At 31.4% G+C, this 72,089-nt stretch overlaps 2 protein-coding genes across 2 annotated transcripts in view; one reads left to right on the top strand and one right to left on the bottom strand.

The window, feature by feature from the left end:
- Nucleotides 1–7,731: 7,731 nt before the first annotated feature.
- On the bottom strand, nt 7,732–38,231 carry LOC129228656 (NCK-interacting protein with SH3 domain-like). Its single transcript, XM_054863340.1, is given in 12 exon segments — nt 7,732–7,923; nt 9,439–9,611; nt 12,371–12,589; nt 12,981–13,061; nt 13,168–13,306; nt 14,397–14,483; nt 14,979–15,140; nt 16,511–16,938; nt 20,284–20,403; nt 24,066–24,103; nt 32,910–33,010; nt 38,043–38,231. Coding segments are annotated over 12 exon segments (1,929 nt in total).
- An 8,536-nt stretch (nt 38,232–46,767) lies between these two features.
- The window catches only part of LOC129227227 (WD repeat and FYVE domain-containing protein 3-like), a 228,147-nt gene continuing 202,825 nt past the window's right edge, over nt 46,768–72,089 (top strand). The window contains exons 1-15 of the mRNA XM_054861735.1: nt 46,768–46,968; nt 48,822–48,945; nt 50,171–50,445; nt 51,415–51,607; nt 52,548–52,734; nt 61,964–62,124; nt 63,023–63,078; nt 64,356–64,502; nt 66,681–66,778; nt 66,969–67,144; nt 68,078–68,170; nt 68,774–68,967; nt 69,396–69,534; nt 70,741–70,841; nt 72,056–72,089. The exon at nt 72,056–72,089 is cut by the window's right edge and continues 112 nt beyond it. Of these exons, the coding sequence (XP_054717710.1) occupies nt 46,768–46,968; nt 48,822–48,945; nt 50,171–50,445; nt 51,415–51,607; nt 52,548–52,734; nt 61,964–62,124; nt 63,023–63,078; nt 64,356–64,502; nt 66,681–66,778; nt 66,969–67,144; nt 68,078–68,170; nt 68,774–68,967; nt 69,396–69,534; nt 70,741–70,841; nt 72,056–72,089 (2,179 nt within the window). The remainder of the gene's footprint in view (nt 46,969–48,821; nt 48,946–50,170; nt 50,446–51,414; nt 51,608–52,547; nt 52,735–61,963; nt 62,125–63,022; nt 63,079–64,355; nt 64,503–66,680; nt 66,779–66,968; nt 67,145–68,077; nt 68,171–68,773; nt 68,968–69,395; nt 69,535–70,740; nt 70,842–72,055) is intronic.

Genomic DNA, 72,089 nt, shown 5'->3' on the forward strand with positions numbered 1-72,089 from the left:
TGATTCTGCAGTTGAAAAAATAGATGAAAGAAAATCCTTCTCTTATAACATTTGACTATTGATAATCAAAAGCTCAAACCTTTTTATTTGTTTTACCTTAAGAAACTAGTTAAAATATTTAACAAAATGAGAATAATTAAATGTAATTCATCAATCTAGGACCAGCCTGACTGCTCCCAGAGTCTTACTGGACATCACTTTTGTATTTATTATATGATTCAAGAATTAATTAGCATATATTTTAATGGATTATAACGTATATATTATAATGTATTATATCCATTATTATAATGTATTATATCCATTATTATAATGTATTATATCCATTATTGCATAAACATTAAAACTGAAGCACCTAGAAGCAAAGTTGCGTGAGTGAAAAAAAATAAAAAATTGGAGAAAACTAGAATGGTAGGGGAGCGCAATCCCACGGGTAACTAACTGACTTTTTTAAAGCTAAATAGTAAGTATATTGTAGCGTTCAATGCAAAATATAAGTTGTGCACACGATCTTTTCTCCTGAATTATTGTATTTTTAAGCTGAATTTAATGGTTTAATTAAATTCTCGAAATACACTTAGGATGAATTTTAAAAATTTGCTAAAAACACTGTAACTGACTGACATTTTAACAAGTCAGTCAAATACCATGCCTTTGCTATGTTTTTCAAAATCATTCAAAATGTATTTCGGGAATTCAATTACACTATTATATTCTGCTTAAAAAATACAATAATCAAGGAGAAAAGATCTTTTGTAGAATGCAATTTTTGCATTGAATATCTCAAAATACACACCGTTTCGCTTTTAAAATGTCAGTCAGTTACCCGTGGAATTGCCCAGGAGAAACTCTCATCTGTTTCGGGGCATTAGCTGGTACTAGTGGCCCTGGTAGGATACAGGAAGTGAGAGAAAAAGATTTCAACCAAAGTCTATTTAATGGTTTGAGTTTAAAACAGGTTTTTGCTCGAAACTTTAAAAAGTCCACTCACATCCTTTTGCTTCTCACTGCTCAATTAGGAATGATGTAGACTAAAACTGGTTTCAATAATGTTTTCCTAACTTCATCCTAAAATACTCAACAATATATTCTTATAAACAGTAATATTAACAAGCAGTAAAATGCTTAAAATACGCTTGACATTTTATTTACAAGTTTTCAATATATATAAATGTTAATCTATTTATATATATATATATATATATATATATATATATATATATAAATCACATTGAAATCTAAATATATTTTAATACATACAAGTTTTACAGTATTTTTAAATTTATTGAGCTTCATATAGAACAAACTAAATACCAAATAGTAATCATGGTTGAAGTTTGTACTCTACATCAGTGTTTCCCAAACTGTTCCACAGCACACTACTGGTCTGCAGAAAACACATGACATATCTCCTTTTTTTTTAAAAAAAAAACCCCATTAAGGCGTAATTTTGCATGAAATGGAATTACTTCCTAACTTGCACATAAAATAGAATACAAGATATTTATAAGTTAACTTTTTTCAGCTTAAAACACAATACAGTAGAAGACCATTAAAACGCACACTTTGGGACCAGAGCTTTTGCGTTATACAGGTTATTGCGTTATATAGATTATTTCACAAATTTTGAAACAAATCTTCAGAATATATCTATATATCACTTTAGAATGAGTTATCTGCAAAGAGTATTAAAGTACCAAAATTACAATTAGTTATTCACAAATAAAATTCCACAATCAAAAGAAAGTGCATTATCCTGCACTTCTGCTAGCTTCATGGTTTGCATAACAGCTGCATTTTCGAGAGCCATCTGGTATTTTCTTTTTACTGTGAATACTAATTTTCAATTTAAAAGCTTGGAAAACTTTCAAGATTTAATTTGCCTAGCACTTTTTATGTTTGCAAAGCAAAACAGAGGGATTTTTTAAACTTCATAACCTATTTTTTACTTCTGAAAAGTTGTGCGGTTTATAGAGAATTGCGTTACATAGGTCAGCGTTATAACGGTCTTCTACTGTTGTAGCAATAAAGAGAAAAACTAGATACGCAAACCAGTAGAACATGAGGTAGAATTTCGGCCAGGTCATGGATGCTATTCATCAGCATAGCCCTTCTTCTGATCCTAGCTTAATGGTTCAGAATATACTTCAAGCTGTATGTCCCCCAGATATCTGAGAAGACATTAGATGCAGTCTGTTTAGCCAGGTATGAGACCACAAGGTTACCAAACCAGATTGAAGAACATTTCTCCCTCTCCTTATTTGCAATTGTTACATGATGACAAACAATATTATTCTTCATACTCGCATTAAATTAGAAAAAAAAAATCCTACTAAATTTCAAATGTACAATTCATTATTTTGAATAATGTAAAATAGAAATAGGCAACCTGATTGTTTAGAAACATTTATCTAAAATTAATATTAATGCTCTTAAAATATGATTATGTTTTTTGCTTAAAAGAGGCAGAAATTTTACATGAATTACTAGTTCACAGTAAAAAATAAGTTTGGGAAACACTTCTCTACATTTGTGAAGAAAAAACACAAATATTTATAACAAATACAAAACAATGAATAAACGCTGACTTTTAAGCTATGACACTTCATAGATAAAATACAAATAAGGATAACACTAATTGCAGAAGCAATAAAAACAATGAGGAAATACTAGTACTTTAAAAAATATGTAGTGAAAGTGAATTTATTTCACTTACAAACGCAAAACTTAGAAGTTATAAGGAGAAACACTATTTCTACAAAGATATCACAACATTTGGTCAACTAGACTTAGATTACATTGCACAGATAGGAATGGACAAATTGTGTCTCTCAACTTATTACTTTTCGTGAACTGATTTAAACCATAGCAAACAACATATCTGATACAATTCCTCAAATAGAGCTTTTTTAACCAAAGAAATATTTTAACCAATAATATTTTCAACTCATTTTACAGAAGAAAAATAAGAGGCAGATATTAGACAACACTATGAATTGAAAAAAAATGATTGTTTTAATTAAGCGATAAAGTCATACAATAAATATATTTTCAACATTGTATCGGAACAAATGAATACAAATTGCACACATAACAACACATATAGTTATATTTGAATGTTATTGCTACTGTATAGGCAGATGTGGAAGAATCTTCATCATGAGCGAGGGGTCATTGTTTTAAGCTATTCAAATCTCAGGCTACTCGGGAAATTAAGAAAAATTATTACTTTAGTAGGGTTGTGAGCACTTGGAACAGTTTACTGGAAGAGGCGGTAATGAGCAAAGAGGTGGATAGCTTTAAGAGGGCCATTGATCTTCATTGAGAACTCATAAACCTACTAGGACCACCTTAGCTGGACCCAGAGCTTGTTGCTGCTCGTCACATTTGAATTTATATTTTTTATGGACTTCTTGTAATTTAACGATTTAATATTTATAATCTTTTTGACAAATTTAAACTCAAATTTCTGTTAAAAGTATTAAAACATTATAAATTTATTACTCCATACACTCCACAAGTCACACAAGTCTTTAAATTTTAAAAAATGTTTAAATTTTTTAAATTTTATTTACATTTTAAAGAGAAAACAATTCCAAGGTCAGAAAAAAAAGTCACAAGCATTGCCAAAATTTTTATCTTGAGTGAAGGAATTGGTCATAATAATCAATACATGTACGTATGTTACAGTATTAGAATTGGAAATATGACTTAAAACCAACGGTTTTGGGAAGGTTTAACCTCCAATACCTAATCCCCTGTTACAAAAGTAAATCAATCGTATTTGTAGGTCTCTTTTTATGAAAGAATGTACCCGTTATCGAAAATTCCCATTTTTATTTAAAGATTAAATACCTAACTTTATTTGCCTACTTAGATTGTTGCTAATGGTTAGGTTTCAGTGCTACTAGAAATATTTTTCTATGATTATATGTATATATATTTTCTATGAGCTTAAATTTTTCATTCTGTTTTTACTTTAAAATAAAGGGAATAAAAAAAATCAGCAATTTCTCTCAGATCTATATTATTTCTGTTCAAAGTACCTTAAACAAAATAATAGTTATTATAAAGTACTAATAAAAATTAACAGCAAACAAGGCTACTATTACACTCTGATAAATGTTCATATTTTTGCTACTTGATTTCAGCAATAAATAATTAATATGCACAAATTTACAAAGAGCTGCCTTTTTATAGAGGGGGAATAAGAACATACAAAATTTCACACTCACAACTCAATAATTATTCCTTTAAACATCAGCATTTAGATTGTCTTGAATATCTCCTTTCAGTTTACATTTCAACATTAACTTGTACTTTAAAATGCTCTTTTAAAACATCCTTAAGTGAGAACACACACATAACATTTACAATGTTTAATTAACAACACTACAAGAAAATACATAAATATTTTAAAAATATATTACAGTAATGGTGTGGAAAATAACTTAATTCAAATATATACTTATATTATACCTACCAACTTTTTTTTTTTGTTCATATATTTTCACAAAGTACTAAAAGAGAAGAGCTTGGTTTTGATATCACGTACTTTCAGGAGATTCCACAAAGATAAAAGTAATATAATTTTTTTTAAATGTTTTTTTTTTCCTTTTATTTGGGCAAGGAGTGTAATAATAAAAATATTTTTTCACAAGATAGAAGATCTAACTAAAAGTCACTGGCACAAAGTTTTTTTTTTTTTTGAAAAGTAATAACAAAGAGTCATAAAAATTACATTAAAAACTGACTAAGTGAAATCAGTGTAATGCATTACGGGGAACTTGTAACAAATAAAGGGTGTTTTTTTTTAGACGTAAAGAAATTTTGGTTCAAATAAAACACAGTTAAATGTTGTTAATTGCCATGAATGTTGCTTTATTCGAAAGATGATTCTTTTCCATTTTTATTTAACTATGATTTCTGGCAAATGGCCACCTTGGCTGGCTCGGAGAAAGTTCAATCAGAAAGTCCAATTTTCTCACTTTTTGCAGCAATAGAGGCCGTATATCAGTAATAAGGTGGCGAATGTTCTCTTCCAAGGCGTCAATCGTCTGTGGCTTATCGGCACAGACCAGAGACTCCACATAGCCCCACAAAAAGTAGTCCAGTGGTGTTAAATCGCATGATCTTGCAGGCCAATTCACGGGTCCATTACGCGAAATTATTCGTTCACCGAGCGTTTCTTTCAATAAATCAATTGTGACACGCGCTGTGTGACATGTTGCACCGCCTTGTTGTCTATTCATGATGAAATGGCAAACCGAACTGAACACAAAACAAGTGACAGCTATCAAAATGGCACACATATCAGTGTTGCCGACTTAAAGTTCTATACCTCTAAAAAAACACCCTTTAAAAAGCACAGAACACTTCCAAGTTTCAAACTTCATCGAATGTAAAGCCCATTTTTCTCCCTACATTGACATAAGCACCCACAATAGAGAGGTTTAAGCGCTACTGTGTATGAAAACTATTCAAAACGGTACAGCAAAAGAAAAATTGTTGAATATTATGTGAAACGTAAATGAAAGAAACAAGAAACGAATAGAATAACTACTCAAACTGCTCTTTGGGTATCTTGTAAATGATTATCCTTGTTGGAATTTGAAAAATTCTGAAAACATGTTTTTAAAATTATTATGTCTCATCCTTGATTAAAACTTTGCAAGCAAGCATAATTTAGGGGCTCCTGTAAGAGGTTCTTAAATGTCTCTGGTTAATTTTGCCCAACATGATTTAATTATTAGTTTCTTGACGACATGTTCTCCTTTATTTTACACATTATTTCCTTTTTTACTGCATAAAAAAAGCAAACCAGTAATGCAGTTGAAGGAACTAATTCAAAATTGTTTATTTGCTTCAAAAAAAAAAAAAAGTGTTAAAACGAAATTGCCAGCAAATAAAATTAATAAATGATTTCAAAATTTTCTAAGGCAGAATAAAAGCTTCTTTATTATGCATTAATAGAAACTCATTTTAATCTTGTATAGATGCAAAATGATGTATTTTTTTAAATTTACTTTTTAATAATTCACGTTAAATTTATTTCACATTATATAGATTTTTCCGAGAAAAGAAAATCAATAAAAATTGAAACATTATCTCTGATTTTCAAAATGACATGAAAAAATGGTGAAATATATATTGATGCCTCAATTGCCAAATCGATTAACTCCACTTTTAAAAAAATCCTCATTTCTGCTTTAATAGTGATTTATCAATGCTTAGCATGTGAATTTATATTCAAGTTTTGGTTCAGTACATCTCGGACCATGTGATGGCAGAAAATGTAACACGAGGGCCTATTCACTCCTATGGATAACACCATCTTCTTCATAACTTTTCTCGACTTTTTGTTTTATGGAGTTAGTCGATTTGGCAAGTGAGGTATCCATATAATGAACTTAAAATAAAAATCATAAGTACAATTTAAAAGTCTACTACAGATGCACAGTAAAAAAACTTTTGACTAGTCATGACAGAAAGGGAAAAGCTTACCATATTTTGAAATAATTGGCACAATATAGTTGCTTCAAAGGTAAAATATTTAAAATGAATACCTATGTGCTACATTTGAAAGCATATACATTGACTAAAGCATATACATTAAATTATATTACATTTTAAAGACTTTTGTCTTTAAAAATTTATATCATACACATAAGAGCAATTTCATTTCAATATATTTATCATTTGTTGCACAAAACACCCTACAACAAAAAATTAATTATTGTTTTATTGCGAGAACTTTATGAAGAACACAATGAAAACATTTTGGAGGCTTCCAGAAACATTATTGAAATAATACATTTTGGCTCAGTAATGGACGAATCTTCTGAGGTATGTCAATTACTGAGCAAAAACAAAAATTTAAATAATGTTTATGGAAATCATCAAAATTTAATTGCTTTACTTAGATAGAAGTAGAGTCAGACCCGGATCTACTTACCTGCTGATCCCCCAGTGCGATGGGGGGGGGGGGGGGGGCATGAATCAAGAGGTCCAAGACCCAAGAAACCAGAAGAAGAAAAAATTAAAAAATAGACTTTACAAAACCATACTCAAGTTTTAGCAGTTGAAAATATTTTTGTAATGTTTTGGCGAAAATGTGTGAAAAAATTGAAACAGGGGAGATTGTAAAGTTATGGGAGACTTGTTTTCTTGCAGATAACAAGTCTCCCAAGTGCTTCAAAACAAAATGAGTTTCCAAAAATTAGGATTACCCACACAGCTACCCAGAAGCATTTAAACAAGTAAGTAAAAAACCTTAAAAGAATAATATTAATAAATAAATAAAATTTTTGAACAATTTTTATAGAAATAGTGAAGAAATCAAAAACGTTTAACAATCACTTGTCAAAAAAAATTTTTGGAGGGGGGGGAGGGTTAGAGCAATCGAGTGAGCGGTTATGGGCCCTGCTAGTTTTTGCAGGGAGGCCCAAAATTTATAGATCCGGGCAAAAGTAGTCTATGTTTTTCATAACATTTTCATCCAACGAGACAAGAATTTAACATATTTAAAGTTTTTGTAGGGTGCACAACAATTGATACATCTGTTAGGATGGAGTTGTCCAAAATAATACATAGTTCTGAAGAAATATGACTCATTAAATCTACAACAATATAATAAACTTTAAAGGTATAGGATCTTATAAGCAATAACATTTGAAAAGTAACTTCTGACATTACTTTGATTTTTATAGCTTGATATGTAACAATGAAATACTACTGTTCTTGAAACCAAGAAGGAAATTCCTTATAGATGTCTAGAACTAAAGCAGCTTCGGCTTCGTCAGGAACTTCTTGCCCTAAAATTGTACGGAAACATTTCTGCAGACCTTCGATTTGGTGCATATGTTCACTGTAGTTGGAATTTCTAACGAGATTCCTCACAAGGCATAGATATTCTAAGCGTTTCTAGAAAGAATAGAGTATTTAAGTGTTAATTAAAATATTTAACACAATTTCATACATTGCGTTTGGTAACACATTATCAAATTAATATAATTTGAAAAACATATAAATATTTAGATCATATTGAGAGAATTTAGGAAGCTACAGGAGGAGCTAAACACATGGAAGAAAAATTTGCATGTGTACCTGCTGTGTCGTATTTTTAACAATGAATCCTAATGAATCTTTGTCGTTTTAATGTTAAAATACAAAATGGTCATTGTACGTGAAAACGGCACACACACACACACACACAAGTGACAGTTCTCCTTTTAAATCAAAAACTTAAACTTTGCTCACATTACCTTTTAAATTACAACTTTTTAGTAAAATATAGGAGCTGATGAAAAATTGGAGCCAATTGGATCATAAATGACCGAACCCTGAACCTTAGGTTGGCCTAATGTGGGGCACTTAATCAGGGGCCCCATCCCCTCTCCCTAGAGCAAGGGAGCACCGCCTAAATGCTACCCCCCCCCCAGGAAAGAACTCCTCCCCTCCAAAGAAAGAGAAAAATAGCCCTCAAAACATTCCCCGTCCTAAAATTTTCAATGGCGCAGTTTGTGTCATGACCCCCTTCCCCTCCCTAGGTAGGCACCCCCAACTTACTTTATAAAATGATACATTCAGGGGCGCAACCAGAAAATATTTTTAGGGGAAGGCACAATTTTTTTTCACAACACTCTATCAGCGTTCTCCCTCTCTCTCTTTACATCAATATATATTTATTGTTATTATTAATATTATTTAGTAAAATTCCTTAAAATTGTATGAGTTTTGCAATTGATTCAAAAACTTCCAAAAACATTAATTGTTCTTATACCAGAATTGAAATCACGTTAAGAATAAACTTTAAAGTACTTGAAGCAACAGTATGGCGGTAAGATGTTCAAATTAATAAATGGAAAATCAATACTTGTTATTACTTTGATTACTATATTAATGAAATAAATCAAAATGCACACGAATTTGTATCACGAAAAGCTCCAAACTATTCATATTTTTAAGATCATTCAAGGAAAGAAAAAAAAAAAAGGAACACGTTGAAAATTGTTCAAATTAGCGTTCTGGGGGGGGGGCACAGGGCCTGCCCCCCCCTCTGGATGCGCTCCTGTATATATTAGTTTTCATAAACTGTATGCATGCTACAGGTTAAGAAGCACTGCTCTAAGAGACTCTATAAAATATGATTCAAATGAACAAAAATAAAAGTAAGCAAAGTTCTCGCATGAATCAGTACAAATGAACTATCAACATATCCCACAGGTTGGTAGTTAAAATGTATATTTCGAATTCAACATATCAATAAAAACAGTAAAAATATGTTTGAAAACTCTTTGAATTTATAACATAAGCAATAGAATTGCTGGTTGAAAAAAATTAACTTAGAGGTAACTAAGGGCGTCATTTTAAATGAGATGTTGTAAAAAAAAAAAAAGAATGGAAGAAGATATAATTTGAGTATAAGAATGCACATACCTTTTCTCCTGGTAATAGGTCACTTAATTGTCTCACTATTATGTCCAACAACACTTTAACATCATTTAAGTAGAACAGGTCGACTAACGTTGGAATGGAAAAGAAATCCATCATGAATTTCAAAACGGCATTGGGGCTCTCTACGTCAGGACATAAGGCTTTGGTAGGATCATCTGAAAATTAGTGTTATGTATCAAATTGCAGGTTGTATAACTTAATTTAAAAATATTACGCATTATAATGCAAAGCAGATCAGGGCGGTCATTCCAAGCTCGTCAGCTTGCGAGATCGAGATTTTCGCTCACGTGATCGGTTGTGATGTAGAAATGTCACAAAGTAGCATTCTAATGTACTAGAACTTAGCTTGCGACTAGTTTTGAGTAGATTAGAATACTACTTTGCAACATTTCTACATCGCAACCGATCACATGAGCGAAAATCTCGATCTCGCAAGCTGACGAACTTGGAATGACCGCCCTGTATATAAAAGAAGTTCTGCAATTCACAAACCAACTTTGTTTACTAAACAATATTTTTATTTATTTCTTCATAACATCAAAAACACTTCTGATTACTACAAAATTTTTTGAACATGAGAAACATAAACTACTCATTGAAAGTATCAAACCATAATTAAATGCATAATAACAATTAAGAAAGTTTTGAAATAAATTGACATGTACATAAATTTCTTTACTCGTTGTTCAAATCTGAAAGATCATGCCATTGTATCAAATTTCCTGAAAATTAAACTGAAGTAAAACAACTAAGCCTCTAGAGACCACTGAAAGCAATAAAATGTAAAAACAGCAAGAACTTTCTCTGATCATATTTTTTTTTAATTTCAAATATGTAACACAAAGCAAAAACTACTATGTCAATAATGCACCAACAATCAAATAGGCAAGCTACACAGCTATAATAAGGTATTTCCTAGCCTTATAAAGAGCCTATATTTCCTTCCAAGCTCTGTTAGAAATTATAGTGCTTTGTAAATGTCTGTTTGTCAATGCTTATGCAGCAAAAGAGTAGAAATGGTTGTGTAGCAAATATGCAAAAAAAGATTTTTTGTGTCACGCCCGTAACCACACATTTTCTAGATTTTATACAACTTCCCTTAATAATTGCTAACTAATATTAGATGATAATTATGTTGGATGTGAACTTTATCATTCCTTGTTTTTATCAAAACTTAAACAGTATTTCTGAATAAAATTTGAGCAACTGAAGTTGAGTGAACGTCAAGACCGTAACCATGGATTGGCTCTACTGTAGAAATCCAACTATTTGAATCGGTTCCAGAATTCCAACCCAAAAAATGAAAAGATGGAAACATACTGTGAGCTACAAAGTAATGATTCTATCTATGTCCTATTCCTTCCATGAAGCTAGTCAAACAGTTTACTGCGACCATGGTATTCAGCAAGCAATGTTAGAAGTAAGCAATTCAGCAAGCAAGTACGGAATGTACATACAATACTACCGTATATACTCGGGTATAAGTCGACTCCCTAATTTTAGGAAGAAAATTGGGAAAATCGAAGACCTGAGCATAAGTCGAGCCCTTAGTTTCTGAGAAAATTGGAAACGTTTTGTCACTAATTTTGAATATAAACGTTAAAAAAACGTAGGAAAATGTTGAAAAATGTCTGATTATTGCACTTTTACACAAAAAGGGTTCACTTCTGCGATCGCGACTATTGTAAAGGGTTCGATTTCGCTGTTACGATTTTTATTACTTGTTGCTTTTATTCTGAATAAATACCAATAAATTTCTGCGGTGCAGCCATATTACATTATTTTTATGAAAAAAACTGAGCATTCATTCGCGACTATCAGGACAATTCGTGAATACGGCGATTCCCGCACTTTTCGCGTAGTCGGCCGTTTACTGTAACTATTTTGTCTTTATTTCACAGTCAGACCATGTAAAATTATAGCAGAATGTGTAAGTATTTACTTCTATAGCATCTGCTTAAAAGAGTTGGACTAAAATTGGGAAAATGTTCACGTTTTCGAGTATTTTTTTTAAAGAATTGCTTGGGAATAATTTTTGGAAGTTCAGTCCCGCATTAGTCAACCCCCTAACTTTTAACCTCATTTTTTGAGCTAAATTTCTCTACTTATATGCGAATATATACAGCACTTGTTAAGTGCACTTAACATGCAAAAATGTTACTTTTTTGTTTGGTCAAACAAAAGCTCTATTTCTTTAAAAATACCTTTTTTTTAACCCTTTCAACAAGTTATTAATTAAATCAGATCCTTTTTTTGTAAAAAATCCAGACCAAATTTTTTATCTTCTTTAAGGGTACTGGTTCCAATTGATTATGAATAATTGGAATTCTACTGTAATCGGCAATGTGGCCAATTATGATCGATTACTGATTACTGCCGATTACTCCGTGCATCTCTAATATCTATGCAGAAAGAATTTTGACTTTTGACAGCAATATTTTCAATAATATTTAAAAAAAACATCTATTTGTCTAACGAAATTACTCTATTTAAAAAACATCTCATTTAGAAATATTTTATTAGTAAGATAAGAAACCAATTTCTTCCCTTTAATAATCACACTAAAGACTAAGTTTCATCAAATTCATAACTGCGACTGTAATATTTGACAGAGTTGCAAAATACCAAAATGCACTAAAAACTTCAGAATTTAGACTATGGCCAAATTAAGTTTTAAAAAATGTAGTTTTTTAAAGTTTTAATTATTCTCCACTGAACACCATTTACATTAAATTAATTCCTTTATTCTTAAGTTGAAGCTAATTAATTCATAATAATTTGTACAACAAAATCTTCAATTACCCTATAAATTACAGTAAAAACTTAGAAAAATTTGGCACATGGGAAAAGGAGCACATGTAAATGTTTTTAATTCTGAACTGCATTTACTAGAAATTAAAATATGGGAACATACCTTCTCTATTTATTAGAAAAACTAGTCTCTCTGTCAAATACTGAGCACACTGTTGTCCCTTTAATGTTTCCAAAACAAGATTCAACTGACCATCTTGGAAATGAATATTAAATGCAAGTATAATGCTCAGTAGACTATCCGCAATGTCTTCCTCCCCGTCTTTGGCTAACTCTTCAAATTTTTCAAATAAAAAGTGCAAAAACTTTTTATTAATAAAGTCTGAAACAAAAAGCACATTTTAATATCATAGATTTACTGTCGAAGTAACAAAATGCAATTTTAATTACATATTGTGTTAAAACCCTCTCTAAAAAGTAGGCTAAATGCAACTAAACGATAATTCTTTATTTAAAATTTAAAAAAAAACTACTACTTATACCTAACCATTGATTTAAAGTTTTAGTGCTTTTTTAAATAATTAAAATTTTAACTAATGGTACCATCTTTTAATATTGTTTATATAATAATTTAAAATTTCGTGACTAAGGCATTAGAAATACTAATTGCTCAAAGCTCAGTTCTAATTAAATTACTTACAAATGCCACAAACTTAATAGCTACATAGTCAATAAGTCTTTCCTTCTGAGTAACACAGCAAACACATACATACCGTATGTACCAGTGGGTGGTCTTTCTCCAGTGCTAAATATAACAGCTAACAGACAGGCAGAATTTTGGACTTTTTCTTCATCTAAAACAGAAAAACAATAAGAATTTACATTTTTTCCAAATACATAACTCTTTTCACTGGTCAAAAACATTACAGTTAAAAAACTTGCATTGAGGCAAAAAGTTACCTTCAAAATTGTCTTGAATGTCTCTCGCTAATTCCATAGGTAAAACTGAATTCAACAAATGAGTTATTACAGTCAAATCTAATTCACATAGCGTTAAGAAAACATGCAACATTTTTATTCTTAATGCTTTCCTCGGTTCCTGAAAAAAAAAAAAAAAAAGCAGAGATAAGCATCAATTAAGGTTCTTTAAATACATTCAGAAGAGTTAATTAAACTTTTTACATTAAAAATTGTTTCATTAATCATTAAGGTTTCATTAAATTAATGATTATGAGTCCTGAAAACAAAATGAGAAGGAAAGTGAACTAACATACATTAATTACCAAACAATAATAATCTATACTATTAATTTCTGTATGTCTGTAACCCTATCTCCTCCAGAGTGGCAATGTCTAGCAGGTCAATACTGGTACGGTTGGATCATGGCCCTACTTAATTCTTATTGGCCGTGACAATTGCTGAAACTCAAGGCAACAAAGAGGTTTCCATTACGTTGCCAATGATTGGTGGATGCAGGGGTTCCTATCAGCGCCTCTTGCGGTCCAAATGGGAGACAGCCAATTAAAAATAAACAAACTTTGAAACATTCATATTGATTGGTGGATGCATGAGTGATTGGATCATAGTTCCATCAGTTTAATACAGAAAAGTCAGAAATTGTCAAGGCCTATTAAGCGTCAGCACCATCTAGTAGGGCCATGGTTGGATGCAGGAGATCTAGGGGTAAAAAACATTAAAAACATCAATTGTAACCCATCCCAGGTAGACAACGGGGTTGGAGAGTGAATCGAGCAGGGGGTCAAGCCCCTTAGTAATAATAACAATACTAATCAAGTCTTAGCAAAATAACTTGCCATGAATCAGCAGAGAAAAAAATAACTTACAGCTAAATCCAAACTCAGAGCAAATATCAAAATCGATCAATCACGTGAATGAAAATCAGAACTAAGGGGCTGTCCTTAAATGATGTCCGACATCAGGGGATGGGGGGGTCATGAAATTGGGAGTTTGTGATAAGGGGGAGGGGGTAATAAAAAGTGTGATATCACACATTTTTATAGGAATATGTTAATGAAAAATAACATGACATGTGTGCCAAAGGGTACGGTGAAATGTGTCACTTTGTGATAAACAGCGGGGGGGGGGGGGGGGTCAAAAAATATTGAAAAAAGTGTGACATCATTTATATATATGAACAGCCCTAATGAAATCATTTCAGAACTACTTACCATTTGGTAATATGTAGCTAATAAGTTAACCATCTCATAATCATGGCATTGAACCACTTCCCGACTGATGCGAGGATTTGCGTCCATCTAAAGATAAAACAAAAGTGAGGATAACTATGTTTACACAATTTCATAATTTTACTTTTTAAAGCTTAGAAAGAAAAAGGCAATCAAAACATGCATTACAGAAATATGAAAACTGTTCTAGTTAGCAAGATGTGTTTTATCCTGGTTCACTAGAAATCACATACTTACAACATCTTAATAAAATAACAATTACATTTAATAAAATAACAAATACACTTAACAAAATGCAAAATTCATATTACAAACATTTTGAAGGTACAGTGAAATCTCGTTACAACGAACGTCAAGGGACTGCAAGTTTTGTTCGTTGTAACAGGAATTTCGTTGTAATAGAATTCAAATAATGTAATGGCAGTTATATAGGGACTGAAAATGTAGTTCCTTGAAACAGAAATTTTGTTGTATTGGCATTCGTTGAACGGAATTTCACTGTATATGTTTCATTTGAAGCATTTACTTCAATCTGTTTAGACTAAGAGAAGATTCCTAACAAACCAGTATATTATTTAAATCGACCAACAATGAGCTAATGTGATCTTCATCTTCATGAACAGGCCAGCTGCGTTGTTGTTCATCATTTTTGCAATACCACAACTGTTTGAAGATGTCCATGAGTTTTCTTTTGTCTTCACTGTGCACAATATTATCAGTATCTTCCTGAAATTGGAAAAGGGAAACATATTTTAGCATAATTTTGTCTGATGTGTTGTCCCCCCCCCCCCCCAAAAAAAAAAATCTTTGGAAATATTAACACTGAACTGTTACTGAATTAAACAGTAACACTAATAATTAATGGCAAAAAGCAAGCCCATATATTTTTTACATATATATATATATATATATATATATATATATATATATATATATATATATATATATATATATGGTTCAAATTTCACAAAAATTATTCAACTGGATGTTTTAGGTGGAAAATATTAACCATCCATGATAAACAGATTATTGTCGTAGATTTTGAATTCAGTCAACATTGAAATGCATAACTACTAAAACTTTTAAAAGCAGTAAATACAAAAAATAAAAAATAAATAAATAAATAAACAAAAAACACATCATAGTTTATTTTAAAAATATTTGTTAATAGAACAGCTAAACCTGAACAATGAAATGATTCTTATTAAATGATCCAAATAACTAAATTTATGGTTCAAACATAGTAAAGGTCTCCTTCCTCAAGCTAATTTCAGTTGTTGGATTTCGATTTTTTTCTTCTTTTTTTCATATTTGTATATTACTTAGTGTAATATACAAAAATTAAAAATGTGTACACAGTGTATCATATTAAGATATTAATACAATAAATTCTAAAATACATAAATTTTGGGTTTTACATATAAAAACTAAAATACATATTTTTTTACAATAATAAACATTAATGAAAAATCTAATCATATTGGGACTGCTTTCAAGCATGTCAAAAATTAAATAAATGTTTCTTAAATGTACACAACTTTCAAGCCTTTAACTTAAAAAAAAAATCGTTAACTCCCACACCAGCCAGCATGCCAGAAAAGTTGAAACAGACCACTTGCTATTTGTCCACTAACTAGCATGTTAAAAAATGCTAACTTTCTCATAACTTTGTTATTTTGTCACATTTAAGGTTATAAAATTAAAGACCAATTCTAACAGTTATAATACAATAGTTTAAGCACAGTCATTCAGTCATTTGAAATATGCAAAAAACCCAAACCAAGAATGAAAAATCAGAAAAAAAAAGTCAAAAGTTCTAGTTCTGTATATAATAAAAAATGTCATTTAACTTATTTTGGATGACTTTTATAAATTAACTGTATTTTGAGAACTGTGAAAACAGCTTTTTTCCCCCTTCTTTTCTTACAGAAACAGTTTAGGTGATAGAAAGTTAAAAGAAAATAATTGAGAACTTTGAAAATCACAATGAAAAAGAAATAAAACATAAAATAATGGCATTTTATCAAAGTCTTAAAATAGAAAAAGTAATAATCTATTTAAACAAAAAGAAATTTCCAAATCCTGAAAATACATACTTGTGCTACTTCATCTTTTAATGTTCTTTTAAGTTGACTCCACATCGTATTAAATTGAGGAAGTGCATCTTTAAATGTATCTAACATTACATTAATAGCTACTTTTGAATTTTCATGACTTAGCTGAGTTTTATGACGAACACCTTCTATTAGTGAAGGTATTAACCATGATGGAACATTAAGATCATTTTCATCCGTTTGCGTAGAACTATGGACAACTTTTAAAATGCTATCACAACTTTGAGATTCAATGATTTTATGGCTTTTTGTAGTGGATGCTTCTTTGACTGTGCTGACTACAGAATTTGGTCCTAAATTCAATGTATTTTCACTTTTCTGATGAACAGAATCATTTGGCACTGAGCTTTCCGATTTCTTTTTGGAGCTAAATGAATTCTTGTGGTCACTTTCTTCACATTTTTCAGGATCTAAAAGAGAAAAGTTCTTCAGCAAATGTATTTACAATACACAATAGCAGCAAAAACTTTAATCAAGGTTTGGAGATTTCTTAGCCTGAATATGAACAATTTACATAAGTGCAGTAATGTGCGATCTGCCCAAGCAAAGCTAGGGCACTCGAAAAATAAATTTTCATTTCTCATTTGTATGCTCATCATTGACAGGAAGTATCCCTACTAGCAAAATTTCTTGCATCAACCTTGACAGATCTTGATATTATACTGACGGCGTCAATATTAACGTGTTTCATACTGCATAAAGCTCGCATAAATATTAAAAAGCAATATTGCAATAACAACACGTATGCAACATTGCATTCATCTTAAAATATCAATATTGATATTACCTTACAATAACAACATTGCATACATGTTGATGCCGTCAAGATGATATTGATTTCATGCTGTCGCCGTCAAGGTAATTAGTACACAATAGAACAGGTGGACCTTTGTTGATACTTGCGCATGCGCACAGTTCTTTCTACCCAGAGTCCCTTGCATTGCTGGCACATCTTCCTGCTTTGACCTTCGATTCAGTCGGTTCAGAGGAGCTGCATGTGGCGTTGCATTCTTTAGGCTTTGTTAAGTTGGTTGCTTAGTTATTAGAGTGGAATTGTATTGTTTTAGGAAAAACTTATGAATGACTGATAACTGCATTTGTTTATTAATATAATACTAAACAAGTCATATTGCAGACGATGTGCGATCAATGTTAGAAATGGCCGAAAATAACTTTTTTCGTCCCTAGGCTTTGAAACAAAGGACATGAAACCCAGAATTTCGTATTATCACTTCAATCTCGGGTAAGATTAATTTTATTCAATGGTTATTTATGTTATTCTTTAAGATAAATTCATATGTTTTGTCCATGGGATATTTTCAATGCTGACATCCATTTGAAAACGTACTTTGTTGTATTTATTTATTTATTTATTATTTTGCTACCTTTACTCTTAAATGTGTTAAAAAAACTTCCGTAATTATTCCTAACTAGGCATTTTATGTCTTTATAATACAATTAGAAGCATGAATTTAAAAAATAAGTCAAGTATTACGCAAAACGAAGAAACTTCTATTTTTTAAATTAAATTGCGAGTACTATTAATACCTTTATATGAATTTCCGATCAGATGTCAGCTTTAAGAAAATATTTTTAGGCTAGAAAACTATCTTGAAGAATAACAGAAATAATTAAAGAATGAAATTTAATTCTCGAGTTTAAAGTGAAAATAATACAGATAAATAAATGGATAAAACACCTTGCAAACGTGCTGATTTCATACTGTCATGTCAATGTATCCTGACATTTTCCTGTCATATCAATACATATGCAATATTACAAAAGCAGCCTATATTGATATTTTCCTGATATTATGCTGCATACACCTTGTCAGTCAATATTGTGGCAGCCTGCTGACAGCATAAATGGAGTAACACAACAATATTGAGGCAGCATTAATGCAAGATGATTTTTCTTGCATGTCAACCTTTATGCAATACTTAGGCAAGATATTTTGCTTACTGGGATGAATTATAAATTTTTCTTTTTTCTTTCACTGAAAATAAGTTAAAAAAAAACATCTAGTAGTAGTTCTAATGGCAAATTCCAGGGAAATCGTATCCCCAGGCAAGGAAAGAGAAATCCACCCTGCAGCCCATGCATGGCAAGAAATGAAAAGATGTTGCCATGACAACACAGTGACGCTACCACTCCTATCCAATAATAAGAGACCACTGTTGGCGCTTCTTCAGATTCAAAACCAAGCAAGCTGTTCCTTGCATGAGGAAGCAGATTTGCCAGATTGGCTTATTTTGAGCCAAATTGGAGTAATTTGGCTTTTTTTTGAAAGTGACTGGCTTGAAAAAATCGTCTGTCTTCTAGGCTTTTTTTAAACTTTTTTTTTTTTGTATTTTGAATAGTTTTAAACAACCTTTTGATAAAAGATAACGATTTTTAGACTAAGATTTGTTTTAAGTTCTTCCTACCTTTAAAAAAAAATATTTGGTCTTTTTTAATTGTGCTTCAGCTTGCTGTTCTCATTTTGATGACGGATGTTTTTGTCTTCAATATAGAAATAGGCGATGGCTCTTGGTAGCTGTAGCATTTATTATTCCAAGATGGATGAGCTGTTCTCTATCCTGGAATGCTGATCTTTCATGCAAATACTTTAGATAGGTTTCCTAACCCTATAAGTGGTGGCGCAGGTGCACCTTCCGAATGAGTATAAAAACCTTTAAAGCTCCATACTGCTAAAAATTTCAATGTCTGAGTCTGCGCCACATAGGCTCCCCCCCCCCTCTATTGTTATTTGTGCTTAACCTATTATTATTAGAAATATACCCCTAGAATATACTCTTTTTGAAACAACTCACCCAACAAGTTTTTCGATTCTGTAATAGAATATTTTGCTGCTAATGAACGAATTCATTTATAAATGAGCTGTTAAATTAAATGCAATATTTCTTTCTAAAAACTCTAAATTTGGAGGTATTTTAGTAGTATTTTATAATGCTGCATATTTTTGACTCCAGTTTCAGTCATTATTTGTTTTTTTCTTAACGTGTTGCTATTATGAATTTGTAATGTATTTTTGTAATTAACATTTTTTGTATCACATATTTGTTTCTGCTACTACAGGGATCAAAGTGACCAACTGACAAAATATAGGACATTTTTTGAAAAAAAATATAGGACATATTTTGAAAAAATATAGGTTTTATAGGACGCCAAAAAAATGATTAAATTTTGCATACACTTCATAAAAGTCTTTTTGATACATCTTTTAGTGCCACTGATAAAAAAGTATGTATACAAAAATTGTTAGACACACCATATTGATTCTATACTGTCCGAATATGAAAATTTAAATTTCTCACACATAAAAAAGAAATAAAAACTGATAATATTATGGGAAATAACAATTTATTTTAATAAAAAATCAAAATGGTTTAGCAACAAATTACATAGAACTGCGTGACTTTTTTAAAGCAGTTTTTAAATTTTTCATTAACAGCGTCTATTACGGCTTGCCCAGCCTCAATGTCAATCATGCATTTACATTTGAGTCCTAATGTTTAATTTCGTATTCCCCTCATCTCTCATTACCTCAGCTGAATTAATGCTTTCCTTAAATCCTTTCAGTTTATCTCAAGAACATTTTGTTGTTATATCATTTACTTTAGAGATTTTATATTTTTCCTTCTTATTTCTTTCAGAGTTTTTTTTTTTCTTTCTGTTCCTTATATTTCAAGTGTGCTGCTTTGCACAACGGTGTAATTTTTTAGAACTTACATAAATATTTTCCAGTGTTTTACCAAGTCTTTTATCACTATGAGAGACAACAATTGTGTCTAAACTCATGTTTGGTTTGTCACTAGCCACAATTCTTTCATTAAGCCTCTCTCCTTTTGGCCATAAGAGAAATTCAGGACAGCCTTAACAAGTTTAATCAAATCAGGTTAGTGCAGCTTTTCATCCTTCAGGTTAAAGATAAAATTCCAATGCATATTGACGGGGTTATCTGCTACATTCTCAGGAATAACTTCGTCATTGATGCACATTAGGGTGTATCCACAAAAAAAAAATGTTTTCTCAACTTACACACCCTCTTTCATTTTTCCTCTTCGTAAATTTTCACTAGTTTTCCTTTTAAGAGCTTGTTTTTTCAAGAGGTATGGCATAACTTTCAATGAACGGTCACATAACTTGTTATGCATAAGGTGTAGAGTTCCTCTGGGGTACCAAAAATATAGGATTTTTTTTTTTAGAAATATAGGATTTATAGGAAATATAGGATGGTTTTTGACCTTTTTTTGAAAAATATAGGATTTATGGTAAATGTAGGACGACTTGGATCCCTGCTACTAGAATTGACGCGCTTTACTCAGAAAACACAGATATACTGGTAAGAAGTATTATAAAGCATAAGTAATAATATGAAGACAATTGGACATTATACACTTGGGCACTGGCTCGAGCACTCGCTTGCTGCACCGCATGTGCATAGCATACGTGCAAAAATTTTCAATAATGAGCTGTTGTGTGCATCACATGACTTCCTTTTACCTCAATTTAATGTTATTTCCCTATTTATGCAATTTTAATGTGATTCCCTCTCTAACTCTCTAAATATCACCAACAATGGCCACATTGAAACCAGATTTAAAAAAAAAGAAAAGCAAAATTTGTCGCCAAGTTGGTGACAAAACTTGGCGATTAAAAGACTCACAATATATTGCCAAGTGTCCGCCAAATTATAACACCACTTGAGTTTGCATCGAAATTAACAATGAATTCCCCCCAAAAAGGTGCAAAAGACCCCTTTAGAAACACCCGAATGAAACCAAAATGGAAGGTGTACAACTAGACCCCACTAGGAGCCTACGTACCAAATTTAAACTTTTTAGGACATACCGCTCTTGAGTTATGCGACACACATACACACATACATACGTACATACAGACGTCACGAGAAAACTTGTTGTAATTAACTCGGGAAAGTTCAAAATGGATATTTCGGGCGTCTATACGTTCTTAGGTACATATGTACATGTGGTCGGGTCGAAAAAAAACTCAACATTCATTTGGGGGTGAGTAAAATGGAAATTAAGGCCGATTTTTGCGTGAAATTTTTTTTGCGAATACAATACTTCCTTTTTTGTAAAAGGAAGTAAAAATGTTTGAAACTCTTTTATTATTTTTAAGTATTTCACAAGCGGTTGTATCAAGAGGCATTAGATGTCTAAAAATAGATACAAGTATGTTACGAATTAACTAAGACAAATATCAAATGCTAAACACTTTACACAAAAAGATGTGAAAACTGCGAAGCAAAGTGCACCAAATGTCACAAGAAACCTGATATTTATCTCATGAACTTTGATAAGAATTTTACAGCTTGGAGAGAAAAGCCATGTTTGCGTATTAGAGTCATTTATTGCATGCCAATGTGTGCCTTAAAAATAATTCTTAATTCCTAAACATTTATGCCAAAACACATTCTCTGGGGAGAATCTGAAATTCCCATCTTCTGAGTGCAATCTAAGCAGGGCCTGATTTGGAAGTGTGGAGGCTCCAAGGCAACGAAAGAGTGGAGACCCTAATCAGAGTTCGAAAAAAAACATCATATTTTTGAAAATATCCGATACATTGATATATATCCGAATATTTTGATATATTTGTATATATCCGATATTTTCGACCTGTGAAAGTTAGAATATTTTGTAAAAAATTTACTGTGGGGGCCCCTTTGTTGTGGAGGCCCCGGGGCAGTAGCCCCGCCTGCCCTCCCCTAAATCCGGCCCTGAATCTAAGTATCTAGAATCCCAACCAGTACAGTGAGTGAGGTACTTAAAATTTCAAAGCTTATTGTATAGGTATGTTTTAGATCAGGGCTTTCAAAACTGGTCAGCAGAACAATTGAGGGTCCGTCGACCCTTATGAGGGTGTCTGCCACAAACCTTGAAGAAAAATTGTTGAAAAACGTTAATTTATATTTCAATAATTCTTTTGCATTTGAAAAACAGAATTTTCACTTTCAAAGTGTGAAGTTGTCTTTGAGCACTACTTCGCAATATCTAGAGATACAATGCTGCAAGATAGGTGATTGAGCCATTTTTTGCTTTGGCAAACCATGCAGTTTATCCTCATATGGCTATGAATGTTTGATAAACACCCAGTAGCAGAAACTTTCTAGCCAGTCTGCGATACTATTTTGGGCAGTTGAAAATAATCTGCAGCATTATTATCCGTTTTTTTTTTTTTTTGGAGTTTTCATAAAATACACAAGTAAAGATCAAGACTCAGAAATTTTCCAACTGGGCAGTGGCCGTTAGACCTGAAAAACTTAGTGGCCACCACTGTCGCCTAGTTTTAAAGTATAAAAAAAAGGGGGGGTGGGGCAGTTTTCACTACTTTCATAAAAACAAATAGAACTCTGTACACTATGAAAAGCAATTATTCAATACATATTTATTTAAATGTGGAAAATTTAAGTTAAAATACGTTTTTGAAAATTTTTTTTTCAAAAAATGAATAAATAAGTTAAATAATTAATGAGAAGTTGCAGGAAACTGCATTTTAGATCAATGTTTTAGTTTATAGCAAAGCTTCCACAGCAAATGCAATAGCACAAATAATAATAATTCACATTTTTTATGAAAATCATTTAAAAAGAAACATGATTTATTGTACATTTTATGTAATCTTCAATAGTTTGTTTTGTATTGAGGCAAACATCAAATTCTGTTTTTGGAAACTTAGGCAAGTAATAGTCTCGTCTATTTCCATCTTGGGAATGACCAAACATGGCGTCTACGCGAAAAATGCATGATTCTAATTAGATTTTTGAATTTGTTACATAAATGTAGAAATAAATTCAAAATCCTTAAAAAACTACGATTTAGATGAAATAGTCAGTTTTTAGCACATTAGCCTCTAAAGCAATGAAGAAAAGATATTATTCTAAGATAAAATTTTGCACTTTACAAAACAATTAAAAATTATACGAAAAAAATAGCACATTTTGTATGATTTTCAACAGTTTGCATTGCAATGAACATCCAATTCCGTTTATGAAAACGTAGGCACTTAAAGTGTCTTGCGTACCAACATCTTGGGAATGACCAAACATGGCGACTACGCCGAAAATTAAGATATAAATTTTTGAATTTGTTGCAAAAAAAAATTTAAAAATAAAAATCCTCATGAGAATACATTTTAGTTGAAAAGTTTTTAGCACTTTTGCATCCAAAGCAATGAAGATAAGGTGAAATTTTAAATATAAAACTTTTTATTTCTCAAGAAAATTACTTTAAAAAATAAAAATTTAAAAAAAAAAAACGATTTGCGGCACATTTTAAGTTATTTTCCTTAGTTTGCAGTTAAATAAAACATCCAATTCTGCTTTGTTTTTGAAAACTTAGGCACTTAAGCATCTTATCTACTTCGATCTTGTGAATGACCAAATATGGCGACTATGTTTCTAGCTGAAATGCTGAAAGCATCCATTGCCTTTCCGGCCAAAAAACGATCTCTAAACAATCTTTGCCAAGTTTTATTTATTTATTTTTCTTTTATTTATTTATTTTTTTCTTTTTATTCTTTTATAAAATTGTCTGCACGTCGCTGAAAAATCTGCGACACAAGTCTCGCAGTTTCTGCTACCGGGGATAGACATAACTACAGGCTGCACCTTAAAATCTAACTTCCAGAATACTAACCCTCATCATTCATTTTTGGTTTTGTTTGGAAAATAAAAAAATACCAACCACTTGTTGTAAAAGCAATATGTGTTCTTCTCTGTACCACTATCTATAAAAATCTGGAATTTCAACCCATAGTGCTGCTAAAACTAAATATTGAAGCTGTGTAGATTCTGAGCCTGATAGTCAACTCCAGATACCAAAATTAAACTCAATATATTAAAATTGTGCCAACCTCACCTCTTGTAAATTCAAAGTTCAGTTTTGAATTTTAATCCTTGTGTTATCTATTGTCAACTAATTACCAAATGTTTTTAAATAATTTTCCTCTAATTAGTACTGGTTAATTTAATTAAATTCTATTAACTAGAAGCTAAAAGTGTCTATACATTCTGATAACAGGGGTCAGCATTAAAAATTGGTCGAAGAAAGGGGTCTGCCACGTATAATGTTTGGAAAACCCAGCCTTAGATCATGCTTTAAAATTAAATGTGAACATTATAAACACATGATAGAATTTACATAACAAATATAAATAAATAAAAATAAAGAAATATCTTTTAAGAAAATGGTGCCAACAAAATTTCGTCTATTGTAATTTTAAGGAAACCTTACGGATATTTTTAGACATACAGTTTTATCGATCAGCCACAGTCTATAATCCTCACAAAATGTATATAAATATAGGTTTGAAATCTGAATACTATACATTTGTTTTTAATGGGTTTCTTGGCTACATCAATGAGATATATTTTTAACATACACTCTTTTAACTATGACATTCATGAGAAACTACTTTAAAATATAATGTATATAATTATATTACCTTCATGGCCATTTTTCAAAACATTGGTGGAACTCAGAAGTTCTGTTCTTTGAACTGATAACACCCTAAAAAAAGTCTTGTATTACTATATTTTACACAAAAATTTATGCTTAAAAGAGTAATTAAAGTTTTTTTTTTTTTTTTTCAAATTAAAAAAAAAAAAAAAAAAACACCACAGCTAAAATTTTGTTTTAAAAGAAAAAAAAATGAAACAAACATGTTTTGAAGGAGAAATGAAATGGTTAACCTTACACCATAAATTAAAAACAAATAAATATTAAAATTGCATAACTGATTAATTAGACTTGTAAGGATGCAGGTTAGAGTTATGAGGAATCCCTTTTGTTGCATAACTTTCCATATCTACTAGGTTTTTTTTTTTTTTGGGGGGGGGGGGGTGTCTGTCACTGAAAAAAGGAAACTAGTAGCACTGAAACACATATCAGTAATCCTTGGTGCTACTTGCAGGGCTCCCAACACATTTTAGCTTCAGAAAAGGGTAAAAGAGGACCATTTTCAATCAAAAAGGGTACTAAAGAGGACCAATTAGGATCAAAAAAAGGACTTTGGGAGGACCACACATAGTTAAACCAAGGGAAGCATCAAAAGGCTGAGCTAAATTGTATAATCTATATATATAAAAATGGAGTTTGGTAAATTTGTTCCCTAAGATCTCGGAAACTACCCGGCAGATTTGGCTGAAACTTTCACTGTTTGTTCTTTTCGGTACTGGGGAGGTTTGTAGACCAGTTCGAAAAAAATCCGATTGATAGTTCCTTTTTTATTTTAATTAGTCCAAATTTTCGCATAAATGCCCCAATATGACGGTGAAAAAATACTTGCACATATTAAAATTATGTGTCCATCGAAAGCGCTTATTTTTCTGCTGAAGATGGCATTTGTTAAAAAGTTCTAAGTTGTATGAAAAACGAGTTATGAGCTCTTTTTTCCATGTTCGAAGGCTTTCCTCAACCCAATTCATTATTTCGCCCAATCCAAAGTTGCGGGTGTGACATTTACACTAACTAAATTAGTCATCAGCAAAAATATTTTAGAGTATAGGTTTCAATTTTTATATTTTTCAATAAAGATCACTTGCAGGTACATTGATGCCAATTTGCAAGTTGATTGATATTTTATTTATTTTTTAAAAAATTAATTTCTACCTGTTGCGGGTGTGACATAAAAAGGACATGCATTTTCACCTTGCGATCAAAACATTCAAAACTCTGTGAATTATATCAACTGATCGAACTGGTTTTTTTTTATGTTAGACAGTAATACTTAACTAATTATTCTATACAAAAATTTAGATACTCACTCAATTAGTTTCACTGTAAAAAATATTCAAAGTTGCCGTTGCGGGTGTGACTTGTGTGGCCAATAAAATAACAACATACACAAATAGTTATCAATCAGACATTTTATGATTAGCACAGTAATAAATAAGAGAAATTGCAAATAACTAAGGAATTTTTTTTTACATAAATCTCATTTCCAATCTAGAATTGATGATTTCAGGGGGTGTTAGTTTTCTTATTACAATGTTCTGTTTCTCCCATGATATGTCTGACTGATTGGGCCAGATGTATACATGTTCTGAAGGTTTTTTTTTTTTCCAAGTATTCTACTTGTATGTCTTCTCCATCTATTTGCTTGATTTGACCTTTTTTTTTTCTTTTTTTTGAGGTATTAAACAAAACTAATTCTACAAAATCTCCAATAGCATTTATATTGCCAAGGGAGATCGTTTCCGACTGAGGCAGCAATGAAACTATCTTCAGTGCACTTTCTGCAGTTAGTGCCTGCCACTTGAATTGTACCCATATCGATCGGTACAACATGGTGTTACTGATTGTAAGTTTGGTATAGCTTTGTACAAGGCAGCAGCGTGCGTGAAGCATTTTTGCAACATCTTTTGTGATGTCGCTCTCCGCAGAATAAAGTACTCTGATTTTTTTAAGAACCTTTTCTGCTCAAATAGCAAAATCCGATGCAGAATTGACTGTTGCTCTACGCTGTAGAACGGCAAGTGACACGTTTTTTTTTTTTTTTTGTTACCGCACCAACACCATCCACAGCTAGCTGCTTATCCATGAGTCCTTGCAAAGTATGACCACGCAATTTTAATGTTGTAGTCTTTATGGTTGTATGACATTAACAGAAGATTGTACCTGTCTATGGATTGCATTACCAAAGGTTTGAGCTCTTCAAAAAATTGCCATCGACTCTGCTTCTACAGCTGGAGATGGTGTGGCCCCTTTTGTCGAAGATTTCTTTCTCTCTCTCTACACTTTCTCTGCCTCTCATTCTGGTTTTGCCTCTACATTTTCTTTTTTTTCATGGCCACAGATGTAATTTTTTAAAGTAGTTTCTTCGTAATTTCTATTCTTGCTTTGTTTCTTTCCCTTTCTTTTAGAAAATATTCCGAGTATTTAGCCGAGTTTTCTTTCATCTTTTTACGATAATTTCGGAATCTTTCAGTGCTGTTCATTCTTCTGCAAAAAAAAAAAAAAATGTGTAAAGTGAATAAATATAGCACTACAAGTCCCAAAATACATTGTTGAACATGTTTTTTTTTTTTTTTTTTTTTTTTTTTTAAGTTCTTTGAATTTTTTAACCCCAAATGAAATTAAAAACATTAAGTTTTGATTCATTTAAAACTTTAACTGACAGAATTTTATACAAAGTTTTTTTGAATAAAGATTTTAATAAAAGTTTTATTACTATTTTTATTATTTCTTTATATTTATTTTGAATTTGAAGTAAAAAATAATCTGTCCCTAATATTACATTATTTGTTTTAAAAAGTAAAGGGGGGAAAAAGTCAAATGCTGAAAGCAAAATTATACATTTTTATACATATTAAAAAAGATAAATAAAACTTTAAAAAACCAAAACAATATTTTAAAAAAAAAAAATGTTACATTATTGAATAGTTGCCTTAATTATAATTCAAGAAATACAAAAATGTTTCTTAAGGGAACCAATAATATAGAATACCAAACTCGATAAATCAACTGCACATGCTCTAAAGATATTAATTTTGAATTAACTGGTGTCTAGACAAATAAGTCAAAGGCCAAAGGTTAGGTCAAAGGTTAAAACATTAGTGCTGTCATCTACATGCATTCCAGAATTACATTTGTGTTTAATTTAAAAAGATGTTGCGGGTGTGACTTTAACTAAATGTCACACCCGCAACAGGAACACGTCACACCCGCAACGCTTAATAACTCCAATTAAAACATTAATTAATTTTTTTTCTGTTTGTTATTCAAAGTGCTTTAGTAAACTATTTTAGAATACAAAGTTTCAAAACTTTTAGGCAAATAAATTTTTCTGTGGAAATATAAATGCATTTTTTTGTTGCGGGGTGTGACACAATAATTAAGAATAATTAAATATGCTTACCTTTTGTAGTGAAGATTAGTAGAAATTTCTCTTCAGGAAAAAACTGTTGCTAATGAATGTCAGATTATGTGTGAAACTTTATAGATTTCTAGAATTATTTGTTCAGCTGTAATAGACCATGCAACATAAGCAGTTTTGGTGCAGTCTAGTTTGCACTGATATAGTTCCACTTTAGTAATTAAAATAAGAATGTTAATGACATAAATGAAATTTTTTTTCAATAAAATATGAAATAGTATACTTTTAACAGTGTGTATGCAAAATTTCACCCATATTGAATGAAATTTGAATTTTTATCCTCATGTCCACTTTTTTTGGATTGGGCGATTTAGAGTATCATCTCAACTCCCAGTTGATAGTTAGAATTGTTTTACTGTTCAAAATTTTTGCGTTTCATGTGACTGTTCGAGGCTTTTCTCAAGTCAAATCTTAAAGTAACGTTTTTTCACAAGATTGGCTGATAATAAATGGATTTGGCTGATTATTTTCCATTTAAATGGAACTTTAAAGAAATTATTGTTCTGTTTTTATTATTTGTGCTGATCAGACACTTACTCATTATCCAATCTACCAGTAGAAATCTCGCCAAACTCTTTGCAAAGATTTCAGTAGCTTATGCAAGTACATTTGGCAATTTTTTCAACTGTCGCTGTTTTTGAAGCCAATGTTTCTCAGCTTTACCATGTAAACAAAATATCGCCATAGAAAGAATCTTTAAAACTTTTCTCAAGATGTAAAATAATCCACCATAAACTAAATTAGGCAAATCCATTAAAGAGCACAAAAACTTCCATAAATTTTTCTTTTTGCACATTTTCAAACAATCGCCAAATTTTACTACTCATTTTGGAGACATTTTGGATGAAAATGTTTAGCTCCATGTTACGGTGACTAGAAGTATCTCAGTAACAAAAATTAGTAACATATCGTTTTACAAAGAAAGGAAAGGAGGGGGAGCATTATCGAAGGTATCCCAAAGCAATTCCTGCAAATTTGGTAAAATCGCACCAAGAGCCCACAATGATTGAAATTTCCCAAAATAACTAAAGCAAATGTTAAGGGAATTACGGGCGGCTACATTTCTTTAAACGCTTTATACTTCAATAGCCATACAGAGAAGGTTTTAGACTCCATGCTAAAAAAATATTAGCAGATAAAGCTTTTCAAACATGAGGAGATTGATTTCATATTTTGGAAATTTTTATATGCTTAAATATCGTGCTTTCGTTTCTAAGTCAATACTATTTTGTTCTTAGTAAGTATTTCTATTTTAGTTTTAAAAGTAAGGAAGAAGCTAGATTTTTAATCACTTCAAAAAATGTGTTTTAAATTCTTTCATTTATAACAGAAAACAAATGCAAGTAAGGATTGTTTCTCATAATTATTACTGACCCAGGCCACGCCGGGTATTTTTGCTAGTAATGATATAATTCCTTTATCCCCTATGAAACTGATCTTTTTATCCATTGAATAATATTATTTACACAAATATTTGGATGGGGGGGGGGGGGCTTTTAGTTCAGCACTTAAGTTGACTTGAACCAGAGATGCTGGTAGTCTCACTGAAGGAGAGATGAAGCTGCGCTTCATCTTTATTTAAACTTATTTTTATGTTTTTTCTGACATGTAATGCTTTTTAATAGCATTATCATACACCAAACAAAAACACGTTATTCTCTTGTTGTTTTCCCTAGTCTCTAATTTTGTTCCCATCTTCATCAGTTTTATCTAACTACTTGCTGAGAAATTTGCATTTCCCCATGACTCACACTGAAACCTAAAAAATATTGTTTTGATTTTCAACAAAGCTACAACTGAGTTTATAATAAAATTATTTTATGTTTGGATTTTAAATTTAAACTTATCACAGGGTTCATACTCTTCAGGGAGAAAAAAATTAAGCATTTTTCAAGAGTAAAAAAATATTTTTCAAGGTACTATCCTAAATTTGTACTGTAAATATTACGTGCAGATTTCATTTAATGCTAACATATAAATAACAGAAAGTAATATAAAAAGTATAGGAAAACAAACTGCTTTTTCTACAAGAGACACTTTGATAAAAGATCTACTACTGCATTGAAAGTTTTCCTAAAAAATGTCTGAAATGCTTAATCACAAAGAGAAGCAGATCACATGAGGCTTAGTTTTCCAATTTTCATATTCAAAGTATATTTTCAAGAATCATAAAGCTTAGATTAAAAAAAAAAAAAAAAAACTCAATGATTGCCATGAGTTCTTTGAACTTTTACCGGGGGGGGGGACTAATTCCCCTCTTTAACAGGCATCATGACAATAAAATGATGTACATAAATTCAACTTTATAAAATTTTATAATTCAACTTTGTTTCAAATACAAACACTAAGTTAAAATGTTATGCACTCTATTGTTTACATTTAATACCCTCCCCCTATAAAAAAAAACAGTAATAACCGAAAGTAAGCTAATAATAATTAAAATTAAGTTTGCAAAACTAGAAATTCGAATTTAAAACAAAAAATTATTAATTTTTTAGTTATTTAAATAAAAATTAAAACGAGTTAATCTAATGTAGCATGTCAAAACAACTTTAAATTGCCAAAAATATAAAAATATTTATTAGATGCCAAAGGATTGAAAGCTCAGATAAGCAAATTTTCACGAACCAAGTTCAAATTTTGACATATTTCCCATAAAATAAATTTATTTATTTTCTACTACATTAAACATAAAACATGCTAATCTAAGGTAGCATTTGTGAAAATAACTTCTATTGGGCAAAATATTTTAATATTTTCATGATGCAAAAAGATTGAAATTTCAAACACTAAAACTCATTTTGCGCGAAGTCCGAGTAAGTTCAATGTTGCTATGGTTTCCAAAGTAAGTACTTCGTTAATTATTGAAATTAAACGAAAAATAAGCTAATCTAAAGTAGTATATGTCAAAATAACTTCCTACTGTCATAAACATCAAAAATATTTACAAGATGCAAAAGGAATTGAAATTTCAAACGCAAGAAGCAGTTCTCCGCGAAGTCCGAGTAAATTCAATGTTGTCATGGTTTCCACACTAATTCCTTTGTTAATGAAAATTAAACGAAAAATAAGCCATTCTAAAGCTCTGAGCTAATTGAGAATGCTCGAGCCTCGGATGTCGGAATTCTTGGTTAATAGAAACTTTATATAAAAACTTGTCAGAATCGTAAATTGTATTGACTAAAAATACGACTGAATATTCATAAAAGATGGACACATAAAAAGTAATGTTTTACAGTTTAAAAGCAAAAATAAAAAATAACTTGTAGTACGTTTAAAAAGTCAATCGAATTCTTTTAGCCATTCCAAGTTAAATATTGAAAGATGCATTAAAAACACAGAAAATATTCCAGAAAATATTTTTATTCTCAAATTGAAAATTCCTCATTTGATTAAATTCACGTTATTTTTTGAAAAATAGACTTCATTATCGGCTTGATTAACAGAAACCTCGGTTAATCGAAGCTCAAATAATCGTGGTTCTACTGTACCTCGGATTTTCAAGACTCTACTGTAGTACGGGAAAGTCAGGTTAAGGCGCCGCGGCCACGTTTGGGTGTACAGTATCTTTTAAAGTAGTGGAAAACTTTTAAAATCTGATTTTTAAGTAAAAACAATATAAAAGTAGACTAATCGGACCAAAATGCTAAAAAGCGGTCTAAAGTGGACTTACCCTAAAAAACGGACTTTGGCGGGAAAACCGGACCATTTGGGAGCCCTGTACTTGTGAAACTTTAAAGTTGTTCTTTGTTTTAGATGAAGATTAGATTTAGGTTTAATCTAGGTCAAAAAGTAAAGATATTTTTCCAAAACTCTAATACATAAATAAATAACTTTCTCTGCGCTTTATTATCTACATAATCTAATATAAAGCAGAACCTTTAATTCAGGATCCAAGAAACTAGAAAAACAGAAAAAAGTTTGCTCAATTTTCCTGCCATTTTTAAAAAACAGATTTTGGCAATGTGAAAAAATGAGCATTTTTTCGAATTACCTCAAAAAATTTGTATGTTTCTCTTACAAATACTGCATATTATCATGAAGACTGGAAAATTTCAGAAAAACAAAGTCCAAAGCTGGAGAGCAACACAAAATTTTCAAAACATTTTGAAGTGAATTGTTTTTCTTTAAATTAAAAAAAATTTCCGAACAAAACTTAAAAAGAACATTTAAAAATCTGACTTTCTATTTTATTCCAATTGAAGATGAAAAAAATCATATTAATGCATTCTAATGGAATTTTTTGTTGTATGGCCATTAACTAAGAACCGTCATTTCGAACTTTTCCATGTGTATAAACTCAATGTATTTTATAGGAAAATAACATCAAAATACATGCAAAAATGCATAATTACGTATGTTTTTAACATCCAGGGGAGGGGAGGGTCAAGTGACTCCTCCACCAGACTGCCTAAGATTATACATTTGTATATTGCTGATTGCCTAAATAGTATATCTTTACATAAATAAGCAAACTCACTTTAGCACATCTCTGGTAAGTTTGGAAGTACTATTAGTAGAATCTGAATGAAGTTTTTCCAACAAATCATCAATAATCCATAAAAGTTCATGATTTGGTATCTGAAACAAAATAGTTTTTTTTTTTTAATTAAAGTACCAACTAAACAGTATACATTTACTGAAATTTTTGGTAAAGTCAGATTCACTGAGATTTCCAGGTTTCTCCGAGAAAAACTTCTGAAATTCCAGACACCAAAATTATACTTTTGATAGTTACATTTGATTGATTTCATATAAAACATAATTAAATCCTTATATGATATCCATATACAGTATATGCTCGATATCTTGAACTTAGATATCTCAAAAATCTTGATATGACAAAAAATTATTTTCCCCCTTGATTTTGCATATTTATCTAATGTTATTAGTCATTCTTATGTCGAAGAGTTTTTAATCAAAACCTTGTTACGTCGAATATTTTTCGAAGGACAAATATAATTTTTCTGGAAAAAACGGAGTTTATTGTCTCAAAGCAACTCGAGGAATGTTTCCAAAAATTTCTCACGCCGTTCATTATTTCAGGGTTAGAATAGGAATGATTTGAAGAAGCTTACTGTCACTTTCATACTAGAGCTCGAAGGTTTCAGCAAATATAAGTCCTGAGAAGCTCAGAAAACCTACCTAAAACTTTTCACACCATTTTGTTTGACCTTTTGACTCTATTTCCACCTTCATAAAAAAGGGCATATGTACGAAAAACCATTTCAGAGACACAGGAAATGGTGCAGTCCTTTGTCCAACTTTTCTTGTTCCGTGGCACTAGAAACCATTCTGCAACTTGGTAATGCAAATCTTTAATAAGTTTAGTCATTGTTAATCAGTACATTTTGATACTTCACTAGAGCAGGGGTCTCCAAACTTGTTCACTTGAAGGTCACATTGTAAATTTTTGGAGACGAGGTGGGCCGGTACAACCAGTGGCGTAGCTAGACCCGACTTTCGGTGGGGGGGGGGGGGGTTACTTCTTTTATATATATATATATATATATATATATATATATATATATATAAAATATTTATATATATATATATATATATATATATATATATATATATGTATAATCGCTTGGAATTTTTTCCTTTTTCTTCTTTTTTTTTTCTTTCTCTCTCTCTCTTCTTTTTCTCTTTTTTTTTTGGGACTAACTTTTCGGGGGGGGGGGGGGTTTGTCCCCCAAACCCCCCCCCTTATCTACGCCCCTGGGTACAACAATATTTTTGTTCTGATGGTCTATTTAGCACTACCCCCCCCCCCTCACTCCACCCATACATCCCGAATATACATAGATTTTTTTTTATAAGCGCTCAGTGGTGATTTTTGAACATTTCTGGGCTTGCTTCTCAGTTGCTATATTTCTTTTAACATATTTGCTGTTGGCTAAATTAAATTATATTTTAAATGCTCATAAATCTCTAATAATATAACGATAGAGAGTCTGGTAAAATTTAGAATAATTCAGGAAAGTGAAATAAAAGGTATTCTTTGTCACAAAATAAAGTGAAGTTTAAAAAAAAAAAGGCTAATGAGTGAGTGATTCAAGACAAAATTATTGCAATGCAATACAAATTTATTTTATTGAATTAATGAAGATTAAAAACTTGGAAATAAATAAGAACTCAATACGTGTAAAGCTTTTAAAAGATTTTGATAAGTTAAAAATTTAATGAGAAGATTGCATTTGTTTACCACTTAAAATTTCAGTCTATTTCAGGGACTAACTTTATAGCTCCTATCATTAAGAGGGATTTTAAAAGTTCGTCTGATAAAGAAGATCTATACTTAGATTTAGTATACTTTAATTTTGAAAATGTCTGTTCACATTTGTAAGTGGATACAAAAAGAGAAAACATAGCTCTAGCATGATTTTTTTCAGTTCTTAAAATCTTTTTCTGGTAGAGAACTGTAAAATAGAAGTAGGTTACCTTTCTTGTGGCATTCTTACAATGCTTTCTTGAGTAAGTCATTAGTTGCAAACTTGATGATTTCCAGTTTCATATCAGAAGGCACCTTGTCAATATCACACTTTAAAGGGTTTTGAAAGGGTTGAATTTCTTCAAAGCGGGTTTCAAACTCATATCCTAGCTGAGACATGACTTCCAAAATGTAATCCTTGGGAAAGGTAGCAGTGCGTAGTGCTCTTAAGTTCTTACGGAACTGATGTGATATACCTCACCCTGGGCGACTTTTTCCTGTTGGCGCCAAGAAAACAATGTATGACGACATATGTCATACATCATTCTTAGCAAAGCCAAATGGGGAGGCATATCACATCTGTACCAGTTCTTACATGTTTCAGAGTAATCAAATTTTATAGATCCTAAATGCTTTTCAAAAAGTATGAGTTTTTGTCCGAAAGCTTTGACATGGTGGTACAAGTCACAAACTGAAGAGTTTCCACCTTGCAATTTCAAATTTAGAAAATTAATATGAGTCGCGAGATCAACAACGTAAGAGAGTTTTCATACAAATACACTGTCAGAAAGTTAAGGTACAGGACGACGCTGTTAAGTCATACGAGTAAAAATGTCAATCGCTTCTTGAAGTTAAAAAAACTGCCGCAATAATTGCCTCTGCTCAACCAGCGAACTTCACAATGGTACAGAACCTCTGGGTAATCGCTGTCAATTTATCAAGGAATTTTTTTAATTGACAGCATTTGAAGGAACTTGATCTAGTGAAGTTAACTGTTTTGACAGCTACGTTTATTACTTCAGCTACTTTCAAGTGTTTCCCACACAAGGCTTGTTGATGGATAATGCAGTGAAAAAACATGGGTTGAACACCTCCAACTGTTTTTATGAAATCGGAAATGTTTCCAACTGCTCCGATTTTGAGACTACACACATTTTTTTCACCATCTGTAGTAACACCTTTTGGGTGTTTAAAATCAAGTCCAAGGATAGAAATGGTTTCACATCTTTTTCCAGAAATTTTGTCCTTGGTCACATTACTCTCCAGGAAATGCCCAATGCCAGGGGACTTCCAGGAGGATGTGGCATGGAGAAAAGAAATTTGTTCTCGGAAAGAGCAAAAAGAGATGGGTACTGCACTCGTAGTTAACCGGCAAAAAATGATTAAAAAGCAATTAAAATAAATGGTAAAAATATTTTAAATGATTATTGGAAATTAAAAATAATGTCTCAATTATATTTCCAATGGGACTCTCTTTGTTCCGAAAGAAGAAAAAGTTTGTAGGCTTCCCGCGGGCCGGACAAAATTTATTCGCGGGCTGGGTTCGGTCCACCGGCTGTAGGTTGGAGAGCCCTGCACTAGAGCATTCTTTTTTATCATTTATTCTCTATTATTTTTGGCTCATTTTGAAAATAAATTTTTGCTATTGTATTTACTTTTTTTCAACTTTCATTACATGTTTCCACTTATTTTTAACTATAGTGACTAATTTTTAACGTATTTTTTATTATAATTATGACCTTGTTATCTCGAAAACTCAATTTTTTTTATCAAGTCTTCGACTTCGTGATATTGAGAGTATATACACATACATGCTAAGATATATTTAACACCCCTACAAGCATATTTCATGCCTTATGTTTTAAATCAAAATTGTCCAGATGGGCCCCTTTTCTCCTATATACTGGTAAAACTTAAAATATCAAAAAGAATGTTCACTGTTTTTTATATTTGTTCAAATAGAAAAATAGAATTAGTCTACATTTGTTCCACATGAGAAATGGTCAGTTAACTTCCATGTTCAGAATTGAACCATAATTGCCTGAAATATGTTACTTTTTACTGTCCTTTAATAACCGCGCCAACAAAACACTCTTCTCACTACCAGTGATATATCACAATTCTTCAAGGGGTGTCTAGGCTAAAAATAGCCAACTCTGACTCAAGCAAATGTAAATAGAGGCAGTAATAATTCAGGGGTGACCACAGAAACAGACTTGATTTTTAAGTTACACATGCATAAAACTGATGAGATTATGAAAAATTACAGGATAAGAGAGTAACTTTTGACTTTCAAAAAATTAAGGGAATTAAATATTTAACTTAAAAAGAGAGTTTTGGACTCGGGGATCACCATCTTTCCTACACAGCTGTCCAAAATTTCTATGATGCACTAGGCACAAGCATCAACATACAAATTTTGTGTGTGTGCGCACAGCCAAGGGAACCCATATGGGGGGAAAGTGGGGGCTCAACCCCCACCCCCCCTATAGAAATAAGAACTTCCTTACTGTCAGTACTTTTTACTTTGCAAAAATTTAAAAACATTTCTTTTTCAGCCATAATTGAAAAAGTTATAAAAAATGTTAAATTTTAGTCACTCTAATCTCTATTGAAATCAGTTTCCACAGGGAAAATATCCTGCTAAACCAAAACCATGGGGGAAATATTTGAGCGCCCCCCCCCCTTTAAAATTTTGCTTGTGGCACCCATGTGCACAGCCAACACACAGACAAAAGTTGCAGCCACCAAATACTGCCCAGTACCAGCTAGCATATGGATGTTTCAACACAAACTATTCAGTGGTGGTATGAGATATGCATCACAGAGCTCTTAGACCTTCACGCACTTTGCTTATAAACCTAATGAATTTCTAATACACAAAATTTTAAGTATTTTCATATTTACAAAAGGGCTTGTTATTCAGAGAAGAAATTTAGAACCCAGTCACAACCAGATAAAACTAGCTGAAACTTGGAGAAGTAGCAACTCGGTGATATTTTGGCACGGTTGTCAAATTTTAGACAGTAAACGTTGCACTCTGGAAATATTAGCATGGCCTAAATAAAAAGCGCTTAGGAGTCGAAAAATTTGGCAAGAATTTTAGTTAGGTACCGAAGTATTTCCGGCAACTTGAATGAAAACAACTATCATTTCAAAAAAAAAAAAGTTTAGAACAAACTTTTACTGTGTACTTTATAAAGCGATTGAATAAAAGGTATTGAATGAAAGAAGTCGAGCAAGAAAATAATAAAAGAAAGATAATTCATGCATAATCTACGATTTTCATTATTTTTGTATCAGAAAGAATTGAAACACTTAAAATCGAATAGAACCGTATCTTGTAATGTAAGTTCGGAAATCTTATAAAATTTTTCATTAAAAAACATCTAAAGTCACCTGTTTGTTTGATACATAGGTGTACGGAACGAAACCAACATTTCCCTTCATGTCCACACATAATGCCCAATTAGGATTACTTGATAAACTGGGAATATGGAGAAATTGATCGCCTTCTTTAAACAATAAGACTTGCTTGTGGTCAGCGGAAAATGAATACCGTGCAACAAACAAATATACAGAAGACATAGTTGCAGAATGTAAACATTACTGACATATGTCTGTGTTGCCATATTACAGATTTCACAGACTAAACTTTCTCACTTCCAGATGAAACATTTTCCCTTTAAATCAAGTTTTTCTTGATTTTGCAAATAAAAATAAACTAGTGAATAAAATCTGTTGAATTGTGGTTCTTCATTGAAACATAGATTGTTATAGCAACCTTAAACCCCAATTTAAATGAAAATAACTCTTATTTCGATACCGAAAGTATTAATTTTTCTCTGATGTGCACGTAATCTGTCACCACTCAACTTATGGGATATGGTCTGGGCTCTGTTGTGAATTTAGAGAGGGTCGGTGTCTTAATAATTAATTTTTAATGTGAATGAAAACAAAGTTGCTATATGATGGGTGATATGTGATTCATCGTACGAAAGATCCTTTTTATTCATCATTTCCTTTTTCTAGCAAAATGCCGTAATTCAGTTCCTAGATTTTGAAAAATACAAGCTATGTTTTCATAAATGCTTGCTAATAGGCATACAACTTTTTTAGTTTCCAAAATGACTTTTTGATAGTTACACCTGGTAAGTTTGCTGAAATTTATCGTTTTCCTTGTATCATCTTGCACTTGCTATTTTATTTCTTTTCATTTTTCTAATTCCGGTCGCTTTAATTTCATGCACACAATACACCCATTTTATGTTATTTTTCTTCAATCTCTTTTCTTTATCTTGCTCAGTTTTGCATTTTAATCATTACCAGATGACATTTTGTATTTGTTTCATTCTACTAATTAGATTCCAATGTAATTATTGTCTACATTTACAATTTCAAGTTTCCAGTCAAATGCGTCACATTTTATTTTCTATTTAGGTTTTTACGAAAGTCGATATTTCCTCCAAAACCTATAAATATAAGTTCAAATAACTATCATTATTTTTGTTATTTGCATTAGTACGTTCTGATTATTTTTTCAATTAACTAACAAGAGTGCTTTTTAGATTTAAAATTTTTCTGTGTGTTGATGAACTATTGTGAATTTCATCTGTAGGATATAAATTGGACTGAAAGTGTTTTCTTTTTTTACTTTTTTTGAAAAAAAAAATTTCTGTTTTAATAGTACGATTAATTTAACGATTTATATTTAAAAAAAAAATTGTTTTAAAAACTTTATTAAAAAAAAAACACGGTTTTACAGCATTATGAGCTAAGAAGTGAAAAATAATCTTTGAAGTAAAATATATTCAGCAGCGAAAGGTGTCCCACAATGAAGTTTAGCAAAATTTTTGGAATGAACTTAAAATTGTTGGAATAAAATAATTGACCAAAATCATATTACTGATAATGTTTTTTAAGAAAAGTCTGAAGTGCTTTCAATTTATATTTTTGCTAGAATTCTGCATCTGAATACTGAATGGCTAACAATGAGTAATTTAAGACAACTGATATCACCCCCCCCCCCCCTTGTTTGTTTGGTTTTTTTTAAGTTAATTGTTTGGTCACCAATTATTTTATTCTCTTTTTGTTTAAATCTTTGCATTACTTCTTGAGATTGCAATTAAATGCTAAAAAATAATATTGTATTATTTTGGATTTTTGTATGTGAGCAAAATTTCAAACAGTTAGGATGTCTGAAATTGGGTTAAAATGAATTTAAATATTCTAGTCTATAGTCATACTATGCTGGTCAAGCTAATTGAAATACAATTTTGCTTTTTATTCAATTTTTGTCATCTAATCAGCAAAAGGGGTAGTCATATGATTTTTAACTTTTGTAAAAGGTAAGGAGCAAAACATTGAACATACTCAATGCATTCAAAAAATATCAAAAACCATGCGGATACATTGTAAGAAAGGTATTGTTTAACAATGTCCTCCATTGTTTCTAATTGAAGGCTCACCAACATTTGAGTTAGATATATATAACCAGGGGTCTGGCCAGAGGATATTTGGGTCCGTTAACGGACCCTTCACAAAAATCCGATCAACCAAAACGGACCTTTCACAAAATCCCGATCAAACAAAACGGACCTTTCACAAAATCCCGATCAAACAAAACAGACCCTTCACAAAATTCTGATAAACAAGATCGGATCTGTCACAAATTGTCTGCATATTTCTGTGTATAAACCAATAATTTTTGGAACCTTTTTTTAAGTCAAATTAGAGGGATCAGCTTATGCAAAATCGGCTAATTTTGAAAAAAAAAAAAAAAAAGGCGCTCTTGTGATGCTCCTGCAAGCGATCAATAATTGCTACGGCCAAATAAATATAATGGTTGTTTTGTAGTAAGTTACTGCCCTAAAGCTCCAGATGGAATAACTGAGCAGGCCGTGTATTTTATAATGGTTGTTTGTTTTATCACAGCTAATTAGCAGCGGTGTTGTTGTAAACTTTTCTGAAAAGGTATTGGTAAGCACTTTTCTCCGCTCATGATTTAACAAACAATAATATATATCTGCAAAATGAACTTAGAACTGCAAAGGGATAGTAAGGGTGAGGAAAAAATATGATTGCTTCAGATAGGGTTACCAACTTCAAAATTATCACCACTTAGCGTCTGGCGTTGAACCTTTATAATGACTTGATTAGAAAATATTCTCATTTTGCCAGCTTGTCAATATTTGCGTTTTTACGGTGCAGTGCCATGTTTAATTGTTATTTTGGGAGAAAATTATGTATGGGTTTTGATTTTTCGATGCTAACAAGGATGATTAACTTTAAATAAACTCTTTTAATTACCGTTTTTTTTCCTTTAGATGTCTACATTTTGAAATATGCAATCTTTTAACATCCGATATGAGAATCATATTTTGTTCTTTTTTCAAGCTAACTTCGCTTTATTAGGATTCAAATAAATGAAAAGTCTCTTTATTTCTGCTAGAACTCTCATTTCAAGTTTTTAAAGCAAAATTCCATTCATGAGTCAAAAATGAAAATGCTGAATAGATGGTTTATTTTATTTTATTTTTTTGGGTCAACTGTGTCCACAGATATTAAGGAAATGGTTATCATAGGACTCTAAAATGCAATTTTAAAATAATTTCATCAAAAATATTTCTTTTACAAGTCGTTTTTATACTTTTGATGCCTTCACTTTGAGAATTGCGATCTCTTTGCATCCGATATGGGAATCCGATTTTTCGAATTTTTGATGATTATTACGCTTTGCTAAGAGGTAAACAATTGAAATATCTTTTTATTTTTGTTAAAATCACGGAATTTATAAGTTTTAAACGAAATTCTGTGCTTTTTAAGAGTGTCTTGGGTCAAAAAGTTGAATGCTGAACCCTATTCTGAATTTTATTTTATTTATTTATATTTTTGTTACAATTATTTTAAATACTGTACAGAAATATATCTAGTATAATTTAACATAATGTAGAATGGTAGATAAATATTGATACTTGAAAGAGCGATGACCCCCCCCCCCCCCGTCAAATGTCAGAAAAAAAATACAGAATGATTTTCTCGACATAGAAGAGGAAAACACTCAACTTTAGGTTTAATTGTTGCAGTTTGTGCCATATCTCTAAGTTCTAAAATTTCGTTTTAACAAAAAAAAATTTTTTTTTTTGCAAAATTTTTTGATTTTTCACAAAATTAATTCATTTTTCACAAAATTATTTGATTTTTCACAAAAAACGGACCCTGTGAAAAATCCTGGACAGACCCCTGATAACTTACGTTCTAATAGAGTTTAAAGATTCAAAAAAAGAAAAAAAAAATATTTTATGTAGAAAAATTAGGCTTTTTTTCAATTTATGCTAATATGTGCTGGCTTTTTTTTTCTCTCATATTAGAGAATTTAAACAAAATTATTGCTTAAAAAATGTTGAATAAACTAATATAATTTATGGTTAATTAATTTGATTATATTGTTTTCACAACATTTTTAGATCACATTTCTTTGCAAAATCTCAGATTATATCATCTAGCAATCAGAATGTCTCAGTGTATAAAACAGTTTACGTAGCATTCAGGTATGTTAGAGGTTTTTAAGTATGAACAAAGTCTACCTTAAAATTTTCTGATTCCAGAAATTGACTATTTGACAAATTTATGATTATATATAAAAGCAGGCTTATTAAAATTTGAAATAAAAAAAAGAAGAAATTGGAAAGTTATTAACTATTTCTTAAATTTATTACTATATATGTAATTTGAACATAAAACATTTGTTCATCTGAACGACTGAAATTTATCAGTTGTAGGCAAAGTGCTTGAAGGTTCGTCAATTATCAATTGTTTCAAAAGTTGATAAATGAGTAAAAATTCTCTAATGTGTTTAATCAACAAATAAATGTGATTATTCTCAAAACAAAAATTTGATTTTAATCAGTTTCTAAGATTTTGAGTAATTCAGTTGAAGGTTCATTTTATTGTTAAAAACTGATATGAGATTGCTGTAATGAACAGGAGTTGAAGTAAATTAACTTAAAATTAAATGTGTCTTTCTGCGTATTAAATCATTTTTAATTCTAGAAAACAATCGTATAAGTTCATGCTGATAACTTATTTACTTTCTATACCTCATTTGCTATTGCAGATATTTCAATGTCTATCTTTTCCTTGGGTACCTATTTGATAAAAAAAATCTAAATCTTATTCTCTGAATTTAAATACTTCTCTATTTATCATCCTGATGTTAAAAATAGTTTAATAACTATGAATATAATATAACATCATAAATGTTTTTGGTGCTTGTAAGTTGTTTTTTCCGCAACAACACCTTTGTTGTCAAGAAAAACATTCTACAGTGTATGGATGAATTAGTTCTATCTACAATGATAAAATGTCTTTATAGGAATCAAATATTTTCGCTAATGTTAATTTAAGGTTTTTAAAGAAAATTCTTCAAAAGTATTCATCTTTAATGAATAAACTTTGTGCTTACACCTATGTTGTAATATGAGGCTGTTAAAAAAGTTTGTCTTATTGTTTTTGTGACAAGCATACGTTTTATATTTACATTTCCCTCTGCCACAATTTTACTGGCAAAAGGTTTTTTTTTTATTTTATTTTTAGGCTCTTCTGTCAAAGTTGTAAAGGGAGGACCAAAGATGAGTGCAAAAAATCCATTTTTTACTCACAAGTGAAAATTGATTCCTTTGTCTTAGATTTGATTTTACAGAGCTGAAAAACTTTTCTTGGACATTAAAAAATAAATGAATAAATAAGTTTATATATATATAAGTTTATTCCATTGGGACCCCAAATTTATTTTTCCAGAAATTGGAGTTGTCGGAAATGCAAAGACAGCCTTGTAACCTGTAGATCTTTCAAGTCAAAATAATGTCCGACTTTTTTTAAAAAATTGACAGTTCATACGGTTTCTGCAAAGTTGTAGGTATTCAACCGGGATCAGAATTTTTTTTTATATATTTGAAGGGTGGAAGGAGTGGTGGAATGGTGGGTGGTGATATTTCAAAGTCTCAGAATTACTGGTCCTGCTAAAGGCATATAGAGTTGATTTTCTGCTTCAAAATTTTCTATTTCACATTATTTGACATGCTGTATCAATGGAAACCTTACATTTTATAAAAATGTACATTACATAAGTACGTAATAAAAGTCATCCTCAAAGCAATTTAAAAGTGCTGAATTCTTAAAAATTTTAATTTACTTTACTCATATAATTTTAAGTATTAATTTAAGACTTAATTTATATATAACTAGCTGCGTTGCCTGACTTTGCCGGGGTCTACCTTGAAAAAAAAATTGTGTCAAGTGACATATATTCAACATTCAGGCTTAAATAAAAGAAAAAAAAAAGCACCATGTGAAATTTCCCTTCCAAACAATGACGACAGATATTAAAATACTTTAAAAAAATTGAAATGCAAAAGATGGATTAAAAAGCTTAATCATGGAAACATAAAATAAAATAAGTTTAAGAAATTAAAGTGTCAAAGATTTGAAAAGCGTAACCATGGAAACGCGCAAATTAAATAATTAACAACTTGAATGGAAATGGGATTTTTTGCATTTGATTGACTTGTAACTTTTAAGAGGGCTATTGATCTTCATTGGAGACTAATAAATTGACTAGGATCAGCCTAGCTGGCCCGGAGCCTGTTGTTGGTTGTCACATTTGTATTTACAGGGGTCTGGCCAGAGGATATTTGGGTCCGTTAACGGGCCCTTCACAAAAATCCGATCAACCAAAACGGACCTTTCACAAAATCCCGATCAAACAAAACGGACCCTTCACAAAATTCTGATAAACAAAATCGGATCTTTCACAAATTGTTTATTGAAAGAACAAATTTGAAAGCAAAATAACGCATGTTTCTGTGTATAAACCGATAATTTTTGGATTTTTTTAAAAGTCAAATCAGAGGGATCAGCTTATAAAAAATCGGCTAATTTTGAAAAAAAAAAAAAAAAGAAAATCGCCACTCTTGCGATGTTCGTTCCTGCAAGCGATAAATAATTGCTACTGCCAAATAAATATAATGGTTGTTTGTTTTATCACACCTAATTAGCAGCGGTGTTGTGTAAACTTTTCTGATAAGGCATTGGTAAGCACTTTTCTCCTCTTATGATTTAATAAACAATAATAATATATATCTGCGAAATGAACTTAGAACTGCTAAGTGATAGTAAGGGTGGGGGGAAAATATGATCGCTTCAGATAGGGTTCCCAACTTTAAAATTATCACCACTTAGCATCTGGCATTGAACCTTTATAATGACTTGATTAGAAAATATTCTCATCATTTTACCAGATGGTCAATATTTGCATTTTTAGGGTGCGGTGTGGTGCGATGTTTAACTGTTATTTTGGGAGAAAATTATATGGGTTTTGATTTTTCGATACTAACAAGGATGATTAACTTTAAAGAAACTCTTTTAATTACCGTTTTTTTTTTCTTTAGATGTCTACATTTTGAAAAATGCAATCTTTTAACATCCGATATGAGAATCATATTTTGTTCTTTTTTCAAGCTAATTTCGCTTTATTTTAGGATGCAAATAAATGAAAAGTCTCTTTATTTCTGTTAGAACTCTCATTTCAAGTTTTTAAAGCAAAATTCCATTTTCTGTTATGAGTCAAAAATTAAAATGCTGAATAGATGGTTTATTTTATTTATTTATTTTTTTGCGTCAACTGTGTCCACAGATATTAAGGAAATGTTTATCATAGGACTCTAAAATGCAATTTTAAAATAATTTTATCAAAAATATTTCTTTTACAAGCCGTTTTTATACTTTTGATGCCTTCACTTTGAAAATTGCGATCTCTTTGCATCCGCTATGGGAATCCGATTTTTCGAATTTTTGATGATATTTACGCTTTGTTAAGAGGTAAACAATTAAAACATCTTTTTATTTTTGTTAAAATCACGGAATTTATAAGTTTTAAACGAAATTCTGTGCTTTTTAAGAGTGTCTTGGGTCAAAAAGTTAAATGCTGAACCCCCTATTCTGAATTTTATTTTATTTATTTATTTTTTTGTTATAATTATTTTAAATACTGTACAGAAATATTTCTAGTATAATATATTTCTGTACAGTATTTAAAGTAATTGTTGCCCCCCCCCCCCCCGCCCCCGCCAAATATTAGAAAAACACTCCAGAATTATTTTCTCGAAATAGAAGAGGAAAACACTTTAAGTTTAATTGATGCAGTTTGTGCCGTCTCTAAATTCCAAAACTTCGTTTTAACAAAAAAAAAATTTTTTGCGAAATTTTTTGATTTTTCACAAAATTAATTCATTTTTCACAAAATTATTTGATTTTTCACAAAAAACGGACCCTGTGAAAAATCCTGGACAGACCCCTGATTTAGTCTGTGCTATTAGGTTGTAAAACGAATACAGAATTTTTGAGAAAGCATTTTTAAAAGTGCAATTGGAGAGAGTACAATTCGAAAAGTATTTTTCATCTTTGCCTAATGACAAATTTCACAAAGCATTTGTTCCTTTTAATAAGTAAAGCTTTTGAATTTTCCAAGAATGCCCACCTAGGGGGTAAGTGTTTTGAGGGGTAATTTTATCTTTTTTTTGGGGGGGGGGGGGGTCTTTGCGATATTTAGGGGGGTTGCTCTTATATTTAGGCTCTTGCTCTTAGGGGGTCTCACCCCTGTACAGATTGCTTTTCTCTGCTCTGTATTATGATTAATAAATGAACCACATGTTATTTTAATGTTATGTTGACGTTATTACATACCAAATGCATAGTTACATGACATTGAGTTTCTTCTTAGGTGTACAAAAAGTAAAGAGAATTTTCTCTCCTTTCTCTTGAAACCGTGGAATTTTGATTTACATTCGATATTGTTTGTTCAGGATATCTCAATGAAGTAATTAATTATTGTATTGTATTACTATTTTATCATTGAATTTCGCTGCAAAATGCAGAAAAGTCATAAAATTTTAGTTTGAATTTAAGAGGGATGCTTTCATTTTTTTCATATCGTAAAAAGCTGTGACAAGTTCACATAAGTGCCTTTTTGCTCTTCTTGATTTGCGATTTATATTATGTTTTCAAAAGCACAATACACTACATGCATCTAAAATATTTTTTTCTTTTTGCAGCCTGATGTCTGAAGATGAACATCATGAGAAAACTGCTTGTTGGCCATTCCCGTGGCGCTGCCATGGGTGAGGACCCACCACAATCCACACAGCACACAGCCCTTGGGTTGATGCACCTGCACAAGTTGTTTAGTGAATTAGCTCACCCACCTCACCCCCTTAGTCAAAATGAACAAGAGCAGAGATTGTATAATATGTTGCCTTTATTCTGCAAGGTAATGTTACTATTCTTTTTGTTTTGTGAAATAATCATTTAGATTATAAGGAATTTGTTTTTTTTTCCTGCTTAAAGCAAGCAGAAATTAGCACATAAACTCGACATGCTATATACTGACTGCCCAGTCATGATGTCCAGAGACCAGTTTTGTCCTTGTTGTGGACTAATAACATGATAATTTAATCAATTTGTCAAACCTTCTATTACAGAATTGCACCTCTTAAGTTTGGAGAAGCAGAAATAAAAAATCACCTGAATAAACAAACTGTTTTATTATTTCTAGGCTGGAAAGTTGCTGTGAATTATAAATGTAATATGATTAAAACTTAGATTGGAAGTCAATAAATATTGTTAAGCAATGTACCCTATCACACGCCACTAGGATCTAACCAGCAGAGACGGGCGATTGCCGAGAAGACAATCCCTTGTTGACAACACTACCCAATTATTGGGAAATCAAAAAGAAACAACTCTTATTCACCGTATACCTCTTATATGTGGACCAGTGCTTCAGACAGGTCACAATGCACGTGTCAGACTTATTTTCCAGAAGCTTCAAAAACATCTGCTCCTGCCTTACTAAACATTGCTTCATACACCAGCTTGTTGCAGCGCAGCAGAACAGGCTAAAACTACTCGATGTTATAAATGGTGTACTAAACAAAGTTTACCGAATGGCATTTTCCTTTACAGGAGAACCTTTCTCGCATTATTAATTTCAGATAATCATGTAGGTATCTCAAAACTAACTGTGCAATTAGATAAAGCATGAGAATAATTAATGACTATCACCCATTAGTCTGGAATAATCTATGACCAAGCTAGAGGCAGATGTCCTCTCTTTGAAGCTGATTACTGTTGTTTGCGGATTCTCACTGGTGTGCTTTATTAATATTTATTACTAGTTTGAAAGTAGTACAGTGTAACCCCGATTTTACGTATTCCGTCGGACTTGGGATAAAAACTGCACAAAGCTGGAACATGTAATATTAAGGCGGAAAGCTTTTGTTTAAGAATTGAAACTTTCCCAACAGACTAAAAGTAGAAATCTGTCATCTTACTTGTTTCCTACTTTTGATTAAACTCCATTTATAGCACGTTCTGTACTTTTTTTTTTTAACAACTTTGCTTCTTTTATGTACAATCACAGATAAAAATTGTTTTAGAGCTTTTAGGCTTCAACAATAAAGACGATAAAACGAAACAAAAATAATGCTAAAACAAATTCAAACAGCTTAGAAAAGCATTTATCTTGAAAAAAAATTTATGTGAATCTTGTAAAGGAAATATGATTTGGATCTGTTTTGAGAAAAATGTATTAAGCAGATTTTGTGGCAAAGAGCAACGTAAAATCTGGAGCATTTTAACAGCATCGTCATAGCAATTTTCAGGGTCCAGCACAAAATGCCGTCGGAAACCTGATCCGGACGTAAGAAATAGACAACGTAAAATCAAGGTTCCACGGTGTCAGCTTCAATGAGACGACATTTGCCTCCAGCTTGGATATTGACTACTCCAGATTGATTAGTCCATAACAAAGAAGTTACTGTAGTCCCTAGAGGTCATGACTGGGTTGTTGGTATAATGCATGCAGTTTAGTCTTAGCCTTGGCTGGGATGGTAACTTACTTCTTATTACATAAACTCTATTTCAGTTCCTCAAAAGACCCTAATTCCAAGTTTTTCCTCTTGAAACACAGTTAAAGCATAGTGTATTGTAATAAAATTATGCTGAATGTCTCTTAACTTAAATTTTTTTAGCTTTCTTCTTTCTATGTTGTAAATATATTAATGTATATGTGATGCCAGGTAGCTAAATTGCTTGTTCTTTCCTTGAAAATTTTATTTTTAGGTATTTGGAAATTGCCCTTCTTCTGACATGATGGAAAAATTTACAGATATTCTTACCTTTTGTCAACTAGTTTCTAGACTAATGGTGTCAGAAATACGTCGCCGGGCATCAAATCAAAGCACTGGTAAGTTCTTCCCGAGTTTAAATATGTTATGATAATTTTGTTTTTGTTAACATCAATAAATTTCATTGCATGTAAAATAATTATAAAATCCAGTAAATGAAAATCTGTTTTAATTTTTAATTTTTCTTGAAAAACTATAAATATATGTGTATACATAGTATATAAGTAAACTAAAACCCCTCTAGGCCTTAGGGCAGGAATTAAAACGGAGGGAGCAAGTCCAATCATTGGCTTAGCAAAAGCTGACCAAAAGACCCCAAGTCACGTGACTCAACAACGACGAATGGTTGGCATGTTTTGCGTGAAACAAGTGAAAGAAACCTGACTTCTTCTAATGATTTGCTTTAAAATCTATCACGTGACTTTGGATCTTTGTTTCATGAATAAAAGTTTTCACTCCTTCCATTTTATCTCTTCTTAATGCACTGGGTGAACACTAAGGGGAGAAACATTTTTGTCCGTAAAAGAGGGGTGTCCTCAGGGTAGGGATTATAATAATATAATTTTTATTTATTTAATTTTTTTAGATCTTCAAAAAAGTGTTCTTATCTGTAATGATTTGCATGTGTTGCAAGAGTGACCATAGTTGGGGTGTTATGCATGATTTAAAAATTGCTTGGTAGTTATATGGCGTGTATGATTTGCAAATCTTCCGCTCGAACCTTGTTAATAAGACATTAATTAGACTGCAATAAATGACCTTTTATTTTAAATGATGTATTATTAAACGTTACTAAAGAGACTTTTTTACGTTAATACACAAATATTTTAAGCATCAATATGGACTGTATTGAATAAGGTAAACTTAGTTTTTGTATTAGCAATTTTTATATCATCTATTGATTTAACATTTGTAACTATAAGTACAAAACTCAGCATTATTCAAGCACAAAATTCCTAGAAGCATGTGCTTTGCTTTGTATTTTGAGCTATTTAAAGCCATTAAGTTTTTAACATGGGTGCCAGTTTTCAATACAGAAGACAGAATTTCTGCGGTATTGAAAAAATGTTTTAAAAAATTTGGCAAATAAACATCTGTCCTTCAGTTGCAAAGTGACTTCAATTAAAGATTGCAACTGAAATTAATTAATGAATGTTGCCAAATCTTTTAAGAGACAGAGTTCTGTTATTGAAAAGTGCACCCATGCTATTGAATCATGCTACATCTTTCTTGATTTCTTTTTCGAATAAAATACCATTTTACTCATTTCTTTTCTTTTTATAGAAGCGGCAAGTTGTGCCATAGCAAAATTCCTAGAAATTTCTAGCACAGAGGAACACAGCAATGGGTGGATGCTCCTTACTGCTGTAAACCTTCTAGCTGCAGGCGATGCTCCATTAGTGGACATAATGACTGCATCTTCCTTACCTTCAACATTAGTAAAGTGCCTGTATCTCTTTTTTGATTTGCCACCTATAGAAAACCCTGACGATATTGACCCTGAATGTGAATTTTCCCCTAAAGAAAGGCGTATTTTGTTGCAAAAAGTTTTTGTTCAGGTAGCTATATGATTTTTTATTCTTACGTACAGTGAAACCTGTGTAAGTTGAACACTTGCGGTACACTACTTTAGTGATCAACTTAAACAGGTGGTCAACTTACAGAAGTTGATTTATATGATAAGGGCTCACTCCGTGCCTGAAAAAAAGCGGTCAACTTAGAGAGGTGGTCAACTTACAAGGGTGGTCAACTTCGCAGGTTTTACTGTATAAGCGTTTAATAAGTGCAAACCACTGTTTTAAAAACATATTGAATTATGGAAAACTTAGTAGATTTATCTCATTTTTGGGATTGATCCTGGGTTCTGCTTGGAAAAACTTTATGCTAATGATAACTTTACTTTAAAGTAACAAAACAATGTACCTAGTAATTGTTTATGTTAGACTTTATAGTCTAAGGCCGTGGTTAATTACTGGCGAACCAGGGTTAAGCCATGAAAGATAAAAAACTGGACCGTCAAAAATGTTTTGAAAGTATAAATTACACAAATAAATTATTTAAAGATACTTGTTGGCAACAAGAATTTTAGGTGCCACTTTTGTCGCTTTTTCTAGTATTTCTGAAGTCATTGCTTGACTGATTTAAGTGTATAAGGATAAGTGTAGAATTTGAGACTTTTCTCTGGACCACAATAAAAGTTTTCAAAAATATCGGAACCCGAACTCTCTTTCACCTAGACAGCTAGGTTTCAATCCCTGACACAGGGTCAACTAACTACGTCTCCCTGTGCTGCGTGGCAACAATCCCTGACACAGGGTCAACTAACTACGTCTCCCTGTGCTGCGTGGCAATGCATTGTGAGCCCAACCCATCATGCTAAAATGTTGGGAGTTGGGGGAGAAAAATATTAATATGTTGATTTATGGAACTTAAAAAATCAGTTGCAACTATTGTTCTTAATGCATGCATCATTCTTGCTCTTGAACTGCATATTTTACTTTTTCCATGCTATGTTTTATTTCTATCAGGTTTTGGTGAGACTTTGTAGTCACTCTGGCCCAGCAGAAGAATTAAGCAGGAAAGATGACCTCACCCTTTTATTTAGCGCCATTACCAGCTGGTGTCCCGCCCACAATGCTGTTTGGAGGAAAAGTGCTGCAGAAGTACTGATGACACTTTCCCGCCATGGGCTTTCACATTCCGTTGTCAGTTACATCCATAGTAAGAAATGCTTCTTCTTTCTTTCTTTTTCTTTTCTAATATTGAATTTTTGTCCCTCATATCAAGTTGTTATTCTTTGAATTTGTTAAAATTATATAGTTATAGTTTTTTAAGGAAAATTCTTTACTTCTAGTAAAATGTATTTAAAGTTTTGATTTATTTCTTATATTATTGATTTGTTTAAGGAAATTTTAAATTGAGTCTATCAAAAAAATGAAAAAGCATAACTTAATAAGAATAAAATTAGTAGTATAATATAGTTGAAACATGTCAGCTAAGCCATGCTTGCTTGCTCTCTTCGATTGTGTATCATTTTTTCCTTTTTAAGCATAAAAGCTAAAATACCTTGCTTTATTTTTTGTAATTTAGATAGTGTTTTCTCTTTTTGCAAAAAAAAATGTGACCAAAGCAGAAAACCTGACCCACAAGGGAAGTTAGAGTGTTGCACTGTTTCTACTACTGAGGAAGGAAGCAAGGGCGCCCATATAGGATGGCAAGGGGGTACTCAAGCCCCCCCCCCCCTTAGAAATGAGAACTTCCTTGCTGTTAGTGCTTTTTTCTTTGCAAAAATGTATAAAAATTTCTATTCTAGCCATTAATGAATAAGTTATTAAAAAAGTCAAATTTTAATACCTCTAATCTGTATTGAAATCAGTTTCCATGGGGAAAACATTTTGCTAATCCATGGGGAAAATTTTTGAGCTCCCCCCCCCCCCTTTAAAATTTTGCATATGGGTGCCCTTGGAAGGAAGTAGTGCTGAACATCAGATCACCTCTCTTTTTTTTTTCAATTAACAAATTAATGATAATTTTATAAGGGGAGGGGGGAGTACTCATTTCTAAGATATTTAACAATATGTAATATATATATATAAAAAGCACTATTTTTTCTTCTGTCAATTTTCTCTGAATCGAAACTAATAGAGACAAATTCTTTTAGACAAAAGCTGCATAGCACTGTGTATAGAAAATATGCAAAGGGTTCAAGAACTCTCTCCTCTGGAAATTGTTGAAATGTTTGTCACAGTATTCTGCTTCTTGAAAGATTCAAGTGAAGTGTCACAGCTCATCCTTGATGATTTTCGAACATGCCAAGGATATATTTTTCTGTCCGAGTTTCTTCTTAGGTATGTGAGAAAACGTTTTTTTTTCTTTTCTTATTTAGTGAAGAATTCTGTTGATTAATCTGAAAAAAGTTTAAAAGAATTATACAATTTAATTACTGTAGATAGAATTAAACCGACTTATTTGAAGAAGATTAATGAAGTGTGTTATTGCCTTTGTTTAATGACATTTTCTAAAGCGTTCTATGATTCAAATAAAAAAAGTTGAGATTATTTTTATTTTAATTTTCGGATAGTTATTCTATGCTTGCAGAATTGGACCCTTTTAATTTGCGAATGGGGAAAAGAAGTATGTGTAAATATATAATATATATAGTGAAATTCCGTTATACCACGAATACCAATATAACGAATTTTCCGTTTCAACAAACGAATTTTTAGTCCCAATTTTATTGCTGTTTTAATGTTTGAATTCCATTACAACAAAATTCCTTTTTTATGAAAAAAAATGAGACAATCTTAAAGTATGATAAAAAAGGTAGAGTAGTATAAAAAAAAAGTGTTGACATATGAGACATGTTGATATTATATATGGGTGCATATACTGTCAGCCCCTCTTATTCAAATATCGTCGGATTTAAGAAGTATTATTTAATTAAGCGGGGTATTTGATTAAGCGGGGAAGTTTTCTGGTACCTTTCTAAATAAACATTTGTCTGAAAACCTAATAATAATAATTCAATAACTATATACAGTGGCTCCCAAAAGTCTTCGTACACCTACGACTTTCATCGAAATAGGCCCTAATCCATTGATTAGATTTAATATTTCGGAATAGGTATTTAATTATAAGATCTATGATCATTTTTTAACAAAACTGCATGAAAAGTTTTTAAAAAATATTAAAATTTAATTTTTTAAAAATGAAAAACCGAAAAGTGCCGGAAATTTTATCTCACAAAAGTCTTCGTACACTTTATAAAATGTCTATATATTATTGTATAATCTAACTTTTGATTAAGTTATTAATTAGTAGAATATCATAGAGTATTCATAACACCTTTTAAACGTCTGGGAATAGATTTCATTCTTTTTCTTTCTTTTTTTAGCGTAATTTCTGAGTAAGTGTTCAACCACACTTCGAGTGTTACTGTTTCTAGCTCTATTTTCGTTTCAAAGCAGTATTTTCGTAATCTAGCCTCCAGATATCTCTAAATATGTTACATTAAGTTCAAATCTGGAGATTGAGGGGATATTTTCTAAACTTTAGGACAATTTTCGAGGCACTAGACGCAAACGTTGAAAACCGTGTGCATCTTATCGTTATTTTGATAAAAAACAAAGTTGTTTCCAATAACCAAATTTTTGGCTAAGAGTTCAAAATTGGTTTTTTAAATATTTAAAGGAACAGCATGATTCATTATTTCATCAAAAAATTACAAACTACTAAGTTCTGATGCAGATATGCTCCCTCACACTAAAACACCTCCACCGTCCTGATTAACTGATCCAACTAAGTTCCTAAGATTAAGTTCCTAATTTTTTCTACTACTTACAGTTATACAACAATTTAACCAAAAATGTTGAATTAATTTTTATCTGTAATTTAGACGTGATTCTAAAACGCTTTTAGCTTATTTGTCATTGATTTTGCGACGAAAAGCGTAAGTTTTCTGTTTTTCGCACGACCAAGAAAATTTCTGCAGGAAGAGGTCCCATTTAATCCAGCTAATCAGAGAACTTGGCGAACAGTTTTAGGTGAAAATTAAATGTAAAATGTTTCATATAACTCTGCAGAAACTTTTATAGTACTCAAATGTGTATTTTTCATAATTTTTTTAACTTTAAATCTACGATCACGTTTTGTCAACTTTGCTGGTTGACCTTTTCTTACCTTGTTTTCGGTCCGATTCCTTTCTTTAAAGCATTTTATCAAGCACTTTACTATACAAACAAATAAATTAACTAATTTAAAGACATTTCAAACCAATTTACCACTACTGTGGGAAAAAAAATTCAAATTTTGAATGGTTTTTGCGGTTTTTTACGAATACCAGTCATTTTACAGTAATAAGCACAATATTGAAGAATAAATAAACGAAAAATTAAAGCCAAATGACTTATAAGGGTCAACACAATGCAAAAATATTGATAAAACGGCATAGGATAATTTTAATCATGAATTTATTCGAAAATATTTGAGTGTACGATGACTTTTGTGGCGTGTTATTTCTCTGTCTCTTCGTTTTCTGACCTATTTCAAAAAGAAGATTCGTCAATATTTTGAAAAAAACCAACGGGTTGTATTTAAAATGACATAGGAATGATGTGAAAAAATATTGGACTTTATATTCGAATTCAGTTTCGAGTTATTTTGGTTTTACTAAAAAATTTCAAAGTGTACGAACACTTTTGGGAGCCACTGTAAATGAAATAATTAATGTTTTGTCTTTGTTTTGCCATCTGTTTTCACTACATTTTTTGAAAAAAGTCCATAATAGTGGATAGCTTGTTCAAGATCTTTTAGGAACATTTTCTAAACCCCTTTCTCCCCTTCTTGTCTACTGTATTTTACATCTAATTTTTATCAATTTACTATAGTCGAAACTGTGTATATTTCTTTGTTGTTATTTAATTTAATTATCGACTGTGATATCAATTGTTTTTTTTTTCGTAATGGTAAACACAAAAGAAATTTGATAGAATAGTGGAAATGTATTGATGGAATATGAATGTTGTTTTTCTCTCCCTTTGTCCGCGAAAAATATTAGTATTTTTACGTCAATAATATTTCTTGTTTAATTTATTTCTTAATTTATTCGAAAAATTTCTCAGCAAAAATAGTTGCAAAAGATTATCAATGTTATTCGATTATTCGGGGAAAATATTAGATTAAGCGGGGATCTTTTACATTGCGTCTGTTTGGCTCTATCTTTCTATCGTGGTTCAGTGGATTTGTTCTTTGGGTGCGAAGATACATGCATTGTTCTAAATCAAAACTTGTTGAAAGGTAAGCAATTCTACTTGAAATAATATGGAAAAAAAAGCTTTTATTTTACAGCGCGAAAACTTAGCGACTACATTCTAGTGTATCCATTTCTACTCTAAATTCTACTCTACAGTTGCCAGAAAAAGTTCTGATAAGTCTTATTTTAAAAGTCTGCGCATGCGCGCGTTGGACACTGAGGTTTCGCTCACGTCAATCACAAACATGCCGGCCCCCGTTGGACGGATGTCCAACCTCTTCTGCAAATGGCAAGGGTGACAATCTAGTAATGGATCTGGTGTATGTCCCAGCTGGAGTCCTCACGTCAGCAACTCTGGCTTTTCCATCCTCTCCTAGATACACTTTCTCAATGCGACACAAGGTCCAGTTCAAAGGGGTGGTACTGCAATTGTCTTTCAGGAGGGCAAGTTGTCCAACCTTGAGATTAGCCGTTGCTTGTCTCCATTTGCCTCGTGTTTGCAAGGAGTTGAGGTACTCTTTCGACCATCTGTTCCAGAAGTCTTTCCTCAACTTCTGGATCATAACCCACCTAGAAGGAAGAGACAAAGAATCCAAAGCAGTATCATTTTCAGGTATCGATAAGAGGGGAGCCCCAACTAAGAAGTGACCAGGTGTGAGTGGTTGCAAATCTGTAGGGTCCGATGAAAGGGGACAGATTGGCCTAGAATTTAAAATGGCCTCTATTTGGACTATGAGTGTATTCAACTCTTCAAATGTCAAAACTGATGATTTAGTTACTTTTAACAGAAGTTTCTTCGTGGATTTTATATTTGCTTCCCATAATCCTCCAAAATGTGGCGAAGCAGGCGGAATGAATTTCCATTCGATATTTTCTTCTGCGCAGAAACGCTGAACATGATCTTTTCTACAAATCTGAAATAATTGATTCAAAACAGAACGAGCACCTTTAAAGTTAGTAGCATTGTCACTCCAAATAGTTGATGGCTTCGAGCGTCTTGCTATGAATCTCTTCAAACATGCCATGAAGGCATCTGTGGTCAAATCCGAAACAATTTCTAAGTGCGTAGCTTTTGTGCTAAAACAGATAAATAAAGCAACATAAGATTTTAATTTTACTCTAGATCTTTTCAAGTTAGGCTTTGTGATAATAGGTCCTGCGAAATCAATTCCTGTTGTTTGGAATGTTCTTGACGGTACGACTCTATCTCGGGGTAAATCTCCCATAATTTGATTGATCGTCTGATTTTTTGTTTTAAAGCAGGTTAAACATTTGTTTATAATACGTCTTACACGCGCTTGCCCTGAGGGTATCCAAAATAATTGTCTAATGACCGATAGTGTGGTTTGAGTTCCAGAGTGGAAACATTTTTTATGGTAATAGTCTATGAGTAAATCTGTAAAATGATGGACTTTGGGCAAAAGCAATTGATGTTTCTGAGAAACTGAAAGTTCTGATTGGTTTAATCTGCCACCTACTCTTAAAAGTTCATCTTTGTCGAGGAAAACGTTCAAATTAAGTAGCTTACTATCTTTGGGAAGAGTCATATTCTTCTTCAAGCATTTGATCTCTTTTCCGAATTCATACTGCTGAATTTGTTTAACCAATAACTTTGTCGCATTCTGCAATTCAAATCCACTTAGGTGATCCCTTTTCCTCTCTAAAGGTTGAAGCTTACAATTTTTTAAGAATCTTAGACACCACGCACTAATTCTAATCAGTTCCATGAAGGACGAATATCTTGAAATGAGGTCATTTTCAACTTTATCTTCGGATACGACTGTTTTCACTACAACATTTTTTCTGACTTCTAATTTTTCCAATTCATCATCAGAAGGATTCAATGGTTCTAAACATTTCGGCCAATATGTTTCATCTTGTCTTAACCATGTGGGTCCATGCCACCAAAAATCACTGTTCCTTAATTCTTCAGCTGACAAGCCTCTTGAGATACAATCACTTGGATTTTGGGATCCAGGACAATGCGACCACTCACTGGGGTTGCTATACTTCTGTATTTCTCGTACTCGATTTCTTACGAAAACTTTCAGCTTTTCGGGGTTACTGTTGATCCAAAAATAAGAAATAGATGAATCTGTCCAAAAATGACGAGTGAACGGAGTTTCAATAACTTTAGAAATCTTGTAACATAATCTAACAGATAGGAGTGTACTTAGCAGTTCGAGTCTCGGTATCGATAGAGTTTTAAGCGGAGCTACTCTACTTTTGGAAGTTAAAAAATTAGAAATGATTCTTCCATCATTGAGCTGAGCGCGAAGATATACCACAGTCCCGTAAGCTCGTTTAGAGGCGTCAGAAAAGGAATGTAGTTGGATGGAATGTACTTTGGCAGGAAGGGCTTCAGCCAAATAATGTCTGGGTATGCTAATCTCTTTTAAGTGTTGAACTTGATCGCACCATTCATTCCAAATTTTACTTTGTTCTTGCGGAAGACTGTCATCCCAATCTAGTCCCAAACACCATATTTCTTGTATCAAACATTTTATTCGAACAACAAAAGGCCCTAAAAATCCAATCGGATCGAACATGCGACTAGCAGCCTGTAAAAGAAATCGTTTGGTGTTATTCCTTTTAGACAAAAACTTTTCTAAATTTTGTGTGTCAAAATAAAATACATCCTTCTCGGCATCCCATGCAACTCCTAAAACTTTGCTGGGAGTTAAGAATTGATTGTCGGAATGATTTGTGTCTTCTATGTCTAGTCCGGTGTCTTGCCACCGTTTGTTTAGCTGGGCAGAATTTGTCTTCCATTTTCTCAACATCATACCCGCCTCTCTAAAAATATCTCGACTCTCTATACACGTTTTCAATGCTTCTTCTACATTCGTTTGGCCACTGATGAAGTCATCTACATATAATGAACTACTCAAAAGGTTGCATGTTTCTGGGAATTCATCTGTGTATTTTTTCAAATGATGCCTAATAGTTGCTGCTAAGAGAAACGGACTTGAACTAACTCCGAATAGAACTCTCGACATTTTAAATATCTGAAAATTTTCGTCATTCTTATTTCCCTCTGGTTCATCATCCCAAAAGAATCTGGTATAATCGCGATCTTCTTCGTCTATTTCTATCTGCAGGAACGCTTGTCGAATATCCGCAGTGAATGCTATTGGATTGCTTCTAAATTTGTTTATTAAAATAAAAAGATCAGGAGTAAAGTTAAGGCCGGTGTATAAACAGTCATTCAAGGACAATTGGTTTTTGGAATGAGAACTTGCATTGAAAACTATTCTAAGCCTACTTGTGGTTTTATCATTTCGAATAACAGCTCTATGTGGCAAATAAAAGGTATTAGCCTTTTTTTCGATTTCATTCTTTCCCAGGACAGGTTCAATAATATGTTCATTTATGTAGCTGTCCAAAACTGATTTATATTCATAAAAATGAGCGGGATCATTTTTGAAAGTATTTCTCAACCTTAGAAAACTTCTTTTCGCTACGTCTTCATTACTATTCAACAACGGTTTCATGTCAGCTTTCCAGGGAAGCTTAACTTTATAGCGACCATCATTGAAAGTAATCCCCGATTCAAATTTTTTCATTAATTCTTCATCTGAATTGTTTTCTTTTACCGTTTCAGATTCAACACCTAAATTTTCGAGTTCCCAAAATTCCCTTAATTGATCTGAAATATTTTTCTCTTCTACGAAAACCTTCATACTCAACAAATCATTGGTAATATCACTTTTACCAATTAAACACCACCCAAATATAGTTTCACAAGTTACAAGTTTGTCATTTAGCCTTTTTAGCCTTCCCGATACAATATCATAATAATAATCCACTCCAATCAATATTTCAATTTTATTGTTTTTGTCGTCGTAAATATCCGCGAGTTGTAATTTTATATGCGACTTTCTAATATTCAAATTAGGAGCAGGCAAATTAGTAGCAGATATTTGATCGGTCACTAAGGCATCAATTTCAATGTTAAGCGAAGGTTCGTTTCTATTTTCTAACTTCATCCTTACCACATCATATTCCCTTTCAATTCCTTGTTTTGACCCGAATGCATATACAGATAAAGTTTCCCTTTTAACAACAGGAAGTTTTAATTTAAATGCAATTTCACGCGTGCAAAAACTCCTCATCGAACCGTTGTCGAGCAATAGTCGAGAAGGCGCGTATGTACCTTTTTCAGAATGTTTTACAAAAACAGAACAAGTTTGTAACAAAATATTATTGCTTGAAGTTATTCCTATCTTATTATTACCAGAGCTATCATTATTACACTGAGAGACAGCGGAAACAACTTTATTTTCAATCTCTTCCTTTTTCGCATTACGCTTGTTTTCCAACTGATAACAAATAGCTCTGCTATGTTTCAAATTACAAATATCACACATTTCTTTTTTCTTGCATTCACGAATTTTATGAAACGATTTCAAACACAGAAAACATCTGGCTTGTTTTTTAAGTATTTCTTTCTTCTCATTAACACTTAAATTATTACATTTTTCTGAGTCATGTGAATCATTACAGAAAATGCATTTGCTTTCATAAATCGGTGCTAAATATTCATGAGCTCTAGAAGAATTATGACTACGCAATGAAAAATTCGGATCAAATGCTTTGCTACAAGTGTTTTGTCTATGATCTGCTGTGGCGCCAGGCTTCGGCAGCTTGTCTGGCTCGCGAGAAAATGATTTCGGTTTTTCTTCTTTTTGCTTATGAAGCAGAAAGCTACTTTCCCTACATTCTATTTCAACCTTCAGAAAGTTTAAAAGTTCTAAAACATCAAAATCAGTCCCATTCGAAAGATTACTCAAACGTTTTCTATTGAAATCTAAAGCTATTTCTTCAGGTATTAATTTTATAAGAATAGGAAGCAATAAATGTCCGTACATACCAGAAGTTACATTTAAAGAATCAAGACTTCTGATTTGCACTTCTACAGTATCATATAACTTTCTAAGAGCAAATGTATTGTTGGAATTTTTTACAGGATGCAAATTTAATAATTTTGACATATGAGCATTAATAACAAGCTCTTCTCTACCAAATCTCTGTTTTAACAATGTCAAAGCTTTCTCATAATTTTCATCTGTTAGTGCAAAACCATTTACAACGTTAAATGCTGCACCTCCTAATAAGGATTTTAAATATGAAAATTTGTCAATTTTTGTCAAACTATCATTCTTATCTATAGAATTTTGAAACTGATTAAAAAATTCCAACCATTGACAAGGATTACCAAAATATTTCTCAATAGACAATTTAGGCAATTTAATATTTCTCGAACAATCAGCAGAAACATTTCTATTCAAATAAACATTGTTTTCAATGCTTGAACTTTCAAAAAAGAAACGATCGAGCTCGCCTGCCACGCGGGCGGCCCGGGTTCGATTCCCGGCCGATGCACCAAAATGTTTGGCTCTATCTTTCTATCGTGGTTCAGTGGATTTGTTCTTTGGGTGCGAAGATACATGCATTGTTCTAAATCAAAACTTGTTGAAAGGTAAGCAATTCTACTTGAAATAATATGGAAAAAAAAGCTTTTATTTTACAGCGCGAAAACTTAGCGACTACATTCTAGTGTATCCATTTCTACTCTAAATTCTACTCTACAGTTGCCAGAAAAAGTTCTGATAAGTCTTATTTTAAAAGTCTGCGCATGCGCGCGTTGGACACTGAGGTTTCGCTCACGTCAATCACAAACAGCGTCTATGGGGAAATATTTGGTTCCAGGAGGTTTTATTCGTATAAGCGGGATATTCGTTTATCCGTTACCCTATTAAACGGGGCTGACAGTATTAAGTAGTAAAATTAAATTGTAAAAAATATATGAAATTGCTTCAATTATCAATTTTTGTAAAACTGTTTTAAGCACTTTTAAAAAATTCAAAACAAATTAAGCAATGATAATATTTTTGTTGACTAAAAAAGTAGAAATTTTTTCCACAAATTGTAAAATGTATGTTATAGTATAGGGTGTATAAACAGTAAATAAAGTAACAAAAGACAAAAAAATTTTTTTTTTTTTTTTTTTTGCTTAAATAAAAGGATTTGCTCAAACATTCAGACTCGCTCAAACAGAAGAACTGAGACAGGCATGCATATAACCATCTCACAACCATGTGCTTTTCTTTTTAAAGAATAGGAAGATTACATTTACTTATTTTTCATGAATTCATTCAGCATATTTTTTGTTCTAGGCATATTTAAAAAAAACTTTAAACTAAATATTTTCCTGCCAATTAATCAGTGCATCCCCACTTGATACAGTTGATTTAATCTCTCATTGTATAGCGCTGTTGTAGCATATATTTGACACATTCATATAGCATAGTTTTCATACACAGGCTAGAGCAGGATTCTTCTGAAGAAGCATGTGAAGCCCTTCGCAATATTGTCCTTTTGATTGCTTCCCTCACTTCTTGTGGCTACATTGAGCTAAAACCTAGTCATGCCAGTACTGGCTCCCTTTTTCAGCTCCCAGGTTTTCAGATTCCTCATCTATCTGGTAAGGATATATGTTCGAATGTTTTTATTACCTTGTAGGATTATTTTTTTCTTTTTAATTTGCTGTCCTGGTTGAATTGAAAACATTAAGTTTTTAAAGAATGATTAATTGCTAGTGTGTGTATGCTCATTTGTTAATGTTCTTAGTTCTTACACTCTACTATAAGATTTCTCAGTTTTCCATTTGTTTTAGCATATTTGTTAAATTAGTTGTGTAGCAAATTATTTATAACTGTTCAAAGCCATAAATTATAATATTAGTAACTTTTATTTGAATGATTAAATAATTATGAGTTTAATGTGCAATTAAAGAGAATTAAACAAAATATATTTTAGAATAACGAAAAGAAATTTGACTTTGAGGAAATGATGGTAGTTATTGAAGAATTGAATAAAAATGAAATCCTCTCCTACCAGGGCCGTATACAAGGGGGGGGGGAATCTTGGAGTTCAACCCCCCCCCCTGAAAAGTTCGGTTTGACATTTAAATGTTTATTTATGTTTGAAAATTTTCAAAAAATATTGTTCCAAAGCTCAAATGTCTTTCATGTGTACATTAATGGCATAAAACGCTTTCATAATAGATAACCCAACAACTTGAACATTATCACAAATAGCGCAAAGCTCTGCATGAAAGTTTTTAAACCCTCCCTGAAAATATTTTCTGGTTACGGCTCTGTCTCCTACCATCAAAAACTGCATTAGTTTTATTTTTTCATTTTCATTGTTGTGTCCTAGGTTGTCACCTTAATTTTCTCTGTATGCATTATCTAATGTACCTCCAAAATTAATTAGTAAATTTTTACATCAGAACAGGTCATTTTTTTAATTAATTTAGTGTATAAATTTTGTAATTCCTTTTGAATATGATTTTTTGATTAATATGATTTATTATTTAGGTGCAAGTGTGAGGAACCTTCAAGCATTCCAAGTTTTGCAATCAGTATTTATGAAGGTAATGTAGGGGGAGGGATATTGTTTTCTCAATTACAATTGTATATTATCTTATCTAAAACTATTACAGCAAAAGTTGATGCAACAAAGATGTTTAAGATCCCCAAATTACATTAACATAGATTCACTAATTTTGTTACAACAAAATTTTGCTATACAGTAAAACCTGTGTACAACAATACTATTGGGACCTAAAAGAAATATTGTAATAGATAGGTTATCATTATAGACAGTTTGATTATTCATGCTGACATTTTGTTGGGGCCAAAAAATATATATATATTTTGCCCCCCCCCCCCAAAAAAAAAAATATTTATTTTATGACAGGTTGTTATAGACAGTATTGTTCTCTGGTTCCTTCAAGCTCATTAAAACTTGATTTGGCAGTGTCTGCTTGTGTAATTTTTCTAGTATAGGTATTCTGCAAAACATTAAATTATAATGAATATATTTCTGTGTATAACTGTTTGATGTGCATTTTCAAAATTAAACATTTCTGCTTTAGCCTTGCATGAGAGTATTAATTTCATTATTAATTAATTGTTTTATTTTTTATTTAGTTGTTGTATTTATTTTTTTTTTCATTTAGTTATTTATTTAATTTAATTATATGTGTTTTTTTTTTTTAACTTGAAGTTATAGTTTCTAGTTATGTGCTCATGAAAAGTCATAAGAAACATCTTCCTATTAAAAAATTCTTACTTTATTTTCATTTTTGTAACTTCAAGTAAAGGAAGGAAAAATGTTGAGAGTATCTTTACTCTTGGTAAACATGAAATTAATATAAATATGCCTTCACTGCAGTTTATTTGTTAAGTTATAACTCCAAAGATGTTAATTGTTTAATTCCAAAAAAGTTTACAAAATTATATAATCCAATTTTTATTTGTTTGCTGTGTTAAAAGCACAGCCTAATTGCTTTGGATCTAGCTCATAGGAGCATATCTCCTGCTCTTTTTTTATTTTTTAATTGTGTGTGAATTTTTAGATATTAGACAAAATACAGGTTATTTACACATGAAAATAATTTCAGAAGACTACAGATTTCTAGCACTTTTTGTTTGCTAGAAATTAATCCTTTGTCTTAGTTTCCGCAAATTCAATTAAAGGTTTTAAAAAGATTGTCAATTAATTCTTCCGGTACTTATTTTCTTGACAGAAAAAAAAGCTTTGGTTTTTAGTTCTTCATAATGAATCATAGTTTGAATGTAATGATTCTTTGTAATAAATGGTTTTTAGTCACGTGATTTGCTTAATTTTGGTTTTATTATCCCATAGGCACAAACATCTTATTTGTGTGGCCTACTATTGGATGCTGTTAGTACTGTGTATCATTCTGATAAAGCTAACTACTTCATCCTGGAAAGCCAGCATACCCTTTCCCAATTTTCTGAAAAAATCTACGCTAAACCTTCTGAAATTCAGGTTTGAAGTTCATGTCTTAAAAGTATGAATTTTTGAAAGTATAATAAATATTATGTAAAGCATAAAATAATAAATCATACTGTCTGTTTTTGAAATGGTTGTACGTGTGTGGATAAGAAAACTAAGATTTACTTAAAGCTATTATATTCACTTAACATATGTACAGTAAATTAAAGTAACATTGTAAATAAAATTAAAACCCTGCTTGGTTTTATAAAAGTTCTGCAACATGCAATGTAATGGACGAGTGTCCGAATGCTGTTGAGATACATCAGGTAGGAAGCCGCAGCTTCTCATCAAGCTTAGCTATTTTATGTCTACAGTCACGTTGTGCTGCCCTCTGCAGACAGCGCATTTGCATATTGGTACAGACACATCCCAAGGATTATGTTCTTAAGAATTTTCTTTTACTAAATCATAATTTACTAAATCGTAAATCAATTGTTTCTTTGTATTCTTGTTTAAATACTTCATTCATAAGATTTTTAAAAAAAGACTAAGATTTATAATTTGTCTAAGAATGTTCACCGAAAAGAAAAGGAACCTGGGAAAAAGGAAAATAAAAGAAACAAAAACAATACAGATTATATTTGCTTAGTAATTATTGTTGGTATTTTATACTACCATATTAAAATTAAGAACATTTTTTCCCTTGCAATATATTTTTGTATTTGCTTTTTGCTTTTAATTGCACTTGATTTGTTTCATATTATATTTATTCCAATCAGATTATTAATTACATAACCAGAATTACAAAATTGTTTGTTTTTTAAAAGCATTGCAAAATTAATATTCAGTTTCCAATTTAAATATTAAAAGTTGAAATTACTGTCATTTTAAATATGCTTTGAAATGCTAAAATTGTTCTAGATTCAAACCATTAAAATATATATGTACACTCGTTGCTTGTTATAACAATCCCTGATCACTCTTGTCCAAACAAAATTGGTGGCTATTACAAGAGGTCGTTATAACATACAACATGTTATTAAGTCATTTTTTAAAATGCATGAATAATTGCTCATAGTCATGCTTTGTTTTAAAAGAGAATAAAAAAGCACACAAGGCAGCAAAACAATTTGAACAATTTTTTGTTAGTTTCTTTCTCTTTTTGAAAATTTTCTGCTGCATTGTAGAAACTTTCCTCCCCCCCCCCCCTTTTTTTTAATTTTTTTCAAAAAAATGTAATTCATAATGTCTACTATTTGTGTTCAGTTTTCATCACTTCTTGGACCCTATACCAAAAAATAATTCTTTTCAAAGGTAATATTTTACTTTTAGAAACATAAAATGTTTAAATATTAGTTTTCGAATAGAGGATAACAGAAAAATTAAAACTTAGTTTTGGACGTTATATTGGAATGAACGGTTCAGTTTGGACTCTCTAATAGACTGTAAAATAACATTGCATCTATGGAATAGGAAATGGGACTTCATGCATTGGTCCCTATAACGTAAAGGTCGCAATAATAGGAGAGCACATTCTATAGAGCACTGACTGTATTAATAAAATTAATAAGTGGTTCTTTTTGACCTGGTTCTGTTCAAGCTTTTGTTACTCACATACTTCTAGTAGTCATTATGCAAAATAGCTATGTAAAATTACAAGTAAGCTTTATTATATTTGAAAACATTAAAAAATAATGTAGCATCTTGCAATGTTGCTGCAAATTTATCTAAATGGTACATGCATCTTCAAAATATTATGTGTTACAGCAGCTTTCTTTAGAAAAATAAAGAAAATACAGCAAAGGGAAAATTGCTTAAGAATTACTTTCTTAACGTAAAAGTGAATTCAAAATATTTCAATTGTATTTATTTATTTATTTTTAAATATAAGAATCCAACATTGAAGCTTAAACTGCAGGGACTTCAGATAAATTGAAAACATCCCTATTTTATTAATATAAAGTTTTTTTTTTTTTTTTTCAAACCTTCAATATTTTTTAAGACAGAGGAGAAGCATAGAGGAGAAGCATGATGTATTGAATGAGAGATATAATAAGGAGTTACTGCATTCATATTAAAACTTCTAGTGTTGAAGCTCAAACAGAAATACCTGTTTTTAAAGTGATTTTAAATTATTTCATTTAAAAATATCTAATAATTAGTAATTTACATACTATTACTGTGTCGATTTTGAAATTAAAAATGGATTCCTTTTCTTACTTTTTTTAGGAAAAATTTTTCAAATTACTAGAATTTATCATTTTTGACTTGAACTTTGTGCCTTGCAAGGAATTAATCAGCTTAAGTATTCTTTTAAAAACGCAAAAGTAAGTATAAAAAAATGCTTTATCATTTTACATTCAAATTGCCTACAAATGTGACTTATGATTAGTTATTTCATTAATATAAAGATATATTTTATTTCTTTCTGTAATTTTGTCTCTTAAAATCATGTTTAATGGTGTACTGATTTTTCATTTTCAACCAAATTTGATAACTTTTATGTCTCTTCAACAGTTCCACCATTTGTAACATTTTGTGTTTAAAGAGTCTGCTGAATATTTTACATTCCAACGCTGTATTTAAAGATGTGTATAGAGAAGTTGGTCTGTTAGAAGTTTTAGTTACGTGCTTGCATAGGTATGCAGCAATATTAAAAGAAGCATTCCCTGATGTATTAGATGAAGTGCCAGGTGAATATTTCTTTTATTTTATGACTAAATATTTCCTTTTTTTAAGCCTTTTCGTACAGTTATTTTTCATGTTAAAGGAATCTATTCCACTAATAGTGGCTATTTTTGTTAAGACGAATCAACTTTTATGTGGAACATATTCATAATGTTACTGCTATTTATCAACAATAATTTTGCTGTTATTAAATGTTAATTTTATCTGAGATAGCCAAACATTTTTGTCAAGTGAGTGCTCTAGTTTCGATACAAGACCATTGAAAAAGACAAGATACAGTCTGAAGTAGGATTATATGGAATTGACAACCATCCAGTTAAGACAAGTCTATCTGAATGAGGAGGAAAAGTAAAAATTTGATGTGCATGCTCCGCTTATGTGAATGTGACTCTGCTTAATTTAGAGGCTAACCTATATCTGCAAAAGATGGCATCCCTGAAAACTAATGGATGCTTCCATTTCTGCCTGAAAATCAGATGTTTGTCTTTCCATCTAATTGGTGGTCAAACTGTAGTGGTATAGCATACATATTTTGTAAAAGTAAATTGAGATTGATTTGAATCATTCAGAAATTTAACTATTAAAAATGAAAACAATGAACACCTGAAAAAGATTAAGACAATATCTATAATGGTGAAGGAGAAAAGTAAAAAAAAAAAAGTATTACATCACAGTTTAACATTTCTAATTGAACCGGATCAAGAAATGAATCTTTCAGTTAAACTTTGCAAACATTTAAATGAAACTCTTGGGCACCTGTTATGAAGTATGCTTGCTTTAGCATACTTGTTTGCAAGTCAGAATGCTTCATATTAATTTCTTTTTCATTTTAAATAAATAATTAACTTTCAAATTATATCTTTTAAACTTTATTTAAAACACTTTTTCTCTGTCTAGATTGTGTATAAAATGCTTTTTTGACTCTTTTTTTTATGTAGCATGCTGTGAAATACCCGAGGAACAGTTAACCTTGGGGTCACTTGTGATGGAGGCCTTAACAGCTTTGCTTAATTCCAATTCAGGCAATGCAGGTGAGTTATGTGCAGGAGAAATATATATTTAAATTCAGCATGTACTATATTTTTAAAAGAAAAGCTTCGTTGTCATAAACACAGCATCCATGACAATTTTCTTGGGGAAAATATTTAAATGTGCTGCTACACAACATCGCCAAAAGCACCAAAATTGAGAACAATGAATCAGGTATATCTTAAAGTTTTGTTTTTAATGATTAAGTTTGTTTTACACATAGGAAATTATCTTATTGAAAATAGAAAGTATTGTTATTAAATACACTCATAACAAAATTTCTCAAATCAGAATCATAGTCTAGAAACCATTTATCTGTCTAATGGGTGATAACAACTACGTTTCAACTTTGTGGGAGAATCCTGCTTTACAGTTTATTTCTCCTGGCTTTTATTATTCTAAAACAAATTCCATTAAAAAAAATTTAATATTTTGGTATTTATGCAAGATTTTTGCGACTTAATCCCATGATTTCATAGTTCTTGGTCAAATTGTAATTTTTTAAATAGTCTTTGAAATATTATTTTATTAGCATAATGTCATTTATTTTGCCCAAATTTTCAGTTAAATTGGTGTGGTTTTTAATGAATTGCATTTATTGATAGGTGTATTTAGGGAAAGTGGAGGAGCTCGATGTGCCCACAATATGGTTCCATATCACATTTGTCGTCAAGCGGCATTAGGTGTTGTGCAACAATTAGTTTTGAGCAATGGTGGTGATGATGACATGGGTACTCTTTTGGGTTTAATGCACACAGCTCCTGTTCTTGCCCTAGATTTAAAAACTCATATTTTGAAAGTAAGTGCTTTCTTTGTTGCTGGAATGAAATCCAACCAATGGTTATAGATATTTGTTTAAATCTTTTTGAGACTGATCTGTAAAGTAATGAATGTTTTTAAAACTTGTTTATTGAATAGTAGCGAGTATGTTTTACTCTACTTTTCTGAAAATTTTTCAACAATATTCTGTTGATAGTAATGAAGTGTCATTAAAAGAAGTATTTTTTCTTTTGCTGCATTTCTGTACCTGTAATAGTTTACTTACTTTTTCTATGTTTTCTGTCAACAATCTTTATGTATATGTAGGGGGGGGGGAGTTTAAACTTTTAAACGTCGCTGTTACTTATTACTAGTGTGTGCATTATGTATATTTTTGTGTTTATTAATTTTGCAACTTTAGAGTGTCTCCTTTTATCTAACGCTCTTTTTCTCTTTTTTTTTTCTTAGTCTCTTTTATTTGTGTTAAGAGAAAGCCACAGAACTAGAACTGTGTTTCGTAAAGTGGGTGGCTTTGTTTATGTTATGTCAGTATTAGTTTCCATGGAAGGCTGCTTAGCAGAGCCCCCTAAACCACCTTGGAATACAGGTAAGTTGAATGTATTACCAGCAATTTATGATGAATGCTTTTATAGTGAATGTATGTTTGAATTAAGGGGGTATTCTAGTCTAGAAATTAAAAAAAATAATAATGTTTTTTCCTTTATATTCTCCGAGTTTAGACCTTTAAGAATAAGTTTCTAAGAGGATTTATGGAAATTCAATTTATTTTTGGAGTTACAGTTAATTTTGTTGAAGTAAACTCTTTTGCTGAAATGAGACTGCAAACTTTAAAAGTGTTTTTCCCAAAACTAGTTTTTTGATATGGTTGACAAGATATCTCAAGTTCTAATTCACCGATTTACTTTAAATTTGGTACAGACTTTCTTAGTACTATCAAAATTGTCCCCATGTAGGGTTTTTTGAAATTTTTGATTTTTATTATTTTTAAAAAAATACCAAAGTTCAAAAAAGTAACTTTTTTTCAAAAAGACACCATTTTGTGATTTTTTTTTTTTTTTTTTGAAATCAGCTAGATCCAGACAATTCTAGGTCATTGTTTAATAAGAATTAACCTTGACTTTATGTTTCAGATCACCTGGAGGATTAGAATTACGTCAACCAGGAGACCCCCCCCCCCTTTTTTTAGAGTCCCCACTTTGCCAGCCTCCTCCAACTACAATTTTGAATTTATTTTTCGACTATTATGCATTTTTATACTTTTAAAATATTAATAAAAAACTGATAAAAATGGATAGTGAAATTAGCTGCTATTTTTTTTCTATTATGCCTGTAAAATCACCTTAAAATTAAGCCTCTAGACTAGAATACCCCCTTAAGAAAATAGCTCAAAAAATTGACCACTCCTTTTCTAAGGGGGAGGGGAGCAGTTTAGCATATTGAAAGAGCATTTCATTATACACTGTCATATAATTAAATGATTCTCACAGACTCCAATAAGAGAAAGACTTAATTTTTAAGTTTTTAACTGTTTTTTCATCATTTTTCAAAGTTCAGCAACATAGCCTGTAAACACTAAAAATATTACTGAGCATTTTTAGTATGTTTAGGATGCTATACTTCTTTCATTCATTTTATGTCTTCAGAACAGATTTTAATTTTATTCAGGTGCATTGCAGCCTTTTGTGCTGTTTTTTTTAATTCCAAATAAGAGTATATGTATATATTTCTTCCTTTGTATCTTGTATAATTTTATTGCTAATATTCCTTTTTTTTCCCTCCCTTTTCCCCCCAGTTGAGAAAAAAGAAATCCTCATCCTTCTGCGAACATTGTTTCATACTTTGGCTATGGCCATGCGCTATGAACCAGCTAACGCCAGATTTTTTGCATCTGAGGTAAGTGTAGATTAATTACTTTTGAAATTTAAACATGCAGAATGTTATAGAAAAAACTTTTAAGCTTTATGAAATGTACCATGTTATGTTCATGTCAGTGCCAAAAAAAATCATGAAGTACAAAATTCATATAGTTCAAAATTAACAAAACCTTTTATTTTACTGAACTCATTTTATTAATTATTTAATTACAGCATTTTAAAAATCAAAACTTACAAGTAAAGTTAGAATGACTTTTAGAAAGAAAGAAGATCTTGGTTATGTTAATTAACTGTATAATAAAGTTTTAAGTTTTCTTCAACTTTATTGAAATAATGAAGGTCATATTGTTTAAAAACTCAAGTGAAATATAGCTTGTATCAGTAGAAAAGCAATTACAGAATTAGTAAGATCTTTGGATACCAAGTCATTGCAGTTAGGAAATGTTTCAGGGATAATGAAGAGCAATTAACCGAGAAACTCTCAAGGGTTTCAGACGTGTTATCATTAAACAGTGTGAAAATATTATTGTTCATTTTATTCAAAAAATCTAAAAGAAGAATGAGACATTCCTCATATGAAGAAAAAATGGTGCTCCATCTTAGTACTTCATCACCAATTGAATTGGCTGCTTAGCTGCTTCCTTAAATGTTGCTGAATTTAGCCCCCATTCAGCCCATATACTTGCTGCATTGCTACGTCACTGTTTGACTTTCTGATCAGAGTTTCCAGCCACACCAGTAAGACTAACAACAAAGAGAAAAGAGCAGGCCCGGATCTGTAAGTTTTGGCCCCCTGCAAAAAATCAACAGGACCCATAACTGTCTACTGGATTTCTATGCCACTAAGAGCTGCAGGACCTTTTTATTGCATGTCCCCCCCCCCCCCCCCCCCCCCCCCGCACCCTGGGGTCTGCGTGTATGTAGATTCGGGTCTGGAAGGGAGGGAAGGAAAGACTGCTAACCAAAAGTTTGGCAAGATTAGCTTAAATTTGTGACTGAGCGAATGAGTTATGAAAATCTAAATTGTAAATCCCCCCAAAAAAATGGCGGAACCCAAAATTTTCAAAAAAAGGAATGCCTGCAAAAAGTGAACACCTGTGTCTTCATTAAATGAAATTGGAAAGGGAAGGGGTGGAGGCAAAAAAGATTGACGCAATTTTATAGGTAGAAGAAATTACTAAAATTGTATGCAATAATATCATATGTTGCAAAATAATTGTCATTGTTTTTCAGATATGCCACACTAGCTTAACAGACACTGTACGAT

The sequence above is a fragment of the Uloborus diversus genome, chromosome 8 (assembly GCF_026930045.1).
Source record: "Uloborus diversus isolate 005 chromosome 8, Udiv.v.3.1, whole genome shotgun sequence".
NCBI classification, from domain to species: Eukaryota; Metazoa; Arthropoda; class Arachnida; order Araneae; family Uloboridae; genus Uloborus; species Uloborus diversus.